We start from the raw sequence: 72,089 nt of genomic DNA, 5'->3' as shown, positions 1-72,089 counted from the left end.
AAGTAGGAGACCCTCATAATACAGAAACCTGAGGTAATTCAACATATTTAGCATATGTTAGTACCCTTCTGCTGATTGAATAAGCACCATGACAGTCCTAGTTTGACCTCCTAAGGTCACTCTCTTACCTGACAGAAAGGAGGTGCTAGTGACTTAAGCCTGCCATCTACTTGAAGAATGAGGAAGAAGGTGGTCTTTTCCCACGTCCCCACTTTCCTTGTATCATAAAAATGTAGTCCACCTAATCCTCAAGGCAGAACCTGCTTGCCTGTATCCCTCACAAGTGTCCTATCTTAATAAACCTATTTCTTGCTTATCACTTTTCCTCTCACTAAATACCTTCTACACTGACACACAAAGATCCTGAGCCTCAGTAAGTCCAGACACCAGGTGAGTGATTTTAACATTAAAAAAAAAAAATGTGGGTTCAAGTCACAATCTGTGATTAGGCTGAGTTTGAGTCAGAGATGTTTCAGTTTCGATATGATGCATTAAATTATTTGTGTTATTTCTCTCTATTTCTGAGATAGTCTTACTTGCCCATAATATATAATCTTTTTTTAATGTGCTGTTGATTTATTTTGCTAGTATTTGTTAAGAATTTTTGTGTCTATATTCATAAGAGATATTGGTCTATAGGTGTGTTTGTGTGTGTGTGTGTGGTATTGTAGGAGAAAACGTCCCAATAAAAATGTAGAAAGGAGAGACCCCGGCCATGATGACTAAGCAAAGTCTAGCCAACTGCCCCAACCACTCCTCCCCCACACATCTGCTTCTGTAAATTTGTTTCCGCATCTACTACCTTGCCTGACATCACTCCAGTCCAACTAGCCAAGCATGGACCCGGAAGAAGTAGCCCATAAAAGCCTTGTGAAACCCTTCTTCCGGGCTCAGACTCTGGAGAGTGATCTCCTCTGAGCCTGCCGGCGTGTTAAACCTGAGTTCTCCAACTCTTCAAGTGTCATTTGGTTTCTCACGGGGTAAAAGAGCTAATCCACTGCAGCCACAGAGCTGTCGCCAGAGCTGATACGCTGCAGTGTAGGGCTGCTGGGTAGCTGCTGTAACAGTATATTTGTCTTGGTTTTAGGTAAATATTGGCCTCATAGAATGTGTTAAGAATTTTTAAATTTTTTTGGAAATATTTGAGTAGGACTTAGTGTTACTTCTTTTTAAAATATTTGGTAGAATTCACCAGAGAAGCCATCTGGTCCTGGACTTTTCTATGTTGGTAGCTTTTGCTTATCAATTCAACCTATTTGTTATAAGTCTGTTCAGATGTTCTATTTTTCTCTTGAATCAGTTTTTATAATTTTTGTGTTTTTAAGAATTTGTTCATTTATCCATATTGTATAATTTATTGACATAAAATTATTTTTAGTACTCTAATTCTTTTAATTTCTGTAAGGTCAGCTGTAGTGTAATATCCTCACTTTCATTTTTGAGTTTAGTTATTTGTGTCTTTTCTCTTTTTTCTTAGTCTTTCTAGTTAAAGTTTTGTCAATTTTGTTGATCTTTTAAAATAAACAACCTTGGTTTCATTACATTCATTGTTTTTCTATTCTATATTTAATTTATTTCCTGCCTTATCTTTGTATTCTTCCTCCTATAGGGAACAGAACTATCAGATATCTATCAAATATTGAATTTAACAGGTGATTTCAAAGTAGCCATTTTAAATATGTTCATGGAACTAAAGGAAAATATTATTAGAGAGTTAAGGAAGGTATGATGGTAATGTCATAACATCTGGAGCATGCCAATAAAGATTTGGAGGCATTCTCCTGTGGTGCAGTGGGTTAAGGATCCAGTGTTGTCTCTACAGTGTCTTGGGTCAGTGCTATGGTATGGGTTTGATCCCTGGCCTGGGAACTTCCACATGATGTGACTTGGCTGAGGCCACAAGGGAGGGGGGTGGAGAGAGAAATTGAAATTATGAAAAAGAACTAGATGTAAATTGTTAACTTGGAAAGTACAATAATTCAAATAAAAATAGAGGAGAGGGCCTCTTTTTTTTTTTTTTTTTTTTTTTTTTTTGTCTTTTTAGGGTTGCACATGTGGCATATGAAAGTTCCTAGGCTAGGGTCGAATTGGAGCTGCAGCCAACAGCCTACACCACAGCTGCAGCAATGCCACATCCAATCTGTGTCTACCACCTACAGCACAGCTCACAGCAATGCTGGATTCTTAATCCACTGAGTGGGGCCAGGGATTGAACTAGCATCCTCATAGATACTAGTTGGGTTTGTTACCACTGAGCCACAAGGGGTATACCGAGGGCCTCAATATTAGAACTGAACTGATAAAAGAAAGAATGACTAAACTTGAAGATAAATTGATAGAGATTATGCAACCCAAAGAACAGAGGGACAAAAGAATGAAAACAAATGGATGGGTCCTCAGAGAATTGTATGGCATCAATAACTACACCAATGTACTGTTGACTTAAAAAAAAAATGCACAACCTGAAAGTTGAGAGTTAAGTTTTATTTGGGGTGAAATTAAGACTTAAACCCTGGGGATAGCATCTCAGGTGGCCCTGAGAAACTGCTCAGAGGAGGTGAGGGAGGAGATAGGAGATACAGGAGTTTTTGCAACAAAGGGCTGGTGGCAGGAACAAAAGAGGCCTGGGCTCACTGAAGTCATTCCTTTGATATGACCTCTACTATCAGAGCCAGTATCCTGAGTTTTCACAGTCAGCAGGACTCACTGGCTCTCGCCTTTGTAGGTGACTGCATTCGCAGATGACTGTGACATTCTTTGTTTTATCCTTAACTACAGACAGGGTGGTGGTATTTCACATAGCTCTGAAATATTGCCCAAAGAGGAAAAGGGGGAATATCAGGATATGATAAAGGTGAGGGGGAGGTACGTTTCACCAAAGTTTGTTGTGGATTCCTTGAAGATTACTACTGGTCACAAGGAGCAGACATCACCATGAATGATTTTAGTGTTTTTCTAGTTATGAGGTGATGCAAGAATTGGGCACATAAAATCTAAAAATATCTGACTATCTGAAGACCTGTTCTTCCAGTTTTCTCAGAGCACAGAGTGTCTCACTCTTGGTCTCTATCCTGAGCTCCACTCAGGGGGTGCTGTGGGTCGGCAGCTGCAGTGGCTCATGTTTTACCCCATGTAGAGGCTGATGGCAAGTGCCAAACTTCAGTTCACAATACATATAATAGAGATAACAGAGGGAGTAGAGTAAGAGGAAGGAAAAGAAAAAAATATTCTTTAAGAGATAAGGGAATGGAAAATATATTTGAAGAAATTATCGCTGGAAACTTCCCAAATATAAAGGATACTGAGTTCAAGATACAGGAAGCACAGAGGGCCCCAAATAAATTGAACCCAAATAGACCCACACCAAGACACAACACAATAAAAATGGCAAAAGTTAGTGATAAAGAGAGGATCCTAAAGGCTGCAAGAGAAAAGCAGAATGTTACCTACAAGGGAACCCCCATAAGATTATAAGCTGATTTCTCTACAGAAACACTACAGGCCAGGAGGGAATGGCAAAAGATATTTAAAGTGCTAAAAGGAAAAAATATGCAACCTAGAATACTCTATCCAACAAGAATATAATTTAAAATAGAAGGGGAAATAAAAATTTTTTCCAACAAAAAAAACCTAAAAGAATACAGCAACACAAAACCCAGGCTAAAAGAAATACTGAAAGGGCTTCTTTAAGCCAAAAAGAAAAGAAGGAAAGGGAAGAAAAAAGAAAAGAAAAAAAAAAAAAAAAAAGAAGAAGAGGAAGAACTAGGACTGAGGAAACCACAATCAGAGAGCAGTCACTCAAATAAGCCAGCATACAGATTTAATCATGTACACACTTCAAACAAAATAAAATTAAAAAGAAAAAAATTAAAAAGAGTCATCAAAACCATAAAATGTGGGCAAGGGATGTTAGGAAACAAATAACCCTTTTTGTTTGTTTGTTTGTATGTTTCTCTTCTTAATTTTAATATAGTAATGAAGTGTTTGAACTTACAGGACCATCAGGCTAAAACACACAATTATAGGAAGGGGTTAGCATACTTAAAAAACAGGGCAACCACAAGCCAAAACCAAATATTGCATTCACAAAAAATGAAAACAAAAAAACACTCAAGCAGATAATAACAGGAGACCACACAACCAAAAAAAAAAAAAAAAAAAAAAAAAGGAAGAATGGAGAACCATAGAATCAACTGGAACACGAGGTTCAAATAGCAATAAATAATCATCTATCAATTATCACCTTAAATGTCAATGGACTGAATGCCCCAATCAAAAGACACAGAGTGGCTGAGTGGATAAAAAGGCAAAAACCTTCAATATGCTGCCTACAAGAAACTCACCTTAGGACAAAGGATACATATAGATTGAAAGTGAAAGGGTGGGGAAAAATATTTCATGCCAATAGACATGACAGAAAAGCAGGAGTCTCAACGCTCATATCAGACAAAATAGACTTTAAAACAAAAGACATAAAGAAAAACAAAGAAGGACACTACTTAGTGATTAAGGGATCCATCCAAGGAGAGGATGTTACTATCGTCAACATATATGCCCCAAATATAGGAGCACCCAGATACATACAACAAATATTAACAGACATAAAGGGAGATATTGATGAGAATACAATCATAGTAGGAGACCTTAATACCCCCCTCACATCAATGGACAGATCCTCAAGACAGAAAACCAATAAAGCAATAGAGATCCTAAAGGAAACAATAGAAAAGTTAGACTTAATTGATATCTTCAGGACACTACATCCAAAAAAATCAGAATATACATTCTTCTCAAATGCTCATGGAACATTCTCAAGAATCGACCACATATTGGGACACAAAGCTAACCTCAATAAATTTAGGAGCATAGAAATTATCTCAAGTATCTTCTCTGACCACAATGCCATGAAATTAGAAACCAACCATGGGAAAAGGAAAGAGAAAAAACCTACTACATGGAGACTAAACAACATGCTACTAAAAAACCAATGGGTCAATGAGGAAATCAAGAAGGAAATAAAAAAAAAATACCTTTAAACAAATGATAATGAAGACACAACCTCTCAAAATCTATGGGATGCTGTGAAAGTAGTGCTCAGAGGGAAATTTATAGCAATACAGGCCTTTCTCAAAAAAGACGAAAGATCCCAAATTGACAACCTAACTCTCCACCTAAACGAACTAGAAAAAGAAGAACAAAAAAGACCTAAAGTCAGCAGAAGGAAGGAAATTATAAAAATCAAAGAAGAAATCAATAAAACAGAGATTCAAAAAACAATAGAGAAAATTAATAAAACCAAGAGCTGGTTCTTTGAAAAGGTAAACAAAATTGACAAACCCCTGGCCAGATTCACTAAAAAAGGAACGAACCCAAATAACCAAAATTATAAACGAAAAAGGAGAAATCACAATGGATACTGCAGAAATACAAAAAAAATAAGAGAATACTATGAAAACTATATGGCAACAAGTTTGACAATCTGGAAGAAATGGACAATTTTCTAGAACCTTACAGCCTGCCAAAACTGAATCAAAAAGAAACAGACCAACTGAACAGACCGATCACTAGAAATGAAATTGAAGAGGTCATAAGAACACTCCCTACAAATAAAAGTCCAGGACCAGATGGATTCACAGGCAAATTCTATCAAACATATAAAGAGGAATTGGTGCCCATCCTCCTTAAACTCTTTCAAAAGGTTGAAGAAAAGGAATACTCCCAAAGACATTCTATGATGCCACCATCACCCTAATTCCAAAACCAGACAGAGATACCACAAAAAAGAAAACTATCGTCCAATATCATTGATGAATATAGACGCAAAAATTCTCAACAAAATCTTAGCCAACCGAATCCAACCACATATCAAAAAAATTATACACCATGACCAGGTAGGGTTCATCCCAGGTTCACAAGGATTGTTCAACATACGCAAATCAATCAACATCATACACCACATAACAAAAGAAAAGTCAAAAATCATATGATCATCTCAATAGATGCAAAAAAGCATTTGACAAAGTCAACATCCATTCATGATCAAGACCCTCGCCAAAGTGGGTATAGAGGGAACATTCCTGAATATAATCAAAGCCATTTATGATAAACCCACAGCAAATATAATACTCAATGGGGAAAAACTGAAAGCCTTCTCACTCCAATCTGGAACAAGACAGGGATGCCCACTCTCACCACTGCTCTTCAACATAGTACTGGAAGTCCTAGCCACAGCAATTAGACAAACAAAAGAAATAAAAGGCATCCATATAGGAAGAGAAGAGATAAACTGTCACTGTATGCAGATGACATGATACTATACATAGAAAACCCCAAGGACTCAACCACAAAACTACTTGAACTGATTAATAAATTCAGCAAAGTAGCAGGATATAGGATTAACATTCAGAAGTCAGTTGCATTTCTGTATACCAGCAATGAAACATTAGAAAAGGAATACAAAAATACGATACCTTTTAAAATTGCACTTCACAAAATCAAATATCTCGGAATACACCTGACTAAGGAGGTAAAGGACCTATATGCCGAGAACTATAAAACTTTAATCAAAGAAATCAAAGAAGATGTAAAGAAATGGAAAGATATTCCATGTTCCTGGATTGGAAAAATCAATATTGTAAAAATGGCCATACTACCCAAAGCAATCTACAGATTCAATGCAACATGACATTGAAATTACCCATGACATTTTTGACAGAACTAAAACAAACAATTCAAACATTTATATGGAACAACAAAAGACCCAGAATCGCCAAAGCAATCCTGAGAAACAAAAACCAAGCAGGAGGCATAACTCTCCCAGACTTCAAGAAATACTACAAAGCCACAGTCATCAAAACACTCTGGTACTGGTATCAAAACAGACAGACAGACCAATGGAACAGAATAGAGAATCCGGAAATAAACCCTGACACCTATGGTCAATAATCTTTGACAAGGGAGGCAAGAACATAAAATGGGAAAAAGAAAGTCTATTCAGCAAGCATTGCTGGGCAACATGGACAGCAGCATGCAAAGCAATGAAACTAGAACACACCCTCACACCATGCACAAAAATAAACTCAAAATGGCTGAAAGACTTAAATATACGACAGGACACCATCAAACTCCTAGAAGAAAACATAGGCAAAACACTCTATGACATCAACATCATGAATATTTTCTCAGGTCAGTCTCCCAAAGCAATAGAAATTAGACCAAAAATAAACCACTGGGACCTAATCAAAGTGAAAAGTTTTGCACAGCAAAGGAAACCCAAAAGAAAACAAAAAGACAACTTTCAGAATGGGAGAAAATAGTTTCAAATGATGCAACTGACAAGGGCTTAATCTCTAGAATATATAAACAACTTATACAACCCAACAGCAAAATAACCAATCAATCAATGGAAAAATGGGCAAAAGACCTGAATAGACATTTCTCCAAAGAAGATATACAGATGGCCAACAAACACATGAAAAAATGCTCAACATCGCGGATTATAAGAGAAATGCAAATCAAAACTACCATGAGATACCACCTCACACCAGTCAGAATGGCCATCATTAATAAATCCACAAATAACAAGTGCTGGAGGGGCTGTGGAGAAAAGGGAACCCTCCTGCACTGTTGGTGGGAATGGAAACTGGTACAGCCACTATGGAGAACAGTTTGGAGATACCTTAGAAATCTATACATAGAACTTCCATATGACCCCGCAATCCCACTCTTGGGCATCTATCCGGACAAAACTCTACTTAAAAGAGACACATGCACCCGAATATTCATTGCAGCACTATTCACAATAGCCAGGACATGGAAACAATCCAAATGTCCATCGACAGATGATTGGATTCGGAAGAAGTGGTATATATACACAATGGAATACTACTCAGCCATAAAAAAGGATGAGATAATGCCATTTGCAGCAACATGGATGGAACTAGAGAATCTCATCCTGAGTGACATGAGCCAGAAAGACAAAGACAAATACCATATGATATCACTTATAACTGGAATCTAATATCCAGCACAAATGAACATCTCCTCAGAAAAGAAAATCATGGACTTGGAGAAGAGACTTGTGGCTGCCTGATGGGGGGGGGGGAGTGGGAGGGATCAGGAGCTTGGGCTTATCAGACACAACTTAGAATAGATTTACAAGGAGATCCTGCTGAGTAGCATTGAGCACTTTGTCTAGATACTCATGTTGCAACAGAACAAAGGGTGGGGAAAAAAATGTAATTGTAATGTATACATGTAAGGATAACTTGATCCCCTTGCTGTACAGTGGGAAAATAAAAAAAAAAAAAGAAGATATGGGACATATGTGCAATAGAATATTACTCAGCCATAAAAAAGAATAAAATAATGCCATTTGTAGCAAAAAAAAATCTTTAAGAAATACAGCAGAAAAGTTCTGAAATAATTTAAAATAAATATCCAATATATCATGGAAACTAAATGAACTCCAAGTTAGGATAAAGAAAGAGATCCATAAAATGACACATCAAGCAAACATGCCAGAACTCTGGAAAGAAACAAAGAATACCTGCTATCTAGCAGCCATCAGATTGCAGCCACTCCCTTTGGTGAGCCCTCAGGATGTGAAAACCTCAGAAACAGACCCCAGATAGCTGAGGTGCATATCAAAGGAGTGAGTTCAATGAGGGGAGACCCTTGCTTCTTCTTCTACAGAGAAAAGTGCTAAATTCCTTAACTTGAGATAAGTACTTTTCTTTTATTAACAGTAATCTTTTGTTCCTACTACCTGTTCCTACTACCTGCCCTTTGTTGAAAAACTTGTATATATCCTAGCTCTCCCTTGCCTCCTCAGAGCAGTTTTCTAGTTACTTGAGATGCTGCCACCTGGGCTTAAGACTTCATTTAGCCCCAAATAAAACTTAACTCTCAACTTTTAGTTGTGCATATTTTTTAGTAGACACAAGCTTCCTCCCCTCCATCTGTGTAGTCCACTTAAAAAAAAATTCTCTATGAAGGCCTGTCCTTTTGTTCCTTCCCCTTTTTAAATGTTCACGTTTTTAGTGTTGTGTTCTGTATCTATGCCAAAACTCAGCAACTCAATGAGATGTCTAGGAGACAAGTTAGTATTGAACTTAAGCAGGAAAATATTAAATTATTTTTACTTAGAAGGGTTGGACTGTGGGAAGACCATCAAAGAGTACTACAGGTTCATCTGCTGGACCTAATTCGGGGATTAGGTGGGTCTTCACTTTGAAAGATGTTTGAACCAAAATCTGAAGATGACTAATAAGAGCTGGGTGAAGAATGAGAAAATACATCTCAAGCAAAGAGTGAGGCAGGAGGTAGAGGGGCTCCAGGATAGATATTTGCAACTAGCCTCTTACTTGCATTTCTGAAGGGAGGAGATAGGTACAACTAGCCTCTTATTTACATTTTCTGAGGAAGGAGATAGGTGGGCTCCAGGATAAACATGTTCAACCAGCCACCTGCCTATGGGTCAAGATAGACATAACAGGCACAAGGCAAATAACTGGTTCTTGTCTTCTGTGAACTTGTTCAACAATTGTAATGACAGGATCAAAAGAGGGGCTGAGCCCTGCTTGGAGAGAACAAAGCAGTTACATGCTCCCCATCCTTAGGACCAGGTAGACCCCAACTACACATGCACAGAGAGACCCTTCTGGGTCAGAAAGGGAGGGGTGCCAGGCCATAATAAGTCTGGATCACCTTCCTTCCATGCTCTGCTTTGGAATCCATGTTGGCAAAAGATGAGCACGCACATCAGAGGAGGGCCTTTGATCTGGTCAGGTGTGCAAGATAAAACAAGACGGCCAAAGGAAGACAAAGACCCAGAAGAACTGTCCTATATAAGTAATTTAAATCACCCTTCTCATTCAGGGAGACACCCGCAATCTCACCTTGCCTTTGGGTATGTATTACTGCCTTACTTCTGCCTTAGATAAATAGACCAACTCTCCGTATTTCTGTGCTCTCCCACATGTTGTACTGTATTTCCAACAATAAACTTTATACCTATTTTTATAAGTCTTTGGTTCCTTGAAACATTCTTGCTTTAAACAGGGGGCAAGAATAAGGGGAATTCTGCTTTTAGCTTCTCGCTAGTCTTGGTGGCTAGGACTCCTGGTTTTCATCCAGGCTGCCCAGTTTCAATTCCTGAGCCAAAAATTAAGACCTCGCTCCAAGCCATCACTCACTGCTGTCTCTCCAAGATCAAGAGGACTATTTGCACAAATACCCTAATGTGGGATTGAGAACGAGGCATTGGAAAAGCAGAAAAAGAGAACATTTGTTTTTTGAAAACAATGAGTGCAGTTTAAAATGGCTGAGGTGAGGTTTGTACAGGCAGGGACCAGTGCATGTTAGATTTCGTCATCCACATTAGGCAGTGTTTTTCTCTATTTTCCTTCCCATAGCTGATATTCAATGACTAAATCCTTCAATCATGAATGATTAACTCACTCTCATTGACCTACCTGGAGAACATCCATTGAAGTGCAATCTTTTAATTTAGAGGATGCCAAAGGAATGTAGTTTTATTATTATTATTATTTATTAATTTATTTTTTTAGGGCTGCACCTGTGGCATAAGGAGGTCCCCAGGCTAGGAGTCCAATAGGAGCTTAGCTGCCGGCCTGCACCACAGCCACAGCAACTCGGGATCCAAGCCGCATCTGCCACCTGCACCACAGCTTATGGCAATGCTGGATCCTTAACCCACTGATTGAGGCCAGGGAGCGAACCCACAACCTCATGGTTCCTAGTCAGATTTGTTTCCCCTAAGCCATGATGGGAACTCCAGTTTTATTATTTTTAAGCATGGATATAAATTGGAAAAGTTTGCCAAGCTTCCTGCAAGTCCTAGGAAGAAGTTTAATGGGGTGGATGAAGCTCATCAGTAATTAGTAGCAACATTTGCATATAATTAGCCCTTTGGTGTCTTGTAAACCAAACTTCTCTTAAGAAAACTTAAAAGTTGTGTTTATACTTCCAATTTTTAAATTTTTTTTAGAATAAAAAGCATTTCTGTTACATTTCAAATAATGAACAGAATTAGGGGTTTTGTTTATTCATTTATTTGTCTTTTTTTGTTTTTTCAGGGCCACACTTGCAGCATATAAATTCCACGCTAGGGATCGAATCAGAGCTACAACTGCCAGTCTACACTACAGCCATAGCAACTCGGGATCCGAGCCGTGTCTGTGACCTACACCAGAGCTCAGAGCCATGCTGGATCCTTAATTCACTGAGAAAGGCCAAAATTGAACCCAAGCCCTCAGGGATACTAGTTGGGTTTGTTACCCTTGAGCCATGATGGGAACTTCTAGAGATTTTATTAACTTCATGTGGCTCACTAGAGAAGGCTCTAAATATATATGCAGGATCTCCTACAGAAGGATCAGTTTTGATTCCAGATCAGAGACTGAGGAAGCCTCCTTGCCTGAGGTCAAAGAAAGAAACAATCAGAAATAGAATTTCCTTCACCTAATTTAAAGAAGCCTTGTCTATCTGCCCCACCTGCCGCCCAGCATTTGTATTTTCTTAACTTACAAAATCTTCTCTGTCCTTTTATTTTTTTTTTTTTTGTCTTTTTAGGGTCTGTACCAGTGGCATATGGAGGTTCCCAGGCTAGGGGTCGAATCAGAGCTGTACCCACTGGCCTACACCACAGCCACAGCAACTCAGGATCTGAGCCTAGTCTGCAACCTACACCACCACAGCTCACGACAATGCCGGATCCTTAACCCACTGAGCGAGACTAAGGATTGAACCTGTGTCCTCATGGATACTCATCAGATTCGTTCCTCTGAGCCACAATGGGAACTCCATCTGTCCTGATTTTATCTCATGCTACACGGTGGGAATGGGAAAAGGGAATGGGAAAGGAGGAGTTCCAAGAAAAATTATCATGTGGCTCCTCAAACTTGCTCCCCAGCCAAAAGGCAATATGTATGTATGTGATTGTGTAACACAAGAGGGACTGTTTTATTGAGCAGGAGTGTGTGAGGTTTTGAGAAAATAAGTATGTTGACTTTAAGTGTTTTTGTGATTTTGCATTCGATTCAGCGTGAGAGCTATGAATGTGTGTACGCGTATATATATATATATATATGTATATGTATGTATGTATACATGTGTCTCTGTGTGTGTGTCTTTAAAAAACTTATTCAAAAAACAATAAATTGGGACTGTTCTGATCTATATATTGTAAGTTTTTTTTTTTTGAGTGTCTGCCTATGAGAAGCTTATGAAATAGAAACTAAATTACTTGTGTTTGAAATGTCTGCCTACAGCTCCTTATTTCCTGTGTTTTAATTGCTACTGATCAACCTGTTAGTCAATCCGCAACATTTATTGATTTTATGGTCCTGAGCAGCAAGAGGTGCTAAATATGGAGACTTTGACTTTAGAGAAATAGCAGGAATCAAATTATTAATTATGGGCCACCCTCCTGCATAAACAAATCAAGGCAATTCTTTTTAAGGACACTCAAAAGTGAAAGGGTGAAGACCAGTGTTCTTGCAGAGAGGGATTATGATTCCTTTATGCTAAATCCCAGCCTGTGGGCTATTATAACTCAAGAAGATTGTTTGTTAGTTGGTTGGCTTTCATTTTGAGCCACTGATTGGCTCATAAACTCCCATTCTCTATTTTTTTTTTTTTTTCTCACCACTGAATACTGTGGAATATGTCATTAGTGAACCTATTCCTTTCCTGCTTGGCAGTCTAAGTTATGCAGGGCTGGAGGGAAGCATAAGAAGAGAAGAGGGAAGGAAGGAAGAGGTGAATTCTAGGAAGGAAGGCATTGAGATATTTACAGTCCGAAAATATAAGGATGCAGTAGCAGGAAACCAGAAGTCTGGATTCTAGTAATTAACTTGGCAAATTCAATATATGCAATTATATTCTCTAATCCTGTTAGTAGAATAAAGTGTTTATCCTCAGTTTTCAACATGTATTCTGTGGAAGAACCCTACAGGTCACCTTGACAGATAAGAAGTAGGATATTCATTTCATGGCAGGAAATTGATTGGGAAAAGGCCCTGTCCCTAATAGATACTTGAAAATCCTTGACCAAGTGCTCTCTCAGACGCTTTTCAAAATGCTCATGATTGAGCATTCTAGGAAGGCTTGACATGTCACGGCATGGCTTCTGGAAACCAGAAGGGATACTCTTATTTCATCACAGTCTAATGTCTGGAAAGTGACAGGTTCCTCTTAGAGTCTCCAGGAATTCAGAAGAAAAATCTTTTTTAAAACACTACAAAAGAGGAGTTCCCATTGTGGCTCAGCAGAAACAAATCTGACTAGGAACCATGAGGTTTTGGGTTCGATCCCTGGCCTTGCTCAGTGAGTTAAGGATCCGGCATTGCTGCGAGCTGTGGTGTGGATCACAGACACAGCTTGGATCCCGCCTTGCTGTGACTGTGGTGTAGGCTGGCAGCTGTAGCTCTGATTCAACCCCTAGCCTAGGAATCTCCATATGCCATGGGTGTGGCCCTAAAAAAGCAAACAAAACAAAACAAAACAAATCCTATTCATTATCAGACCACCGTAGATATATACCATCTTGTCCAATGACTGACACATAAATTCTAATAAAATTGATCCTTCTTATTCCATTCAATATCCTGTTTCACAGCAGTCAGTCTATCTAGTAACTCAAATCAGGGCATTTGGAATCAGGCTTGATGCATACCTACATCAGCCTTCTAACTTCAATCTCTTATCTTTGGTTTCCTTTTCAAAAAATAATTTTAAGAATGCACTCCCTGGAGTTCCTGTCGTGGCACAGTGGAAATGAATCCAACTAGCATCCATGAGAATGCTGATTCGATCCCTGGCCTTGCTCAGTGGGTCGGGGATCCAGTGTTGCGGTGACCTGTGATGTCGGTTGCAGATGTATCCCTGGATCCTGCGTTGCTGTGGCTGTGGCTATGGCCAGCAGATATAGCTGTGATTCGACCCCTAGCCTGGGAACTACCAGGTGCCCTAAAAAGCAAAAAAAAAAAAAAGGCACCCCCTTATCCACACCTCAGCACCAAATCTCTTGTTCAAACCTTCTTTATTTGTCACCAAGGTTAGCATAATTTTACCCTAATTTTCCTTTATGCCTCTAATTCATATTTCTCCTAAGCAATGCTCCAGGGAAGGGGTTGTTACATTATGCTATATAGGCCAGCCAGTTGTTTTTGTAAAAAAAACAAAACCAGTTTTATTGGAACACAGCCATGCCCATGATTTGTGTATTGTCTAAGTCTGCTTTTGCTTTTTTTTTTTTTAAGTAGGGCTGAACCTATGGCGGTTCCCAGGCTAGGGTTGAATCGGAGCTGCAGCTGCCTGTTACACTACAGCCACAGAAACAAGGGATCTGAGCTGCATCTTTGACCTATACCACAGCTCACAGCAGAGCTGGATCCTTAACCCACTGAGTGAGGTGAGGGATCAAACCCACATCCTCATGGATACTAGTCGGGTTCATCACTGCGGAGCCACAATGGGAACTCCTGCTTTTGCATTTTAATGGCGGAATTGAGTCATCATACCAAAGATAACACGGCCTACAAAGACCCAGATATTTACTCTCTGGCTCTCAGAAAAGTTTGTAGACACCTGTTCTAGAATCTACCATGAAAATCTTTCCAAAACAGAGAACATTTTGCATGATTTCATTAACATTTTAAAAGTCACATAGATTATATACAGATTAAAACTGAAAGAATATGCATTGATTTTTTAATAGGCTTATATATGGATGGTGGAATTCTACTCACAAATTTCTGTATCTTTGTATTTTTGTGTAATATCATTAAATAATATTTTACACAGCGGCATGGATACATGCCTTATAGCAACAACAAGTTTGAAATACATTTAAACCTATTTTTTTAAAACTTCCAATGACCATTTTTGCTTATAAGAAAATGTTGTGGAGTTCCTGTTGTGGTGTAATGGAAATGAACCCGACTAGTATCCTTGAGGATGTGGGTTCAATCCCTGGCCTCGCTCAGTGGGTTAAGGATACGGTATTTCAGAGTGTGGTGTATGTAGGGCGACATGGTTTGGATCCTGTGTGGCTATGGTATAGGCCAGCGGCTGCAGCTCTGATTCAACACCTTGTCTGGAAATGTCCATATGTGGCAAATGTGGGCCTACAAAGCAAAAAACAAAAAACAAAAAACAAAAAAAAAAAGGAAGAAAGAAAATGTCCTAATTCCTTGAAAAATATGTAAGACTTTTATAATTTCTCCATTTTTTTTCTTTCCAACTGTTCATGCTCACCCTGCCTGACACTCATAGATTCTAGCTTGGTAGATCTCAGATTTCAACGTGTTTAACATTTGTTAAAAATTCAGATACCCTTGCTCCCTTATTTAGTACATTTGAGGCAAAACAATAGTTACATGTTTAATAAGAACCCCTGCTTGTGGTTCATGGGTCACATTTTAATTTTAATATTGTGAAGTCAAACTTACTTGCATTCAAATCCTCAGTTCAGTATTCACTAGTTATCTGACTTTGGAACAAAAACTACACTCACTAAAGCACGCTTCCTCGTCTGTGAAACGAGATACCCAAAGTACTTCCTTCACTAAAGTTTTTGTCAGGTTTAAATGAGATGGTACAGGTCAAAGATTGAACAGTGTCTGGTTCAGAGCAAATATTTGGTAATAGTTATCTATTTCTTTTATGCTTTTCTCATCACTATCAATGACACCATTATTCTTATTGCGAAACTCTCTTCAAGCTGTAATAAGTTCCAGGCCATTGCTCATGTCACATACAATCACACACACTCATCACTGCACTTTTTTCTCTTTTTTCCATAATGTCCTTCTTCATCCTCAGCTCTGTTTGTGTTTATTGGCTTAACCTCTATTCATCCTTAGGGACCAATTCATTTATTATTTTTGTACATCTTCAGGTACCAGACACCTAGAGACAATCCCTATGCCTCGGAGTTTGCTGAATTATTCAAACTGGCCAATCCAAAAACTACTTATCCTATCTTATCAGTTCCTTCCAAGGGAAACCACAGTAAAGCCTCTTGCTACATTTTCTGCTCATTCCTTTTGCCTCCAAACTAACCCCGGTGCTTCCTCGTGTGGTCCTGTGGCATGGCATGTCCTTCCTCTGGGATCTGTAAATGTAACAAGCTATTTTTCCAATGGTAATTGTTTCTTGATCTGTTGGACCCTCCATACCTGAATAATAATAAAACCTATATTGTAAAATAGATCCTTTAATTTTTAAAATGATTTTTTTCAAAAATTAATTTTTAAACCTCTTAACTGTAGTCATGTGTACTTTGTGTGTATGTGTGTGTGTGTGTGTCCTTTTGTTTTTTCTAAGGCCACACCTGTGGCATATGGAGGTTCCCAGGCTAGGGTCTTGTTTTTTGATAGGGATTAGAAAACTGAACACAGGCAGGTTAAGTAACTTAGTCAAGGGCACATGACTATTAGATAGTGGCCATAACTGAAGTCCAGGTCTCTTGTTTCCAAATTCTGAGTTCTCTACTCTGTATGGCCTCTCAGGATTCCTCAGTCACAACACCCCCTTTCACAGGATTCACTAGGACATGATCAGTAAGGTACACTGCCTGAGTGCTAAAATACTGATTAAAAGTATCTATGCTTAATTTCATGCATGTATTTTTTCCATGGGTTCCCCCATAATATCAACCAAATCTACTTCTTTGGGAGCTCCAGAGCTGGGGAAACATGAGAATTTTTAAAAGGCCCATTGCAAAACAGTTTGCATATTCATAAGTGACTTATTCAAAAATGAGTACATTTTGAAATGAAGTTTATAGCGAATGTAAATTCATTTGGATAGAGCTCATTTGAGATCAGTGTAGAAATGATTAAAGTAAAAACAGAAAGGCAATTTGATTCATTAGCTCTTAAGAAACCAGTACTGTGAGTCATAAAAATTCAACATTCATTGAAATCTGCTTGGTGCTAAGCTCTGGGAAATCTTCATCCACCTGCAGCTACGACTATCAACATGAAGCCAGAAATGGGAAATAAGACCCTTTTCAGAGCAAGAGAACAGAAAGACAATCTCAGAAGAAGCTGGAAAAGGAGGATTCCATGATGGGTACCTCGACTGACAGAAGCCCTGCAATGCAAAACCTCCTGAACTGAGATTTGGGTGACAGAGTCCATGCTTATAGCTATGAGATCTCATACAAGTCACTTCCCTTCTTTGAGTCTTATTTCCTTATCTGTAAAATGAGGTAGGATCCAGTAAGTAGCTGTTTTCTACAGTTCTACTTACATTGTCTCATCTTTCCTTTTTAAATTTTAAAAGTGCCACTAGGTGGCAGCAGGAAATAAATAATATCCTCCCTTGCCTTAGCATTCCGATTTTTTTGTGTGTTTGTTTTTTGGTTTTTGTTTTTTTTTTGCAAGACTAGGAATCATTTTGGAGAGTAATAATACCACCTCCACTGTCACAAACACACAATTTAACACTGAAAAATGGGAGCTCCTGAAGTGGCTCAGTGGGAACTAATCTGACTAGCATCCATGAGCATGCAGGTTCGATCCCTGACCTCGCTTAGTGGGTTAAGGATCTGGCTTAAGTTGCAGACATGGCTTGGATCTGGCGTTGCTGTGGCTGTGGTGTAGGCCAGCAGCTACAACTCTGATTCCACCCCCGGCCTGGGCACCTCCATATGTTGTGGGTGCAGTCCTAAAAAGCAAACAAAAACAAAAGAAATAAAACTGAACAATGTTTTACAGTGCACAATACTGAAGTACAGCAAACAACTTCTCACTCATTCAAATCACCCTATTGCTTTCTAAGGAAAATGTGTAAGAATTTATTTAACCTGCTTCCCATATGAAATATATTGTCACAATGTCTGAATTTTATTATATGGACTCCAGGCACATAGATAGAATGACCTGCTCAATCATTCCATTTGGATGTCTAGTAAATATCTCCCTCATACCTGATTCTTTCCTAATTTTGCAGTCTCAGAAAATGAAAGCAACATCTCCCGAATGTCTCAATTCAAACATCTCAGAGTCAGAAGTTATTCCTCTCTTTGCCCACTACTCCACATCCAGTCCATCAGAAATGCTTTGACTCTAACTCCAAAACACATTAAAAGTTTCCATTTTCAGCTTCACTGCTGCCATTTTTGTCCAAGCCACTGTTATTGCTCACAAAGATGACTTCAAAAGCCACCCTACCTGGACTCTCTCCTTCTCTTTTTCTCTCCTTACAGTCTGCGCTCCATATATTAATCAGAGTGATGGTTTAAAATATAACACCTATTACACCACTCTATTTAAAACCCTCCAAAAAGTGATCTGTGTCCTGAACATAAAATCTGAACTCTATAACATGATCTGTGTACCTTTTCATAATCCAGCAGTCATCTGCTTCTTTTACAAATTACACACTCAATCAGCATGCTCCAGAAATACCATATTTCTCCCACTGATAGATACACACACATATGCCAGTCACTCATACCTTAGTGCTTTGGATTAGTTCCTTCTGCTCATATGCTCTATCTCCTCCTCTACCCAGGGCTGGTACTTTTCATCATTCAGACCTCAGGCCATCCAAGTCTCACACAACCAGACCATCCAAAGTAACAATGGCCCCTTTCTATCACGTTAATATAATTTGTTCCCGTTTCTGCACTTATGGCCCCTTTCTATCATGTTAACATAATTTGTTTCCATTTCTGCACTTACTTCTCTCTGAATGACCATGTTTATCCATTTGTTGACTTAATTATTGTCATCTCTAACTAAAATAGGCCAAGGATGTGTCAGTTATTCACCATGGTGCATATACTTTATGTCTATAAGGACATCACAAATACTTGATAGATATTTTAGACTGAGTAAATCAATGAATTATGGACAGGATAAGATCTTTAAGATTGAAAGGAAAGACCAATGTGGCACTGAGAAACAGGATCACTGAATTGATCTTTGGTCTTCATTGAATACAGCCACTGACAAGATCTTATTTTTTGGAAAAATCCTCTTATCACAAGCAAAAGTAGCATTTTCAGCAGTGAGCAAATTCTTCTTTCTCAATAACCATTTAACAACAAAATCATGTTATGTAATCTCTCAACAAAATCATGTTGTGTAATCTCAACAATGGCAACAAGAGGTAACACTTGAGTACATACCCTGGACGAAGCTCTGGGCTAAACACTGTACTTATAGATTTACTCTTAGAATACATCTATGATTAGGCTACATCTTGTTGTTTCCTTAAATATTATCATCAATGGGTCAAGTGAGAGTGAGAATTGTTGCTAAAACTGCTCAGATTTTTTTGCAGGAGCCAGGATCTCAGGTTCATGCTGAGACCCCAGAGGTTGCCACTTAATTGCTTTGTTGTCTTACTCCCTGTATTAGTTTCCTGTGGTTGCTGTCACAAATAACCACAAACTTAGTGGGTTGGAATAATACGAATGTATTCTCTGACAGTTCTGAAAGTAAGAAGTCTGAAATCAGTTTTACAGAGTTAAATCCAAGTGTAGACTCCTTTAGCTCTGAGGGAAGAATTTGTTTTCTTGCCTTTTTCAGCTTCTGGTGGTGACTTGTATTCTTGGGCTGTGACTCCAAAGTGCGTCACTCCAATCTCTGCTTCCATCATCTTATCATCTTTTCCTCTGATTTGGATTCCTGCTGTGTCCCCTCCTAAAGAGACCCTAAATATACTAACAACTTATACAACTCAACAGCAAAAAAACCAACAACCCAGTGGAAGAATGAGCAAAAGACCTGAATAGACATTTCTCCAAGGAAGATGTACAGATGGCCAACAAGCACATGAAAAAATGCTCCACATCCCTGATTATTAGAGAAATGCAAATCAAAACTACCATGAGACACCACCTCTCACCAGTCAGAATGGCCATCATTCTTAAGTCCACAAAGAACAAATGCTGGGGGGGGGTGTGGAGAAAAGAGAACCCTCCTGCACTGTGGGTGGGAATATAAACTGGTACAACCACTATGGAGAACAGTTTGGAGGTACCTTAGAAATCTATACATAGAACTACCATATGACCCAGCAATCCCACTCTTGGGCCTATATCCAGACAAAACTTTCCTTGAAAAAGACACATGCACCCACATGTTCATTGCAGCACTATTCACAATAGCCAAGACATGGAAACAACCTAAATGCCCATCAACAGATGATTGGATTAGGAAGAAGTAGTATACATACACAATGGAATACTACTCAGCCATAAAAAAGAAAGAAATAATGCCATTTGCAGCAACATAGATGGAACTAGAGACTCTCATACTGAGTGAAATAAGTCATAAAGAGAAAGACAAATACCACATGATTATCACTTATATCTGGAATCTAATATAAGGCACAAATGAACCTTCCACAGAAAAGAAAATCATGGACTTGGAGAATAGACTTGTGGTTGCCAAGGGGGAGGGAAGGGAGTGGGATGGATGGGGAGCTTGGGGTTAATAGATACAGACTATTGCCTTTGGAATGGATTAGCAATGAGATCCTACTGTGTAGCACTGGGAACTATGTCTAGCCACTTATGATGGAGTATGACAATGTGAGAAAAAAGAATGTATACTTGTATGTGTAACTGGGTCACCATGCTGTACAGTAGAAAATTGACAGAACACTGTAAACCAGCTTTGGGAAAAAATAAAAAATAAAAATAAAAATCACGTTTATATATATAAAACCCTAGTGACTGTCTTGGGCCCACCCAGATACTCTCCTTATCATGAGACACTAACTTAATCACATCTGCAAAGACTCTTGTGTCACATAAAGGAACTGTCACAGGTTCCAGGGATCAGGTTGTGGATATACGATGGGGGCTGTTATTCAGCCTCCCACTCTCTGCATGCTAGTTAGTGATAGGAAGGAGACACCAGGCCTCCTCACTAGCTACCTAAGTGACTTGTCTGCACACACCAGCCTCTCTCCAGATGCAATTCAAGCTAAGGCTTCAGCAAAATTATAGAATACAGACAACATGGACCTTTGACATCAACCAGAAGTAACTGATGCTAAAATGCTTATGGTCTACTCCATATTGATAATAAAGATGCCTACAAAGTATTTAGGACTATTTAAGCCTGCAAGTTATTAAATACAGATATTTAAGACTAAGTCCTATCCCATCTCCTTTCTACCTCTTATCTGCTCCATTTTGGGCTTCCTATTTAATAATTCCCTTGACATGCTTTGGGTGATTTTTATTTAAATGAGGAGGATATTTTTACAGGGTTCAAAAACGCTTGTCTAGTTCAGATGTGATCTAAATGAATTAACTTGAAAGAGAATTGATGTGGGATTTTATTAAACCCAGCTCCTAGATGCTAAAGAAAATGAACAATAATATTGGGCAAGCAGTAAAATACCTCATAAAGTGTTCAATGGCTTCTATAAAGGAATTTGCAATTCACTTAGGATGTAAACAGTGCAGAGCAAGACTTGAATATATCAGTAGGGCTGTAAAATAATGCCTTTCCTTCCCCTGGCTTCTGACCTCTCAATTACAAAGGCTTCTCCAAAGAGGATTTGTGGTGGAACATCATTCTCAAATCACTGCTCTCAGCATGTCTGGCCACACAGAGCTTGCACTGCCATGATCACTTCCTCATATCCCTGAAGGCAGAACAACTTTCTAAGTCCAAAGTGGCTCTGTAGGAGGAATAGTTTAAGCAATCAAGGTCAACTTGTCTCTTATGGCACATTTTTAAAAGCAACATCACTGAGAGTTTCAATTCATTTCTCTTTTGTAAAAGGATGAAAATATGGGGCACCACTAGGAGAAATTGTCATTTTGCTATAAAGCAGCACTTTCCAAATTATTTTTGGCAGAATGTGTGATCATTTAGTAAGGAAAAAATAATTTTGTTTCAAAGCATTGTTGAGAACTGCTTTATGTTATGTTCCCTTTTAGGAGATTGAAATAGCAGAGTGGGATAGTAAAGGCTCTGAGAAGTCCTGTAATAAGGAAATATCCTTAATTTTGTTTAACTCAAAATTAAACAATTCTGCCCCCTGTCTCCAATAGCTGCATAGTGCCTATTCCTATCCTGTAGAAGGATGCACTGGTGCATGCTATGTGAAACACTGCTCTGAAGGGTTTTTGTGGGTGAGGTGCTCTAGGATCACAAGAATGGTGTTGAGAACAAAATGATGCTTTCTGAAATAGATGGGACTAAGGGATACTGATCTGAAAATTCAGAAACTAGAAGAGTCTTAAGAATAGAGAAAAACTAGCCCAGATAAAATTGTGAGTGGGTTAGATGTTTCTTGAGAGCAAAGGTAGCATTACTGCAACAATTAAAAAAATTTGTAAAACATATACTCTAATTCTGTTTAAACAAAGATTTGGTGTTGACACCAAAACTCTCAAAAGTGCCACTCTACAATGCTTTCAAGTTGTACCCAGTGTGGGATCTCCAGTTGTCTATTGATTATATTTGAGTATTTGGTAGAGAGCTGGATATCCTCTCTTGAAATTGTAGTTTTTGAAGACTATAGTCTCTGGAATCAGACTCCTTGGGTTCCAATTCTAGATCTACCAGTTATTGCTCATGTGACCTTAGCATACAACTTTCTTATTTATAGAGGGAGAAAAGTTATAGAATATATGATTTGAGAGGGTTGTGAGAATTTAAATAAATTATTAGGATGAAAAAAATTACATGTGACTATGAAAAGTAACAAAAATGCAAAGTAAAATTTTCAAACTAGTAAATGTCAAAATATCCAAAAGAAAGTAGGAAAGTCAAGAGAAAACATTTTAAGTAGAAAATACAAAATAAGATAGCAGAAATTAGTCCATAATGGTTAATGGCTTAAGGTCCCAGATAAACAGAACACCAGAGCAAATATATGTGTTGTCCAGAAATGTGTTGTCTTAAAGAAAATAAGAGCGTACAAAAAGATAAAAAATAAAGTAATAGATAATAGTGCAATAAATAAAGAAAGATGTGAAAAAATGTGTCCCTGGAGTAGTGGTAGTACCCTTCATTCATGCAGGCAGGGTCCCTGCCCTAAACCCCTGGTAGAGACCTCATTCCGTCCCGTCTTTGACTATCTTACCTTTGCACAGGTCCCAGGGGCTACAGAGCCAAGGGGATATGCTCACCAAAAGCCTGTTTCCCTCATCTCTTAAACCACATTTTAGATACCTGGGAACCCCAAATTTCTTGTCCAAATGAAGTGGTTGCTAAAATGTATTTCGAAGAACACTAGTCTCATGAAATACTTTTTTTTTTTTTTTTTTTCTTTTTACAGCTGCACCTGCAGCATATGGAAGTTCCCAGGCTAGGGGTCTAATGAGAGCTGGATCTGAGGTCTATGTCACACCACAGCAACACCGGATCTGAGCCACAGCTTGTGGAACACTGGAGCATTAACCCACTGAGCAAGGCCAGGGATTGCACATGCATCCTCATGGACACTATGTCATGTTCTTAACCCTGCTGAGCCACAATGGGAACTCCTCATGAAATATCCTTTAAAGGAGCTCCATGACCATATAAATTTAGGTTCCACTGTGCACTATGTCTACTTAGGATGTGAACAAATTCTATAAATAAGCTAGATTAATTTTATTGAATACAGTTTCCTTAAGTTTACTTGAATATAAAAATTCCTTTCCCTTCCCCTCCCCCAGTAGTAATAATAAATACTCAGTGGAACTAAACGTTGAAAGTACTTTGGAAAAGGATGGTATTGTAGGTATAATGAATACAGACTTTGGAGTCTGACCAACTTAGACTGAATTTTGGTTCTGCTACTTGCTAACTGCTTGCCTTTGTATGAATTACTTAAGCTTTCTGAGCTTTAGCTTTTGCTGAGAGTCTCTGAGGTAGCTTATGATAAATAATATTCTTTCCTGCCCAAGTTTTGAAGAATCTGAAAAAGAATTAATATAAATATGGAAGTGATATTATGACCTTGATAACTAACAAAGGTCAGGTTTTAGGACATGGCTGAAGGTTGGTTAATTATAGCAGACTTGATAATACAGAGGGTGCCCTTGCTAAACAGGAAGTAAGGAGGAGCTAAGTCTGTAATGCCCACATTTGTACCAATCAGATAAATCTCTATTTCTCAGAAAGCTGAGGGATGGAAGTGGTGAAGAGAAGCCAAAAGTGTCACACTGATAAAATTCTCTCCAACTAAAAGAAACATTTCCCTCCCAACAATGCAGTCCTATCTCTGATAAATGTCCACACAAAAACCTGAACATGATGTTTATATCAGCTTTATTCATTTTGGTCCCCAACTAGCGGCATACCAAGATGTCCCTCCATAGGTGAATGGATAAACAAATTGTGGTACATCCATACAATGGAAAAGTATTTAGTGATACTAAGAAATGAACTAATAAACCACAAAAAGACATGGAGGAATCTTAAATGCATATTGTTGAGTTTAAAAAAAAGCCAGTCTGTAAATGCTACATCCTGTATGATTCCAACTATATGGCATTGGGAAAAAAATACATACAGAAAATTTTAAAAATCCATGGTTATTAAGGGTTTCATTGGAGGAAGGAGAGGGATGAACAGATGAAGTACAGGAGATCATTAGGATAAAACTATTGTGTATGATACTGTAATGGTAGGTACATAACAATGAGCATTTTTCAAAACCCATAAAACTGTACAAAGCAAGAGTAAACCCTAAGGTAAATTACAGACTTTGGCTATGACAATGTATTGGATATTGGTCCATCCATTGTAATGAATGCAAGAGATAATAATTTAATAATAAAGGAATCTGTGTGGGAGTGTAGGAGGGAGGTTGGAAATGGGGGTAGGGTAAATATATGTAAATCTATACTGTCTGTTCAATTTATGTATAAATCTGAAAACATATTATTTATATATAGATAAATAGATAATACTTAAAAAACAAAAATGATGATATTAATACCTAACTTATATGGCTACTCAAACCATTGCCCAAAAGTATATACTTATATACTGTATCTATTCTAATATTATATACTGTATATATTCTATGACAATAATTAATATTCACAGCAGCCCCACTGAATCGATCTACCTCATTAAGAACTTACTTTATATTTCCTGGATTCAGTTTTCATAATCTATATTTTGAATTTCTACCCAGTTGGGCTTTTCCCCAAAGGCATAATCTCACAAGATAGAGTCTAACACAGTCAAGCACCAGGTATTTGCTCTCATCTGCTTGAGATCTGCTATGAGAAGAAAGAGAAGAATCCGAGTTAAGATTGAGAATGAGGTGCTAGAATCAATTCAGAAAGGGGCTGGCACATGCTTATAACAGAGGAGGGATGTGATGGAATCAAATGGACAGTGTGTTATTGACCTAAGAAACAGGATTCATTCTCATCAGCTCAGGGAAGCAATTGTACTTTGATCAGCAGATCTTAGAAGGCAAAGGAAAATTCAGAGACCAGATTTGTATCCTGTTGCTTTAGTCTCTCTCCCAGAGATCGAATCTCCAAGCTGGCTTTTTATATAACCAGATGTGAGTTGTACTGATTCTTAGCAAGAAAGGCTAAGCAATGGGGGGGCTGGGATACCCATACAAAAGCCATCCACTAGGCCTCCTAAGAGGTCATTAAAATACAATTGCATTAGCTTTCTATGGCTGTGTAACAAATTACCACAAATAATACCTGAAAATGACACCCATTTAACAACACTACTGTTTTATAGTCAAAGTCTGGTAAGTTCACCTTGTTTTTCTGCTTCAAGTCTTACAAAGCCAAGATCAAGATGTCTGCAGGGCTCTGTTCCTTCCTGGAGGCTCTAGGGGCCAATCTAATTCCATAATATTTTAAGCTGTTGGCAGAATTCAGGTCTATGCAGTTGTATGGCTGAGGTCCTATTTCCTCCCTGGCTGGCATCTGGAAGTTGCTCTTATCTTCTGGAAGCTGCCTGCCTTACTTGCTTTCTGGTCCTTTTGTCTTCAAAGCCAGGAATGGTAAGTCAATCCCTCTAATGCTTCAAATCTGTAGTCCCTATTTTGCCCTTTCATCTCTTTCTCACTGATTCTTCCACTTCCCCTCTCCACTTTTTTTTCAGGGAAGGGCCTCCACATTTTATTAGGGATATGGCAGAACCTCCTCCACTTTCAAGAGCCCACTTGAGCTGCATGTAAATCAATGAAACTGGAACACACCCTCACACCATGCACAAAAATAAACTCAAAATGGCTTAAGGACTTAAACATAGGAGAAGACACCATCAAACTTCTAGAACAGAACATATGCAAGACATTCCCTGACATCAACCTTATAAATGTTTTCTTCGGTCAGTCTCTCAAGGCAACAGAAATAAAAGCAAAAATAAACAAATGGGACCTAATCAAACTGACAAGCTTTCGCACAGCAAAGGAAACCATAAAAAAAGAAACCAAAAAGACAACCTAAAGAATGGGAGAAAATAGTTTCAAATGATGCAACTGACATGGGCTTAATTGCTAAAATATACAAACAACTTATATAACTCAACAGCAAAAAGTCAACAACCCAGTTGAAAAATGGGCAAAAGACCTGAATAGACATTTCTCCAAAGAAGATATACAGATGGCCAACAGCACATGAAAAATTGTTCAACATCACTAAATATTAGAGAAATGCAAATAAAAACTACTATGAGGTACCACCTCACACCTGTCAGAACGGCCATCATTAACAAGTCAACAAATAACAAATGCTGGAGGGAGTTCCTATTGTGGCTCCATGGAAACGAATCTGACTGGTATCCATGAGGATGCAGGTTCGATCCCTGGCCTTCCTCAGTGGGTTAAGGATATGGTGTTGCCATGAGCTGGAGTGTAGGTTGCAGCCGCACCTTGGATCTGGCATTACTATGGCTGTGGTATAAGCTGGCAGCCGCAGCTCTGATTCGATCCCTAGCCTGGGAACCTCCATATGCCAAGGGTGTGGCCCTAAAAGACAAAAAAAAAAAAAAAAATTGCTGGAGAGGATGTGGAGAAAAGGGTACCCTTCTACACTGTTGGTGGGAATGTAAATTGGTACAAATACTGTGGAAAACAGTATGGAGGTGCCTCAGAAAACTAAATATAGAACTACCATATGACTCAGCAATCCCACTCTTGGGCATCTATCCAGATAAAACTTTCCTTGAAAAAGATACATGCACCTGTATGTTCACTGAAGCACTATTCACAATAGCTAAGACATGGAAACAATCTAAATGTCCATTGACAAATGAATGGATTAAGAAGATCTAGTGTATATATATACACAATGGAATACTACTTAGTCATAAAAAACACAAAATAATGCCATTTTCAGCAACATGGATGGAACTAGAGACTCTCATACTCAGTGAGGTAAGTCAGAAAGAGAAAGACAAATACCATATGACATCACTTATATCTGGAATCGAATATATGGCACAAATGAACATTTCCACAGAAAAGGAATTCATGCACTTAGACTTGGAGAACAGACTTGTGGTTGCCAAGGGGGAGGGAGAGGGAGTGGGATGGACTGGGAGTCTAGGGTTAAGAGATGCAAAACTATTGCATTAGGAGTGGATAAGCAATCAGATCCTGCTCATAGTACAGAGAACTATATCTAGGTACCTATGATGGAACATGATGGAGGATAATGTGAGAAAAGGAATGTATATGTGTGTGTGTTTGTGTGTGTGTGTGTGTGTGTGTGTGAGACTGGGTCACTTTGCTGTATAGTAGAAATTGACAGAACAATGTAAAATAACTATAGTGGAAAAAATAAAAATCATTAAAAAAAAGAGCCCACTTGATTACATTGGGCCTAATAACTCGATAATGAAGTACAACTGTTTTAAGGTTAACAGATTAGCAAATTTAAAATTACTTTTGACATGTAATAAAATATCATGGGGGCCAAAATCCTGCCTACCACACCAATCTCACTTGATATTTAAAACATAGGACAGGAACTTATGTACACATTGCTTATAGTCTAATGCATACAAATGAATAGAAATCTATAAAGAAATAGCACTAGAGTATAAACTTGGTTGCCTACAAACAAATAATATATAAACTGTCCCCTAGAATCAAGGGAAGCTAAGAAAGTTAAGAAGGATAAATATCTGGATGATTTGCTATGTGATCTGAGATTATAACACTCATTTTTAAAACTAAAGTATAGTGTTTTACAATGTTGTGCCAATTTCTATTGTACATCAAATTGACCCAGTCATATTTATATATATATATATATATATAATTCCCTTTCTTATATTATCTTCAATTCTGGTCTATCACAAGAGATTGGATATAGTTCCCTGTGCTATACAGTAGGAGCTCATTGCTTATCCATTCTAAATGTAATAGTTTGCAACTACTAACCTTAACCTTACAATCCATTCCACTCTCTCCCCCTCTCACTTGGCAACCACAAGTCTGTTCTCTATGTCTGTGAGTCTGTTTCTGTTTCTTAGGTTCATTTGTGCAATTTTTAATTTTAATTTTTTTTTTTTTGTCTTTTTAGGGCCTCACCCATGGCTTATAGAAGTTCTTAGGCTAGGGTGCAAATCGGAGCTGTAGCTGCTGGCCTATGCCACGGCCACAGCAATGCTGGATCTACGGCCTACACTGCAGCTCAGGGCAATGCTAGATCCTTAACCCACTGATTGAGTCCAAGAATCCAACCCACATCCTCATGGATACTAATCAGGTTTGTTATTGCTGAGCCACAACAGGAACACAAGTAAGTGATATCACATGTAAGCGATATCACATGGTATTTGTCTTTCTCTTTCTGACATACTCATCTTTGATACTTGTTTTTCTCATTTCTAATGAGAGTTTGAGATTCTAAGCTTCTTTTCCTCTTTTATTGTTCTGTGATTATCTCAACAAGAGTCTTTTTATTGAATGTCTTCTGTTAGAGCATTGAGTTAACATGTTTAAGATCTGTTAACCAAGTACTTTCCCATGCAGTGATTATGCTGGGACTATGAGGGAAATGAAATTATTTAGTCAGTCCTACAGAAGTTCAGGCTAGAAAAAAGGAGAGGTAATGAAACATGTAACTCAATGACCACAACACAAAGAAATACATTGGGTTGAAGTGTCAGAATGGGGTGATTCTGAGACAGTTAAGCAAAGAGCTATCAAAATCCAACAGAGTCATCAGAGAGAAGAATCACTGCAAGGACATGAAATGAGAGAATAAGACCTCATTTTACCACAGGGAGTTTCTGAACCTCTCTGGGAAGATTTTATTTTCTATACCTTCTCTGGATTTTCACTTCATTCTCACAGACTCACTGGTTGATTGAACCATTTCTTGCTGGTGCTTACCCATCCTATAGGGTTAGTAGATGCAAACTATTACATTTAGAATGGATAAGCAAAGAGGTCCTATGGTACAGCACAGGGAACTATAAACAATCTCTCGGGATGGAACATGATGGAAGAAGGAGTTCCTGTTGTGGCTCAGTGGAAACAAATCTGACTAGTATCCATGAGGATGCAGGTTGATTCCTGGCCTCGCTCACTGGGTTAAGGATTTAGCATTGCCAAGAGCTGCAGTGTAGGCTGCAGATTCAGCTTGGGTCTGGTATTGCTGTGGCTGTGGCATAGATAGGCAGCTACAGCTCTGATTAGATGCCTAGCCTGGCAACCTCCATATGCTGTGGGTATGGCCCTAAAAAGACAAAAAACAAACAAACAAAAAACCCAAAAAACAAAACAAAACAAAAACCATGATGTAAGATAATATGAAAAAAGAATGCATATATGTATGACTGGGTCATTTTGCTATACAGCAGAAATTGGCACAACATTATGTCAACTATCCTTAAATTAAAAAAATCTGTATAAAATAAATACCGTAGCAGGGGCTATAAATCAGTTCTGTAATTAGGTGGGCCCTGCTGTTACAGGATGTTTAAGATAATGACGTGGGATAATATAAAATTTAGTCAAAAACATTAACTAAGTAGATGTGGCTAGTAATGTTGCAAATTATGGATTAAACACTCCAAAATTAAGACTAACAAGCATTTTGTGCTATTCATATGGGAAATCAACATTTTGAATATTTTCTCCCTTATGAAAGAAAAACATTTTCATGTCATGCTCCAAAGCACCAGAAGAAGGCAGAAGATGTACATGGTTGAGACTATCCAACAGCTCTGAATTCTGTTATGTAAAGTAGGCTTTTAGACAGTATCTTATTTACACTTTGCTAAACCTAAGTTGAGTGTTTTAGTATCCTTTCAGAATTTTACCCAACAAAATAATGAAAATATGTAGGTAGTTTTCAGTTTTACTATGTAGTAAATTCTAAATTCTGATGATTCTATATAGAGGAGTGCTATATATTGAATTTTTAGTTATAAAATAACAATATGAAATGCTTGTTAAATGCTTATGTGAATGGTGAATTTTCTGCATGCTTTGCAAGCATGATATGGTAAGAATTCTAAGATAGTCTCCAAGATGTTTCACCCCTCAGTCTGCAGGCATAATCCTGTTGATTATACATTTGATGCATTTTGGAGTTCCCGTTGTGGCTCAGTGGTTAACGAATCTGACTAGGAATCACGAGATTGTGGGTTCGATCCCTGGCCTCCATCAGTGGGTTAAGGATGCAGCATTGCCGTGAGCTGTGGTGTAGGATCCTGCGTTGCTGTGGCTCTGGCGAAGGCTGGCAGCTCCAGCTCCAGTTAGACCCCTAGCCTGGGAACCCACATATACCGCAGGTGCGGCCCTAAAAAGACCAAAAAAAAAAAAATCTGATTCATTTAACTCTTGTGATCAGGTTATGCCAAGTGGCACAGCTGATTATAAGATAGGGAGACTTTTTTTAGACTTTTTTAGAACCAATTAATACAATTTGCAGCAACATGGATGCAACCAGAGATTATTATACTGAGTGAAGTCAGTCAGATAGAAGGACAAATGCTGTATGATATCACTTATATGTGGAATCTAAAATATAGCACAGATGAACCTATCTACAGAACATAAACAGACTCACAGACATGATGAACAGACTTGCGGTTGCCAAGGGGGAAAACGGAGGGAGTAGGATGGACTGGGAGTTTGGAGTTAGTAGATGCAAACTATCGCATTTAGAAAGATAAGCAATGAAGTCCCACTGTATAGCACAGAGAACTATATACAACCTCCTGGGATAGACAATGATGGAAAAGAATATTAAAAAAAAAGAATGTATACATATGTATTCCTGAGTTAGTTTGCTGTACAGCAGAAATTGGCTCAGTATTATAAATCAACTATAGTTTAATAATGAGAAAAAAGATATGGAGATTTTCCTGGTAAACTGACAAAGTCCTAGGAGCCCTTTAATGGCAGTAAGTTTTCTCTGGTTGGTAACTAAAGGAAGTCAAAGTTTGAAGCATGAAAAGTGTTGGATGTGCCATTATTCATGTGAAGATGGTGGATGTCATGCATCAAGACATACAGTGGCCTCAAGAAGCTGAGTGTGGCTGCCAGCTTAGAGGCAATAAGGAAAGAGGGACTGCAGTATTAGGACCAAAAGGAAATGAATTCTGCCAACAGCAAGAATGAGTTTGGAGGAGTTCCCTAGTGGCCTAGCAATTAAGGATCTGGCACTGTTGCTGCTGTGGCTTGGGTTCGATCCTTCTGTATGCTTAAAAAAAAAGAATGAGCTTGGAAGGAGATTTCCCCCAGAACTTCTTGACAATAACTTAGTTTGGCCTACACTTTGATATTAGCTTTGTGATACTGTGACACACAGAGGAGAACCAACTCATGTGATGTCATACCTCTGACCTATAAAGACTGAGATAATAACTAAGTGTTGTTTGCAGATGTTACATTGTTAGTACTTTGTTATGCAGCAGTAGAAACCTAGTATCAAAGAATTCATTTAATTCTCTCAAGAACCATTTGAAATAACAACTATTATCTTTATTTCTATTTGCAGCTCTCCTGAGATGTAACTGACACAAATTAAATACATTAAAAGTGTATAGCATGATGATTTGGTATATGTGTACATTGTGAGGTGATTACTGTGATTGAGTTAATAACCTATCCATCATCTCACATAGTTACCATTTTTCTGCCTGTGTGTGTGTGTGTGTGTGTGTGTGTGTGTGTGATGAGAACACTTAAGATCTACTCTCTTAGAAAACTTTAAGCATAAAATACAATACAATATGATTAACTTATGGCTACCATGCTGTACATTAGAGCCTTAGAACTTGTAAGTGAAAATTTGTCCCCCTTGACCAATACTTCCCCATCAGGTGATGATGACAAATGATAAATGCCTTCATCATTTACTGAATCAGCTTAAGGGAATCATTTAAATTCACTAGCTAGTAATATTCCATCCATAAATTATACAAAGAATCTACTTTCCAGCCTTGTTTTGTTAATTATAAGCTATTTTATATAATGGTGTATTTAACAAACAATAACATTTTTGAAGTATACTTAATAAAGTGATGAGACCTAGGATAAAATGTTAAATGAAAATGGTATTTATAAATATATATATATATAAAAATATATACACATATAATTATGTGTCACAAGTATATATATACATAGACATATATGTGATTAGCCTACTTATGTGTGTACATATAAATATATGTATAGAAACATATATTTATATGTATATCTATAATATATATAAACATTTATCTATATAAAGTATGTAACATGCTTACAGAAGTACTTGGGAAAATTTAAAGAAATACATTAAAATGTAAATTTCTTAGGATGATGTGCAACTTTTAAAATTTCTGTTATGTTACACTGAAATTTATGAACACACTATAACATTAACTCAACAAAAAAATCATTGAATTTCTGCTATATTTTTGTTTACATGAGCATTATTAGAAAGAAGATATTTTCCAGAAAGTTCCTTCTACTCCATCAATAGCCACACTCAGATACCCAGGACTCCCACTGGTGTTTTTAGCCCATCTGATACTAAGCTGCAAGGTATTCTTGTTTATGTCCTTTACTAGACTGATGTACCTTTCTGTCAGGAACTATATCTTGTCTTACTGTATTTTTAGCACCTGGCACATTGTCTAGCACATAACAGGATTTGAATAAACTCTGAGTTAAGTCTCTTCTTTCTTATTTATTTTTGCTTTTTAGGGCCACACCAGTGGCATATGGAAGTTCCCAGGTTAAGGGTCAAATTGGAGCTACAGCTGCCAGCCACAACCACAGCTACTACAACACAGGATCCAAGCTGGTCTGTGACCTACACCACAGCTTACCAGATCTACACCACAGCAATGCCAGATCCCTAACTCACTGAGTGAGGGGAGGAATCAAACCTTCGTGCATTCTCATGGATATTAGTTGGATTTCTTTCTGCTGTGCCACAGCAGGAACTTTCTCTTCTTTTTCATTTAAATAACAACAAATGAATCCTGAGAAATGAAGTAAAATAGTGTCTCAGGACCTGCTGAATTTTTGGTCATGCTTTAAGAAGAAGAGTCTTTCCACTGGATTAGTTTCCTACTATTTCCTGGACTCTAATACCCCATTAAGAAGGCTGGCCAGACTGGAAGGACTCCCTTCCAGGCCCCTAGTAAATACCCATGCCAAAATAAGCATAAGCATGCAGATTGTGTCTGTAAACACTTTGGTTAATCTAAAAGGAAAAGTGATTATCCAATTAAAATGAAAAGGTGAAGACTTAATTTAGAATATGCTCACTTCTAATGAGTAAGAGGGAAAAAAAAAACCTTAATATCATGGAACAGGTGTTGAGAGAAAAGGAGGAGGGAGAGAGGAGGGGATGTATTTATTTAATAAGAATCTCAGGCCTAGGAAAATACCAGACAGAAAGCAGAGCTGAAAGCATCTCCTAGCCATTTTGCCATTGCCTCTAGAAGTCTTGGATTCTTGGTGAAAGACTGTAGGGGTTGCTGGGGAGGAATTATGCTGTGAAGAGTTATAGCAATATAAATTTTGTAAGGCTCCTTTCCTGGTATATTTTCAGATGCCACACATAGTCACAGAATATCATAATTTTTACGTCTTTTTTTTTTCTTCTTAAGTAAAATTTTGATCAGCGGGTCCCATTTTACCACACAAAGACACACAGAGGGAAAATTTCTAACAACAGATGTGAGGAGCCTCAGGGTTTTGCTTGTTGGTTACCATTGTGGGCTAAATTATATTGCCCTCAATGGCTTATGTTGAAGTTCTAACCCCCCAGTTTGACTCTATTTGGAAATAGGGCTTTAAGGAAGTAATTATAATTAAATGAAGACATAAGGGTGGGGCTCTATCCAATAGGTGACCTTATAAGAAGAGGAAGAGACATCAGAGTTCACTCTTTCTCCCCACAAGCAAACGGAAGAAAGAACACAGGAAGACAAGGACGGAAGGCAGCTGCCTGCAAGTTAAGAAAAGTTCATCAGAAATTAACCCTTGGACTTCAAATCTCCAAAACTACAAAAATGAACTTTTGTAGCTTTAAACCCTTCCGTCTGTAGCAGACTGAAAGAGGATATAGAGCTTTATGGTAGCAAAAACTCAGTGAACAAACTGCTGAACCAGCTATATCTTCTCGGACAAGATAATTCAATGTGACTTTTCCTCCTGTATTTCCTAAATTGGCATCAGATGGACACTGTTAGCACTCCCTTATTTACTCAGCTCAACACTGGGGCCACAAAGTATATGGGGAACACAAAGAAAGAGCCATCTTTTACCTCCTTGCTTTATGTTTAGATACTGTTTTATCCATGGAAAGAAAAGGGTCATCTGTTCAGGTAGTGGATCTCTAGAGAAGACACACCTGAAACTTTTTTTTTTTTTTTTTTTTTTTTTTTTTTTTTTTTTTGCTTTTTGGGGCCACACCCGCAGCATATGGAATTTCCCAGGCTAGGGGTTGAATTGGAGCTATAGCTGCCGGCCTACACCACAGCCATGGCAATGCCAAATCCATCCAGGCTATGTCTGTGACCTACAGCGTAGCTCACGCCGGATCCCTGACCCATTGAGCAAGGCCAGGGATTGTATCCGCATCCACATGGATACCAGTCAGGTTCATTTCCACTGCACCATAACACACCTGAAACTTCTAAATCATGACTATAGTCCCAAATGCTGAACATCTAAGAGAGAGAGAAGTGGAGGGGAGGGGGGAAGTTCCTGTTGTGGCTCAGTGGGTTAAGAATCTGATTAGTATCCATGAGGATTTGGGTTCAATCCTTGGCCTTGCTCAGTAGGTTAAGGATCCAGAATCTCTCTGAGCTGCAGTGTAGGTCACAGATGCAGCTCAGATCTAGCATTGCTGTGATTGCAGTGTAGGCCGGCAGCTGTAGCTCCGATTCAACCACTAGCCTGGGAACTTCCATGTGCAGGGAAAAAAAAAAGAGAGAGAGAGATTAGAATGACATGTCAGGCCTAGGAACACTTTATGTTTGTAGCTGAAATTAGACAACCAGTCCTAGCACTCTCTCCTAGTCAACTGGAAGAGACAACACGGAAACCACAGGAATATTTTCTTATAAAATAGGCAAGTCAAATAGGCTTCCCAGATTCTCCCACCCCCACCCCCCGCCCCTGATCCTTCATTAGTTTCCAAGACAGAATTTCAAGCTAGGTTAGGAGAATGCAACCTTCCAAGTAGGAGATTCCAGGCCCCTCTTCCTCTACCAGCAGCATGAGGGAAGACAACCCACCAGTTTGATACTCCAAAAAGAAGTATCAAAAAAAGAATCAACTAATACCTTCTTAATGGTCACACAAAAATTTTTTTTTTTACCTTTTCCCACCTCACATTGTATATGAAAACTTTAATATTTTAGCATTGTGACATCATGTTAATACATCTTGTCTTTGATATGAATGGTTAGGACTTTATTACAGATTAGAGTACACTTAAACATGCACTTGTCAAACAGTAATATTATAAAATGGCTCAGTTTCCCCCCATGCCACATATTGTACTGAATATTTTATACATATTATCTTCTACAAATTTTAAAGAAGTCTAAGATATTGTGGCTATCTGCTATTTTTGCATCATAATATCCATTGACTCTAACCCTGTCTAGTAAACCTTAAATTCCTTCCCTGGAGCTGTATTTTCTCCACTTTGTTAATTAAATTCTTGTGGATTGACAGTAGAGATGAAGTATATGACAAATTGGAGCCAATGGCAGTTCATAAACAATATGAATGATGATGTCATTTTCCCTAGAACTTCCCAGGAAGAAACATTTTTATTTTCCCCTGTGCCTAGACAGGGATAGGTCCTTGGAAATTGCTAGTTTTTGTATCTTAAGAGAATAAATTGCTTAAGATGAAGGAAAAGAGAAGTGAAGGTATTAAAAAAAAAAGAGAGATAGCAATTGGATCCAGGTGAAATTGTTTGAATCCTGGCTCAAGCCTTATTTGAAGTCAATGCTCATTTTGATCTGCTCGGTTATGAAAAAAAATTATTTTCAGCTTAACCAAGGTTAGGTCTGACTTTCTGGCATTTGTAACAGAATCTTCAATATTGCACTTCTGTCTTGCACTTTATACATAAATCCCGTAGAATCTTAGAGAATTTAGTAACCCAAAGCAATGCTGTTACTAAATAACAGAGATGCTAATCCTTATACCCAAACATCTGGAGAACTTGAGTGCAAAATTTTCCATGTTTAAACTGAAGATAATTTACCATCAACTGGTTCAGGGAATTCATCAAAAGAAACACAATCTGGGCAGTTCCCTTCATGGCTCAGCAGTTAACTAACTTGACTAGGATCCATGAGGATGCAGATTCGATCCTTGACCTCGCTCAGTGGGTTAAGGATTCAGCATAGCAGTGAGCTGTGGTGTTGGTCACAGATGTGGCTTAGCTCCCTCGTGGCTGTGGTGTAGGCCTGCAGCTGTAGCTTCGATTTGACCCCTAGCCTGGGAACTTCTATATGCTGAGGGTGTGGCCGTAAAATGGGGGGGGGGGCAGACAAAGCAGAGCAAAGCATGCAAAGCAAAGAAACACACCCTGAAAGCTGTTACTTTGAAATTCCATCTTGCTGTATTTCAATCAACAACCAATCCTATGGCCTACACCCTGTTGTATTTTTTTCATGCAGTGGAAGCAATAAAGGATAACTTTGTACCTGTCACAAAGAGCCTTGATATTTCTCAGTGGAGCCAAGACAAGAATGGATAACACATAGGGAAAAAGATTAGAAGTTAACTATGGTTAAAGTTTGTGGAGCTGAAACACATGCTAAGATAGAGTATGCAGGCTGCCTCAGGAGCACATGAGAGAGATCCTCTTTCATTTATTTTATTGACATATAGTAGATGTACAATATTATGTAAATTACAGTTGTACAATATAGTGATTCACAATTTTTAAAGGTTAGACTCCATTTATAGTCATTGTAAAATATTGGCTATATTCCCTGTGTTGTATAATATATCCTTGTAGCTTATTTTATACCAATAGTTTGTACTTCTTATTTCCCCACCCAGATATTGCCCTTTCCCTCTCTCCACTGATAACCACTAGTTTGCTCTCTGTATCTCTAAGTATGCTTCTTTTCTGTTATATTCATTAGTTTGCTGTATTTTTTAGATTCCACATATAAGTGATATTATACAGTATTTCTTTCTCTGCCTGATTTACTGCACTTAGCATAAGTCATTCCAAGTCCATCCCTATTGCTGCAGTTGGAAAAATTTCATTCTTTCCTATGGCTGAGTAGTATTCCAATGTATGTAAATGTGCATGTGTTTTATATATATATATGTATTTATATACACACCACATCTTTAACCATTCATCTGTTGATGACATTTCAGTTGCTTTCATATCTTGGCAAATGTAAATAATGCTGCTGTGAACACTGGGATGCATGTATCTTTTCGAGTTAGTGTTTTTGCTTCCTTGTAATAGATACTCAGGAGTGGAATTGCTAAGTCATATGGTAGTTAGTTTCAATTTTTTGAGGAACCTCCATACCGTTTTCCACAGTGGCTGCACCAATTTACATTCCCATCAACAGTGTATGAGGGTTCTATTTTCTCTATATCCTTGGCAACAATAGATCTTCCTTTACGAAACATTAGAAGAGATTAAAGGACGCTGACGCCTTGGTCAGAGATAGCTAAAAGGACATGGCCCATTTTATTATTTGTGGTATACATATGTGTTTAAAATATTTTTTCCCTGGAGTTCCCATTGTGGTTCAGTAGTAATGAACCCAACTAGTATCCATGAGGATGCAGGTCCAATCGCTGGCCTTGCTCAGTGGGTTAAAGATTTAGCATTGCTGCAAGCTGTGGTATAAGTTGCAGACACCGCTCAGATCCTGCATTGCTGTGGCTGTGGCATAGGCAGGCAGCTGCAGCTCTAATTTGACCCCTATCCTGGAATCATCCATATGCCACAGGGGCAGCCCTAAAGAAAAAAATTTCCCCAAAATATATTCCTTGAAGCACTACAGTCAGAGTTGCTCTGTGAACATATGCCTGGTTGTAACCAATAGAAACCTGATTCTAATAATAAAAAATGTACTGGATTGGAAGAACTGTGGTTTATCTCCTAAGTTGACAACATCTACCTTGATTAATAGCAGGACCCAATGCAGCTGGAAGTACCACAGTAGTCATTGTAGAGAGAAGCTGCTGCCTGCCACCTGTCACTAATTACTGCTGGCACCAATGAAATGGTGATCAGAGGCTGTCACCACTCCAGGGCGAATTCTACATGTCCTCTGCTTTCTATTATTTTTGGTTCCAGATTTAAAAGTCCCTTGTAAGAGAATCCTACTGGCCAAGCTTAGATCACTTCCCCAAACTCTAGCTTCTCATTCGAGGAAAACAAATATCTCAACGGTCTAGTCTTTTCGGCTTCCCTGATCTACATAAAGACTCACTTGAATCAGAATCTTCAAATATAAACATAAGTAAATGCATAAGCAACAAATATCTTCTCTATTCTGCAAAATGTTTAAAACAAAACAATGGAGACAACTAATACTATAATTTAGTCTTAGAGATTTTTTATATATTAGAATCTCTGAGCATCTACAGCAAAGCAAAGGAACAAAACAGCCTGTTAATGTTCCAGTTCAGCATTCCTCAAACTTAATTACCATGAGCCTTTAGTGATAGAATATGTTACTACATTGAATATTTTTCCTCAGGTTGTAATTGGAGAACTGTTGTCTTAAGCCTTCTCCAGACCTCTTGTCTATGTCTTCCCTAGCCTTCCAGGAACACACCTACCATGGCAACCTAGAGGCATAAACAAAACAGCCTCATTTTCCCTTTCAACCAGGGTTATGGTCTAATACTAGTGCTCTTTGGAATTCCTTTCAGAACTTGAATCCTGGATCAGAGTTTACAAAATAAAATAGACGAATGAAAACCAAGGAACTGCTTAAATTGAGATGCTAAAGGATTCCAAGGAAAGGTGAAGGGATAAAAGTACAGTGGCCAGATGACACTGTGAGTTAATGACATCCTTTGACAGGGATTATGTGGAGAGACTTCAGCCTACAACACATTTGCATGCATCTCAATTACATCCAGGATGTCTCAAGTCTAGGACCAATTACACAATTTCCTTCCCCCCATTTGTCCCTTCCTTCTGCTTTTTCTGCTTGATTCCTTTCATCTGCCAAATATTATCTTAACTGGTTCTTCCTCAAGGAAGCCTGTCTTTGCTTTCCCTTGAAACCCCTTTCTTTACTGACTAAATTAGGGGTGCCTATTATTTGCTCCCACGATACCTTGTAAGTTCTTTCCCACCTGTTATATGATTGCTCATTTAAGTATGTCTCTACATGATAGATTATAAAAGAAAGAAAGCAAAGGTCCTGGTTTCTTCCTTTTTTAGGATAAATCTCTGTGAATTTCATCTACAACCTAATAAGGTAGATGATACCCATTACCTACAGTGTAAAAGTAGATCATAGTTTCTTACAACTGCTGTAATAAAGTACCAAAAACTTGGTGACCTAAGACAACAGAAAATTATTCTTTCCCGCCTTTGGAGGCTAGAGTTTGAAATCAAAGTCTAAGCGAGGGCGATGTTCCTTGCAAAACCTCCAGGATAGAAAACTTCTTGGCTTCTTCTTGATTCTGGTAGCTCCAGATGCTCCTTGACTTGCAGCTTCAGTACTTCAATCTCTGTTCCATAATCACACAACATTCTCCTTGTGTATATCTGTCTACATCTTATATGGACACAAGTCGTATTGGGTTAAAGCCCACCAGAATGACCGCACCTTGACTTGATTACCTCTACAAAGGATCTGTTTCCAAATAAGGTCATAGTCACAGATACTGGGGGTTAGGACTTCAACATAGTCCCTTTGGGGGATATGATTCAATAACAGTAGAGTTCATGTTCACCTGATGCATCCATAGCTTCCTCCTAAGAATGCTAAGGCACAGCACATAGTAAGAGGGCATTCTTTCCCTTTCCATAGACAGACAGACAAAGAGATTTTGTGTGTGTGTGTGTGTGTGTGTAACAAATAGGTAAATATTTGAAAGAGGATCTTATGTGTTTTCCAAATGCTATGCTGTTTTCTAAGAGGGTTCAAAGTAAGAGGGGAATGACTGGAAAGAATACAAAGACAAATTAACGTATTAACTTATAAAGCCCTACTGTTAAGCAAATATTATTATTATTATTATTATTTTAGGACTCAGGGATGGGAATGCTGAGTAAACTTGGATTTAAATTTAACCTGATACAGTAATCTGTTTGGTCAAATGAATCCACAAAAAGAAAGAGGAACAGAAACAATCTTGCTGCTGTTTCAGAAGCAAGAACACACATTCATACCTTTCTTTGTCTTTCATTACCCTTTTCCACTTTACAGTCTCCTTTTGTCTTTCCCCCCCAATTTCCCTAAAATCCCAACTAAAATCAAAAATGTTTTCTCTACCTACTTGTTTCTTCTTTGCAGAAAATCCCTGTCTACTATCTGGCTTAGTCGATGGTTTTCAATCCTGGCTAAGCATTAGAATCATCTGGAAGCTTTTTTAAAAATAGAACTGCCATGGCCATACCCAGGGAGCTTCTGTTTCAGCATCTGTGATTCTATTGCAGGATTAGGGTGAGATTTACTCTTTCTAATGCTTCAAGATGGCAGCTCTGGCATTAACTCCTTCAAGTGTGAAATTCTAAACACTGAACAATTTATTTACTATGTATGTACTAATCATTTAGTGTTTTCCTTTCCCTTTGAGTTTGGACTGTCTTCCTTCTTATAAAAAATATAAGCCTTGTACTCTATGACCTAAATAACTTAAATCATCCCTAGACTATTATTTCCCAACTCTCCAGAGTTCTTCATATTTCTCACCTATATCTTAGACAGACTGAGCCCCTTCAGGATGGGGACTCTTTGTTTTACTTCTGCATCCCGATTATGGACTGCAGGGCTCAACACACAGCATGCCCTTAATGATGAATTGTTACTACAGTTTGCCTTTTCAGGCAACAGAAAGTATCTCCTCTTTTCAACATCTTAGATTGACCTCAGTCCTAAACCAATCTCAGGCAAAAACGGCCAAATTTCTGCCTACATGCCAATTAAAAAAATATTTTTCTTTGATCTCAGATGTTGATAGAGAGACTATGAAATAACAAAAAGTTCCTTTCTTTTTGAGGGAAAAAATGTGATACTAATGCCCAGGAGGAATCCAAGGTTCTATTTTTTTCACCTTCTCTGAATTATCAATTTACTGCTAGGCTTTGTTTTGAAGTTCAGGGCTCTGACAGAGCAAGCTCAGTTTCAGAACTTACTGTTCTCTAAGATCATTTAAAAAGTAGCTTTATTAATATAAACACATTTAGAATCAAAACAACTTCAGTGCTTCCAGAGAAATTTCCTAGAAAGGAGTGTGAAAAGCAAGTCAAGTGCTTAAGAACCATTTCATTACTTCTAATTGGAAGTCGTTTTCTTTCCATGTTACAGTGACCTTGAGGCTTACTTAAATAATTTCTCACATTTGCTAGGTACCAGGGCATCTTATACTTTTTCTTCCTGACCTGATGCCTTCCTTGCCCTTCACAGTAGGTTCTCAGGCAAACTCCAACTGCTCCAGATCCTGTATGCAGTGTTGTTTACTTGACTTTCGATTTTCCATAAATTTGCATTTAAATAAAAGAAACCTTCAAAACATTTTCATTGAATTTATAGTGTGGAAGTAAAGGCCAAAGATCTGGGGAGGCAATAAGATAGAAAAAGGAAAACGCATAGATCTGAGGATCAAAGGACTTAAGTTTTGCAAGGTTATTTCACTTTGATTCTCATCGCTCTTATCTGAAAAATGGAAATTCTGAGCACATAGTTTATACACACTTTTGAGGGTACAAGAGGATCAGACATACAGCACTTGACACATAGCAGTAACCATTCAATCAATAGGCTTTCCTCCACTTCCTATGACTGCGTTTTCTTTACAAAATTAAAATAGCCATCATAACTGTTGAACTATTAGCCTTATGAAGTAATCCTTATTCTCCATTGCATCTATATTCTGGTTGTAACTGTTGTGAAAAAAGTAAACATCAATGGATACAGATGTACAAGAAAAAGCCAGATTTTAACTTACAAATGTATTCTGGGAAATGTCATTGAAGAATTAATACTGTGCATATCTTATATGTCAGAGACCATACTTGTTATCAACTCTTATTTCCTCTCTTCAAAACACTAGCAGTCTAGTAGGAAAGCTAGACATCATCACAAAAGTTCCAAGATGAAGCTGGCGTTGAACTATACCATGAGAAAAGCATAGCAAAAGACTGGCTGTTCAGAAAGAAAGACAGTCCTTTCAACTTGAGAGAACAGCAAAAGTTTCTGGAAGCAAGGAGAACATTAGGCATTGCCTGAAAGATGGATAGGATTTGGAAATGGAGAAACTAAAAGGAAAGCATCATCCGTGGAAGAAGTAACATAAGCAAAAGCATTGAGAGACCCATTATTCCAATTTTCTTGGCCAAAAATCTTGGAGTAATCCTTGGCTCCTCTCTTCATCTCTCTAATCTAAAGTACCCTCATTTTCACACTTATGTTATTGCAAATAGCCTTCTAAGCAGCCCTTTTGCTTCTATACTTGGCGTCCTCACAAAACCTCATCTAAACTCAGCACAGCAACTGATAAACCTTTTAGTATGAAAGTCAAAGCATTTCACTTCTCTGCTCCAAATCCTTGGACTGGATCACCATTTCACTCAGAGTAATAGCTACACCATGGTCTATGGGGTCTGTGTGGCCTGCCGTGCTCCATCGGTACCTCTTAACGTCTCTGGGAGTTCTGCAGTGGCTCAAAGGTAATGAACCTGACTAGGATGCAGGTTCCATCCCTGGCCTTGCTCAGTGGGTTAACGGATCCATTGCTGCCTCAAGCTGCAGTGTAGGTTGCAGAAATGGCTTGGATCCTGCATTGCTGTGGCTGTGGCCGGCAGCGAGAGCTCGAATTCAAGTCCTAGCCTGGGAACTTCCATATGCCACAGGCGTGGCCCTAAAAAGACCAAAAAAGAAAGAAATTAAAAAAATTTAAACTGTCTGACCCCAGGTCCTACTAATCTTTCTCTTAAACCATGCTTGCTACCACACCATTCCTCCAACAGAACTCTCATTACAGGGCCTATCTACTGCTTCTTCCCTCTGCTTGGAATGGCGCTTTTCAGATATCCTCATGGTTTACTCCTTCCTCTACTTCAAGCCTTTCTCAACTTTACCTTTTCAATAAGGCCTACAGTGATCTCCCTATTTGAAATTGCACTACTCCTCCAGCATTCCCAAACTGTCTCACTTCATGCATGTACCTTCTCACTTATTTCTAGTGTTTATTTATTATTACTTTCTATCGTCCTATGATGGAACATAAATTCTTTGGAGGGCTTGCTTATTTGCTGTTGGGGCCATTTGGTTTTTAAGTGTCTAGAATGGTGCCTGGCACATAATAGATGCTCAATCAATAGTTAAATAAAATTGATTTAATGACCTTTCTCCTGTCCCTTTCTACCCACTCCTCATTACACTTAGTCCTTTATCCCTGTAGCTTCTAGTAAAATCTTTTACATGCAGAATGCTCAGTAAATGTGTCATGAATTCAGTGCCACATTTTAATGGATTCTTTTAGAGCCACAGAGTTTGCACATTACTAAGATTAAAAACACAACAAAGCACTGTTTGCTTATATCTATTGTTAGCAATGGAAAAAATCATCTTCTCTTTAAAAAAAGGCTTTTCTGTTAGGAGTAGAATCTGGACCCTGAAATCTCTGGATTAATGGCTTTTAAACTGTTTTTCACATTTTTCTTGTGTTTCTGAGAATGTGCCACAAGGGTTGCCGAAGAATAAAAGTCATGAGGCACTTTCACCCCAGCCCATCAAGGGTCTTATCTCAACTTTCCCAGTTTCTTCTCACTCAGGTCAGCTCTGCTATTTTCGTTTTCTATATTGAGTTTTTGACTAAGATTTTGTTGAAATAAAGGATTCCAGAGCAAGAAGAATATTTGAAAACAACTAAATTAGGTCATTTTCTTGCCTCTGTACTTATTTTGATCTGTACAGACACCATTTTTCCCTTTCAGCCTTTGCCAACACTGGAGCTAAATGGAATCACATTGAATATCAAAAATAGGAGACTTTTTTTTATTCTTTCCTAAACTGACAGTTTCTATTTTTTTAAGTAGGGCAAATGATTTTTTTTTTTTACCTTATATCAGACTACAGTTTTATTTTATTTATTTATTTTGCCATCCTGTCTTTCTCTTGATTGACTGAATGGCTGAATGATAATTGCTGCAATAGTGTCCAAGAAAATTCATGTTTGCTATTAAATAAAACCGATCGAGAAGAAAGAAAAATCAAAATGACAGAACTTATCATGTCATAATCTGTCATGCTGTCAGATTCTTTAATTTGATGTCTGAAAAAAAAAAAAGCCCCCACCTACAGATGTGCTACAACCAGCAATTTTGAGTCATCCAGGAATATTTAACATCTACTCATATTCCATTACCTTGATTAGTGCTTTTCTTTTCCATTTATTTTTAAATTTTCCTTCTTTGGTTTGTTATTGTAGTCGACAAAGTGTATCAATATGTATCATACTTTTTCTTTTTTGTCTGATTCCTATTTTTCTAGGCTAAAAGAAGTAGGAAGTTTTCCAAATTTCCTTTCTTCCCCTCCTCTCTCTTCTGCTTGGGGCATGCTTAAGTGAGCACTCAGTGGGGATTCTTAAGTGGGCAGTTAGTATATAGTTTGACCCTTTCCACAATTTGAAATTAAGAGATAATATACTGTTTAATTATCAACTATCAGTTATGATGCAGATTTTATTAGCCAAATATGATAAATATTTTAGAATATTTCAGTTTGCAGGATCAGTGATTATTAATCCTGGCTTCACATTAGAATTAACTTGAGAGCTTTTAAATCTTGATGCGTAGGCACCAGTAAGAACCTGTTAAGGCAGAAACTCTTGCAGTGAGGCCTAGGCATTTTTTAACAGTGCCCTGGATCACTTTGCTGTGTAGCTAGCATTGAAAACCACTCTTCTAAGAGGACTAAATTACTAAGAAGTAAATGAAAGTAGTTATTTTAAATTTGGTTGCCAATATATAAATGCTTAATGAAAAATATTCAAATTCGATGAGAACTGAATTTGCTATTGCTGTGCTAGTTCAGTATAACCTAGAATGACTTAGAGTGGAACCAGGAGTGGATTTTCTGTGAACTTGATGAATCTTAAGCTTCAATGTCCCTATAGGTTCCTATCCCTCTGAGGACTGGGAGTTGCTAAGAGTTGGGCAGTTTTAGGTATGAAAAGCCAGGTAGCAAACCAGAAAGCATCTCTAAGAGTTACTTGCAAGTTGCCTAAAGAGAGCTCAGAAGAAGTGACCTGGGTCATTTATTCTACAGTAATTTGTTATGACTTCTTTTCTTATTTTACTTAAGTATTTATTTTCATATCTAATTCCATATTTATAATTTTTGCATTCCTTTTCTCAAAGAAAGTCTGACAAATTGTATGTGCTTGAGGCCTCACAAAATCTGTATCTAGGAGTTTCCATTCTGGTTCAGCTGGTTAAGGACCCACCATTGTCTCTATGAGGATGCCAGTTCAACCCCTGGCTTTACTCAGTGGGTTAAGGATCTGGTGTTGCTGCAAACTGCAACGTAGTCTGAAGATGCAGCTCAGATCCTGTTGCCTTGGCTGTGGCATAGGCCTCAGCTGCAGCTCCTATTTGACCCCTGGCCTGGGAACTTCCATATGTCACAGGTGTGGCCATAAAAGGAAAAAAAAAAATCTGGATCCCTGAGTGGAACACATTTGATGAAAGTAGAATTTCTGGTCATATTTCTAACTAGAAATTTAAATTTTAGAAATTCAGGGTGAAGAAAGATACCTTTTCTGTATAATAATTGCACATTTCAAAGACCTAGTACTTCTACCCTTGAAACAGCCTTTTAAAAATTTTTCATCCAAAGAATGTGATATTTCTGTTTTGCGGTTAGTTTTGAGTTGCTTCTTTGTCTTTTGGCAACTTACATATATATTCTTTTTTTTTTTTTTTTTTGCTTCTCAGTGCTGCACCAGGCTAGGGATCCAATGGGAGCTACAGCTGCTGGCCTATGCCACAGCCACAGCAACATAGGATCCGGCTGAGTCTGCGACCTTCACCATAGCTCATTGCAACGCCAGATCCTTAACCCACTGAGGGAGGCCAGGGATTGAACCCACAACCTCATGGTTCCTGGTCAGATTCATTTCCACGGTGCCATGACAGGAACTCCCTTCATATGTGTTCTTAATTCCATTCAAATTAGAAATGGCCCAAGAATTTCCATTGGATAAGATTCCCACTTGCTAGTCACAATTGCTTTTTCCTCCTTGAATTCAAATACAAATGCTCTAAGACTTATTGTTATCATTCTATCATCACAGATATTTTATAGATATTTTCACATAAATTAATTGATCACTTACAATATATCTATGAGTTAGGTATTTTTACCACATTTTTAGAGATGGTGAAAACGGAGAGAAAAATTCCCCCCAAGCAGCATCCAGAATTCAAACCCAGAAGAACTATCAGATACAAAATTTTTCCTTTCCATCACTGAACTCTTATCAAGTTTCTGTAGTATGATGGTTATCGCATTCTCCTCATGCTAAACTCTTCTTTTATACCTCTCATGCCCGTGTTTTTATATTTACCTGAAATGTAAGGATTGCCCTGAGGTTTTCATTTTCAAGTTCCTCATCTCCAATAGTATTTCAAGATGATGCTTGCAAGTGATTTTTTTCTCACATACCAATTCTAAATTGATAAACAGTGATCAACTGAAGTCCTATGTTGAGAAGGATTCTGAAGATGAGCCTGGATCAGCAGGTGACTAGGGCGAGAAAATGATGTCTGTCTTTTATGCATAAAGAAGTGCTAGCACATATATCAACATAATATTATATGTTCTAAGCTACTGATTTTAGCCAGTCCCTAACTGATTTCCCCTCATTTGCACTTGAGCTAATAATAGTCCATTGTTCTTATCAACAATATCTGGTTCTGATTGCTTCTCTCCAAAGCACTCATCCAATATCAATCAATGATGGAATATTCATTCTGAGTATTGCCCTACTCAGACCTCAATGCTGTTAGAGAAGGTTTAAAAACATTAGATTCTGTTTATTTCCATTAATTTTCAACTGGATGATATATACTGAACTTGTGGGACATGGAGATACCATAAGAAACATCTCTGCTTTAATGTAGTAAAGCACCTGCTCATATATTGTGTTGTTATGCATTTACATACCTCGGTAAAATTCTCTATCTTTATCCACATGGACATTCAAAAACCAGTGCAGCTGTGTCTTCCTTAGGGAAGCTGTTCTTGATTTTTTTTTCTCTTTTCTTCACTATAGCTATTTCTATAGTGAAATAGGGCTGTATTTAATTGCAGGTAATGGGAAACTCAAAGTACAAGGGCGTCAATAAATGAGTTTAGTCTTTCTTACTTATTGAGAAATCTAGAATATGACGTCTCTTGGCATTTAGTACATCAGCAAAGTCTAGGGCAGCATCTCTGAAATTCTCTTGGCCATTCCTCATAGTTGAAAGATGGTCACTAACACAATAGATTCATATCCACCTTCAAGGTCAGAGCTGGGCTTTCTCTCATCATTAGAAAAAAATTAAGCTTTCCCAAAGCACCAGTTAGAATTCCAATTAGATCCAATTTGCAATAATTTCATCACATGATTACTCCTAGCTACAAAGGAGGCTGTCAAACTGATTAATTAATTTCTTCATCTTCTCTTGTAGAGATAATGAGCCAGAGAGAAATGGGCTGAGTATAGTGTTGAGTTACCCAACCATCAGAGTTAGAATTATTCTTCCCACCTTGATTACAATGTTTTTTTCCCCTTAATGAATGGCTCTCTTGCTGAGGATATAGACAGTGTCTCTTATCTCGTAACATAAGATTAGGTGCAGAGTAAATACTCAGTATCTGTTCATTGAATTGTACTGTGTGGTGCTACCATTCAGTGTCAACTCGGCCAAACTGACAGTGCATTTCTCAGAATCCTCCTCCCTGTGCGGTCCAGGTTTTCTGTTGGTGCAAAATGAAATTTTGGAAGCAAAAGTGAGATTAGGGAAACAGAGTGAGTTGGTAGCCATTATTCTCTGAGGCTGTCATGGGTTAGATACAGTGAGAAGGAGGCATGGAGATGCATGTAAGTTTGAGTTTACCCTTGCTCTTCCCTGCCCTAGAAGACAGAGAAAGAGGTGCTAGTGAACCCCAATTTATTCTCTTCCTCTTCCTGCCTTATGTACATCTCTTTTTCCCATATGCTACTTCTGCTGACCAACAGCAACAAGATTGGAGGGAAACAGTTTTCCACAGACTTCTCCACCAGTTCCCTTTGCAGTCTAAGCTCGACGTGACTGAACTCCAGATCTCCCTGCAAGCTCCACCATGTCCTCCAGTGCTCCTGCTTCAAGGGAGCTCATTAGTGACTTTGCTCTGATCCTCTAACTTCCCTCTAAAACCTATTTTCCCTCCAATTGTATAAACTTTAATTTCTGCAAGAGATTCTTCATTTCAATCTGCTTTCCTAATTGATACAGAGAAACTTAGTGACTCTTATTCATGGTACCTAATTTTATCATAACCTGTCCCACAATTTCTCTTGTATTAACTGAGGTGTTAATGAACAGAGTCATTATAATAGTTACATCATTTTATTTCGGATATTTATCTATACATCTAGGTATCTGCTCTTGCAGCTTCTGCAGGAATTATGGGAACTAAGTTGTCCATGAATAACTGAAAAATAATTTTTCTTTAAAGAAGTCTTTTTTTTCATTAAAGGTATTCTGAAAGGAAGTGTCACAACCATTTTATTTCATCTCTCAGCTCTTAATATTTCACATAGAATGAGAAGGAATTTGAAATGAGGCTAAGAAATCAAATTGAGTGGATTCTTTTCCTTCAGATAGTGTTTCCAGGATCCTTTGTGGCCTAGTGCCTGCTTCCCATAATCATACTCAGAAGAGTCCTTCACTTTTTATTTGTGACCATGTTGGTTAAACAGTGAAAAGAAACTGACTGTAAACACACTAACTACATGTTCATTCTCTCTTAGTAGTTAAAGATCCAGACTCTCAGAAATGGAGGTGGTGTTCAGGTAGAAGAGGTGGGAGCCAGGCGCTAAACCTCAATTTAAAAATAAAAAACAAAAAACAACCAATCAAAAAAACCTGCATGGCTGCAGTCTGCACTCAACATCTCTAGAAAGAAGCCTAACCAGTTTTAGCTGGAGGGAACCTTTTCAAAATTCAGCGGAGAAGGAAATATATTGGAAAATAAGTGCTGGATGCTTTCTGTTGTTTTCTGCCTCCCCAGACAAGTAAACTCAGAGCATTCTAGCTGTCAGTCAGCTGGGAGCTCAGCAGGGAATATAAAAGGCAAAACTAGGCTTTTTGTTTCCTGGAGTCCAAATAGCCAGAGAACATCATTAACTGATTTCTCTTTTGAAAGTGAAACGTTTGTGAAGGCACCAGTGAGGGCAGGGTCACTTTTGTATTTTCCAGGAGATAATACATAAATAAGCCTAAGTATTTGACCCCAGGTAATGGTGGAAAGAATAACTGTCAAAACCCACAGTGGGAAAAAAAAAAAACCAAAAAAAACAAAAACTGAAAAAGAAGTATTACTGTATTTTAATTATTTTTGTAAGATTTTTATTTTATCTATTATAGTTGATTTTCAATGTTCTGTCAATTTCTGCTATACAGCAAATGACTCAGTCATATATATATGTACACACACACACACACACACACACACACATTCTTTTTCTCACATTACTCTCCATTATGTTCCATCACAAGTGACTGGATATAGTTCCCTGTGCTATACAGCAGGATCTCATTATTTATCCACTCCATTCATGTGTTTTCAAGAAGTTAAAAAAAAAAAAAAGGAAAAAAAAGAAAAAAACAGCAATAACAACAAAAACTCATCCGTAAAATATCTCAGTCTTACGTCCATGACCAGGACCCCAGGCATATCTCCAGTTGCAAACAACTTTTCTTTAAGTGTTTTATATCCTTCTAGTGTTTCTATGCAAGCGTAGGAAAATATGAATACGTATTCTAAGTTTCCTCCTAGGTATCAAAAAATATCTCATGCTTTGATCTCACTCTTGCTGTTTTACATTTATATCTCATAGAACTTTCATATTTGTAAACAGAGAATTTCTTCTTTTTTTCCGACAACAACATAGTATTTCATCTGTAGATATATCATGGATTATTTAACCATTCTCCTATTGGATGGAATCCTAGCTCGTTGCTAATGTTTTGCTATTACAATACTGGATGAACAATCTGGCACATGTATCATCTTAAACATGTGCAGGTATATCTGTTGAATAAATTCCAAGGAGTGGGAATGCTGAATCAAAAGAGAGAAATTGCCAAACTACCTTTGCTAACCATTGTACCATTGTGCAGTCTCACTGGAGATATCTGAGAGTCTGTCTTCCTATAACCTTACCAAATGGCTGTTGCCAAACTTTGGGGATTTTTATTGATCTGAAAAATGAAATCTGGTACTGAAATGTAGTTTTAATTTGCAGTTCTTTCATCATAATTGAGACTTAGCAACTTTTTACATGTTTAAGGGACATTTGTACTTTTTTTATAAACTCTTTGTTTTTATTCTTATCTCATTTTTCTTTTGGGGGTTATTAATATTCTTCTCAACTTCTTGTAGAGCACCTTTTTCTCTTGTGTTATGAATTGAAAACATTTTTTTCTATTTTTTGATTGTCTTTTAACTGCCATATATCAATAAATTTTTTACTTTGCAAAACTTTGTATTGTTTAAGTAATCAAATGTACCTATTTTTTTCCTTTTGATTAAGTTAGAAAGGGCGTCCTCACTCTAAAATTTTGGAGAAATCATCATAGGCATTCTTTCAAAACTTGTATGGCTTATGTTTCACATTTAATACTTGTTTAAAGCTTATATTATAGTGTGAAGCATGGATCAAACTTTTTCTTTATAGCTGTCTGCCCCACAATCCAATTATTTTAGAGTTTTTCTCTATTGTTCTATTGATCTTGCCAAACACCAGTACTATATTTTAGTAATTATAGTTATTACGAGGAGTTCTCATTGTGGCCCAGCAGGTTAAGACCCAAATAGTATCCATGAGGATGTGGGTTCAATCCCTGGCCTCACTTAGTGTGTTAGGGATTCAGCATTGCCATGAGCTGTGGCATAGATTGCAGATGTGACTTGGATCTGGCATTGCTGTGGAAGTGGCATAGGCCAGCAGCTATAGCTCTTATTTGACTCTTAGCCTGGAAATTTCCATGTACCATAGTTGTGGCCCTAAAAAGACAAAAAAAAAAAAAAAGTTATTATGTAATAGTTTAAGACTCATCTTCCTCAATGGTCATCCCCATTCTCCCACAAGGTCATTTGGCTAATATTTTTTGTTTTTATAGTTGTAAACTTTAGAATTCTTAAGATACCAAATGTTATTTTAGTAGCATAGTATTAAAATTACAAAATGACAGTTTGCAAGTTTTTCCCATGGAGATTTTGCAGATTTTTTTTCATTCATACCCAAGTGTTTTATCTTTATCAGTAGAGATTTATTTACTTCTATCATTTAACTTTTTTTTTTGCTTCTATGTAACAAAGTTTCTGACATCTGCTATCCTTTTTTTTTTTTTTTTTAACCTGACAAATGTATTGAATTATCATTTGTAGTATTTTTTCAGTTGATTCTCTTGGGTTTTGGAGGTACACAATAATTTTACCTGCAAATAGTGATCACTTTGTTGTCCTTTAAATAGCTATAATTCAAACTTTTTTCTTTCATAGAATTCTATTGTTTGATATTTTGGTACAATGTTAAGTAGTATGGATGATGGTGTTATTTTTACCTTATTCTTAACTTTAGTTCGTCCCTGTTGAGCATGACACTGATTCTTTTTTTGAGATATACGCAGTTCATCATACTGAGAGGACCAATTCATTACAATCTTATTGAGGTTTTCATTTTTATTTTCTTTTTATGGTCACACCTGCAGCATATATGGAAATTCCAGGGCCAGGAGCTGAATCAGAGCTGTAGCTGGGGCCTAAGCCACAGCCACAGCAACACTGGATCTGCACCATATCTGCGACTTACACTGCAGTTTGCAGCAGTGTTGGATCCTTAGCCCACTGAGTGAGGCTAGGGATTGAACTGAATCCCCATAGAGACAGTTGGCTCCTCAGTCCCCTGAGCCACAATGGGAACTCAGAATTGTATGAGGTTTTTAAAATCAAGAATTGGCATACTCTGGTTTCTCTTCAGATTGTATAATCTCTCGCCTTTTTAAAATCAAGAACTGGGGTGGAGGAGTGGTTCAGTGGGATGAGAACCCAACATACTGCCTGTGAGGATGCAGGTACAATCCCTGGCCTTGCTCAGTGGGTTAAGGATCTGGTGTTGCTGCAAGCTGTGGCATAGGCTGCAGATGCAGCTTGGATCTGGCATTGTTGTGGCTGTGGCATATACCTCAGGTGCAGCTCAGATTTGACCCCTAGCCAGGGAACTTCCATATGCCACAGGTGTGACCTAAAAAAAAAAAGAATTGGGATGGAATTTTTAAAAATGTCTTTTTAGCATGTAAGCATATGATCACATAATTTATTTCAATATATTGACCTATATAATACATTATATTAATACATTTCCTAATGCTGACCTGATAGTCTATTCCCATTATAAAACATAACTGATTATGATGTATTCATTTTTTAATGGCTTACTGAATTGTACTTATTACTATTCTATTTGTGACTTTTTATCAATATTTATAGTGATATATTTTTTATCAGTATTTATAGTAAGATACTCATATTTATAGTAATCTTAGACAAGTAAGATTTGTGACTTTTTCTTAATATTTATAGTAAGCAAGATAAATCCATAACGTGTGCGTGTGTGCAATCTGTCATATTTTGATAGCGGACAGTGTCCTCTGAATGGACATATCAAAAATAAAGCCAAGTTGTGACTGTTAAAAAAACAACAACAAAAAAACCAAAAAAACTAAAACAAACGATTAAAAAAAAACTTAGTAATTCTAACTTTAAAAATAAATTTTAAACGGCCTCCTTTTAAAATTTCCAATCTGACTGCTATGGAAGAGGTAATGTCACTGGAATGATCTGATCTTTAAGATGTGACAGAATGCTCCTATGAAGACCTATTGGTTTATTTCTTTTGGGAGGCAGGAATAGTTCTTATACTACTTTTGTTTATTTTTTCCCAAGAAAATCAGTCTGTAAACACTATTTTCTAATTCTATTTTTTTTTTCTTTTGAAAAGAAAGGAGGTCATTAGGCAAGTGACAATGAAGTACTCAAGAACTGATTATTAATTACCAAACTGAGGAAGAAGGGAGATTATTTCTTAGGTGATTATAAAGTGTTAGTCCTTTCATTTAATGCTCACTAAAACTCAATTAGGTAAATAACACCATCTCCATTTTATAGGTGAACAAAATGAAGTTCTTAGAAGTTATGTAACTTTCTCAAAAACATAAGCAATAGAGTATGATTCAAACGCTTGTCTCTGAGACAACTAGCCAAATACTCTAGATTGTACTATTTTTCTCTCTTCTGCTTTCCAAAGATGTCATGTATAAAGAATATGTAAGTTGGGAGATACAACTATTTATAGTTATTAAGATGCTTAAAATAAAATGAATATTCAATGGCTTACACATCACTGAAGTTGTTGTCTATATCTGCATTCAGTCACCTCATCAAACAAGGGGAAAAGGATGCTGACATGTCCAAGGCATTGAGGGGTAATGGTAATGAGAAAAATGGAGCTAGTCTTTGCCAGTAGTAATGGGACATATTGGCCAGATTGGCCCCAAATTGAGTGGCTCTCAAGTATGATCATCCTGTCATCTCTTTTCTAGCATCATGTTGGGTCAATTCCTAAAGAATTGGTTAACTTTATTAAAAAGATTTTTTTTTTTCCCCCAGGAGTTCCCATCATGGCTCAGCAGTAAAGTACCTGACTGGTATCCATGAGGATGCAGGTTCAATCCCTGGCCCCACTCAGTGGGTTAACGGTCTGGCATTGCCATGAGCTGTGGTGTAGGCCACAGACACCACAGCTTGGATCTGGTATTGCTGTGGCTACGGCATAAGCCAGCAGCTACAGCTCCGCTTCGACCCCTAGCCTGGGAATTTCCATACGTATTAGGGTGTGGCCCTAATAAGAAAAAAGCAAAAAAGTATTTTTTATAACAAACGCTACCTGTAAGTTTTGCTTATTTCCGCAATAAATTCCAGACACTTTTGTTGAAAAGAACTGTAGAGTTATTTCATTGATATCTTAGTGCTGAAGCTCATATGAGAATGGTGAAATTTTTTTTTTTAATTTTTTTTTTTTTTTGTCTTTTTGCTATTTCTTGGGCCGCTCCCGCGGCATATGGAGGTTCCCAGGCCAGCGGTCGAATCGGAGCTGTAGCCACTGGCCTACGCCAGAGCCACAGCAACGTGGGATCCGAGCCGTGTCTGCAACCTACACCACAGCTCACGGCAATGCCAGATCGTTAACCCACTGAGCAGGGGCAGGGACCGAACCCGCAACCTCATGGTTCCTAGTCGGATTCGTTAACCACTGCGCCACGATGGGAACTCCAGAATGGTGAAATATTAATCAAAGGAGTGAGACCTTTCCCCAAAGCTCATATTGACTTATCCCCCCCACCCCAATAACATCTGTACTCCAATCACCCTCCATTTAAAATCCTACTGATCCTAATTCTAGAATTATCACCTGAATTTTTTTTCTTGTAAGCCTGGAATATCTTGAAGTTTTTCGCCACAAATTAAACTATATAAATCGCAGGTTAATCTATCAGCCCTCAACAGCGTGTTATCAAATTATATAAATCCTAAATAGCAATTGAAATGAAAGGAAGATGAAAATAGCAGAACTTATCTCAGCACACAGAACATAGCACATTGAGTTTTCTCCTTATTCTCTGGCTGTCAATTATCTCAGATTCAGCAGCAACTTTGCACATTAACTTTAGAGAAAAATACATCAATATCGATGGCTTCGTGAATTAATTTCTATTGTTTCCTCTTCAAATTGACAGAGAAAAATAAAGCAAAATCATTTGTTTTTTTAATTAAATCCATATAAATACTATTGAATTAACTAAATATGAGAATAAGAGCTTTATATCAATTCACCCACAAACAGATACATACCCATACTTTTCTCAGACCATCATATAATTTTACATTGTGACTGTTCCCTCTATCTTTATAAAAGTTGGATTTTTTATGCCAAAGAAAGACTAGTAGTAAAATTGTCAAACAATACTTTTAAGAAAGTTAAAATTAAGGCTCTCATATAAATATAAAATGAACATATATTAAGAATGTATGGAGATACCATTACACAGCAATCAGAAAGAATAAAATAGAGGAGTTCCCATCATGGCACAGTGGAAATGAGTCCAACTAGGCACCATGAGGTTGTGGGTTCAATCCCTGGCCTTACTAAGTGGGTTAAGGATCCAGTGTTGCCGTGAGCTGTGGTATATAGGTCGCAGATACACTCAGATCTGGTGTTGCTGTGGCTCTGGTGTAGGCCTGCAGCAACAGCTCCTATTAGACCCCTAGACTGGGAACCTCCATTTGCTGCAGGTGCGGCCCTAAAAGGACAAAAGACAAAAACAAAACAAAAAAACAAAACAAAAAAAACAATAAAGTAGAAAAATAAACTGAGACTATTAATTGCTGGTAAAGATTGTTGGTGAGCAGCAGGAAAGCTGATTTGCTGCAGTTAGGAATACAAATGGTACAGCCACTTTGGAAGACAGTGCAGTTTCTTGCAAAACTAAACATATTCTAACCATACCATCCAGTAATTATATTTTGTTGGTATTTACCCAACAAATTTTAAGATTTGTTTCTACATAAAACCTGCATGGAAATGTTTATAGTGCTTTATTAAAACTGCCAACAAATGGAAGCACTCAAGTTTTTCTTGAATAGGTGAATGAATAGACAAATTGTAGCATAGTTACCCGACGGAATACTATTCATTAATAAAAAGGAATGAGCTATCAAGCAAATGTAAGACATGGGTGAATCATAAAATGCATAGAGCTGGAGTTCCCATCTTGGCTCAGTGGAAATGAATCTGACTAGGATCCAAGAGGATAAAGGTTCAATCCCTGGCCTCGCTCAGTGGGTTAAGGATCCAGCATCACCACAAGCAGGTGCGGCTTGGATCTGATGTTGCCCTGGCTGTGGTGTAGGCCAGCGGCCACAGCTCTGATTTGCCCCATGGCTTGGAAACCTCCATATGCCGCGAGTGCGGCCATAAAAAGCAAAAAAAAAAAAAAAAAAAAAAAAAAAAGCATATTTCTAACAAAAATAATCCAGCCTAAAAAGGCTACATGCTGATTCACTTTCCACTTATAGGACATTCTGGAAAAAGCAAAACTACAGCGATAATAAACAGATTAGTAGGTGCCAGAGTTGGAGGGGTGGGGGGGGGAGAGAAATATTAAATCATGGATGGAGGCACAGGAGATTTTTAGAATAGTGAAACTATTCTGCAGGTTATTGTAACAGTGGGTACATGCCATGCATTTGTCAAAATCCATGAAACTTCACACCGCAAAGTGGGAACTTTATACAGCTTAAAAAATATTACTTAGAAGGTTGAAGGAGCCCAGGATGGAATGCAGAATGCTACCAAAGAATCTAATTGGATTTGAAATGTGTGAAACAACCTTACTGACAGAAGCTGAGGTAAAAGGTGCTGACCTAAGTAAGTATGAAAATGAGTGGAGTCTGAAATTCTAAAGGCCAAAGCAATAGTACACACACTCTGCACTTTAGTCCATGAAGTTATTCCCTATGGGGATATGGTTAACAATTCTGAAATCACTACACCTGTTTATAGAAATGAATGGAAAAGTAAATAGATGGGAGATGATGGGAACAAGTTTTCCCATATTGGACTGCGATCTAAGAAAGTTTTTAAGGAAGTAATACTTGATTTTATCCTGAAAGGACGTACAGAATTCCAGTAACAAGAAAAAGAAGAAAGAACATTTCAGCGAGAGGGAATAGTTTCAGCCAGCTGTCTTTAAACTTTTAGGTCTCAGAAACCCTTCCCATTTAGAAAAGTTATCTAGCACCAAAAAGGGCTTTAAAAATATAAGCATTATATCTATTGATATTTTCCTATTATGAATGAAATTGCTAAATTTTAAAATGTAATTTACTAATGCTTTCGAAAATGAAATGATAAACCTATTCATTATATGCAGACTTGAACTTCCACAGCCCATCGAGGGTGAATATGGCTGCATGACTTGTTCTAGTCAAGGAAATGTGAAGAACAGAGGCATGTGCCATGGATTTGGAACATTCGAAAAACCAGTGACAATTTCCCCTACTGTTTCTTCTCCATTGCCACTGCCCTGAGCAACATTTAAAACGGTGGCTACTTCAATGGTCTGCAAGATATACAGCACGAGCTCTAGTTGAATCATGACAGACACAAATATATAATACAATGATACAGGCAATACACAAACCTCTGTTGTCAAAAGCCTCTCAGATTTAGGGAGAAAGTGGTTGTTTGTTACCATCAAATATTATTTATCCGAATTGATAAAACCAGGTTTCTCAAGATAAAATGAGTACTCTGGCTGTTAGAGATACACACTACTTCTCTGGTTGTTTAAAACTTAATTTAGTCTCTAACAATAATGTCTTTTTTCTAACCACTTTTTTTCATAGGAGGGAAAGGTATATCTCTCCTGATTATTATGGGGAAAGATATTTATCAAGCACCTAACATTACATGAAGATGCCTTTGCATTCAACTTGTTATATATCTTTTATGTAGAAATTATTTCTGTTTTTCAGATGTTGAAACTAAAGATTAAGAATTTAGTAAAATGTACAGATTGGAATAATTGGTAAATAATGGCCTCTCAATTTGAGTCAAGTTCTAACTTTGATGTATATGCTCTTCTTACATATATATGATAATTCCTTTGGTTAATATAAAGACAGAAAATTGACTATTACCATCTAAGGGAAGATTCTTATTCTCTTTAATAGGTTGAGAATCTCATTTAGATGATTTCTTGGATCTCGTGGAATTGGTTTTTAAATAAAGGTGATCTTTTTTATGTTCTGAAAAGGAGTTCCTCTTAGATGCTTCTGCCCTAGATAACCGATATTTTATAAAACAGTAGTTCCAAGTAAATTCCAAGAGAAACTAGCTTTATTTTCTTGCCTTATGGAAAAGGCAATGTAGAGGAGAGGAAAAAAAAAAGGAGATGCAGGGCGATTTTCATATGTCATTCAACAAGATAGAGTTTTCATCCACTGGGGGAAAGTAAGGAGACAATTATAACCATGTCAATTACTTTTCTAGTCTTTTGCCAGGATGAAAATATAGTGAACGTTAAAATTAAAAAAATAAAAAATAAAAAACAATTATGTATAAATTTTCCTTTTGTTATTTCCTGGATGGACACTTGAATTAATCATATAATCTCTGGTTATACTTTTCTATTTACATAATCAAGAAAATGGTACTTCTCTAACAAGGTTACAGCAGAATTTTTTTTTAATTACATAAAATTACTAGCAATGTTTCTCATGATGGTGATTACATTTTATTTCCTCCAGATTTCCCAATAAAAAGAATAACACTTATTCTGACAAGCTCCGGTTAAACAAACCTTTTTACCACAAAGGTCTCAAAATACATGCTCTGTTTCATTTGGAATAAATAGACAGCGGAGAGTGGCTTTATCCATTTCACAGACCAAATATATCAGAGTGGAGCATTCTGTGATTAATTTGGCCGTGAGGATCATTATCCACCTGCAAAGTGACCAAAACAGCCAAACTGGATAAATTATGCTCATTTATTTCATAAATCTAGAAAGGCTTAGCTAAAGGAATGTGAGCAATTTATTTCTCTTTACCTTCAGTTGCCAGTGCTCTGGGCAGTGATCACAGAAGATGCGGGCCCAGCTGAAAACTCAGAAGCTTCCAACCCTGAAGCCACATGGTCCTAAGTAAACTCATTTGGTGAAAATAAGAGATAAGATGTGAAATGGCTTTACTGTTTATTAAACTATATTTTCTAATTATAAAAGGTAATAATTTAACACACACAATGTGGTAGTTTTAGAAGGCACAGAAAAATAAGAAAGTAACTAGAAACCACATAATCCTTTTTAAAAAATGAAAAGCTAATCTCTAGTAACAATTTTTGTCAATTAAGAAGATTTTCATTAGTTTTCTCTTACTACAAAATTGATACTGATACTAATGTATTTATAGAATTTATAATGAAATATTAAAATCGACAAATATTGCATATATTCTTGATTTGTAATAAGAATTTTTTTGTTTTTTAGGGCCACATCTTTGTCATATGGAAGTTCTTAGGATAGGGGTCCAATCGGAGCCTCAGCTGCTAGCCTATGCCACAGTCACAGCAAGGCGGAATCTGAGCAGCATCTGCAACCTACACCACACCTCACAGTCACACTGGATCCTTAACCCACTGAGTGGGGCCAGGGATCCAACCTGCATCCTCGTGACTACTAGTGGAGTTCATTTCCACTGAGCCAAAGTGGAAACTCCTATAATAGTAACATTTTGATTGACTATATCATAGATTAAATTTTCAAGATTTTTTTTTCTTTTTTTTTCCTTTATAGGGCCGCACCTGTGCTCTATGGGAGGTCCCAGGCTAGGAGTCGAATTAGAGTTGCAGCTGCCAGCCACAGACACAGTTACTCAGGTTCCAAGCCACATCTACAACCTATAACACAGCTCAAGATCCTTAACCCACTGAGTAAGGCCTGGGATCGAACTTGTATTCTCATGGATACTAATCAGGTTTGTTACTGCTGAGGCACAATGGGAACTCCATTTTCAAGATTTTTAATGGATCATTTAGTATATAGCTATATCATGGTATATCTGCTTCTGAAGGATATCTAAGTTTTTTCCTTTATTCTAAATATTGCCACAATGAAACTTTTTACTCATAAAATGTATTCAGCAAAATTCTAAAATTGGAGAATCTTAGTCAAAATTTCTAAACTATTTAAGGCATTTAAACATTTCCAAAATGTCCTCTGGAAACAGCATAAATATTAAAGTTAGTCAGAAAGAGAAAGACAAATACCATATGATATCACTTATCTGTGGAATCTGAAATATGGCAGAAAAGAGCCTTTCTACAAAACAGAAACAGATAGAGAACAGACCTGTGGTTAACCATTTCTTAGCCACACTATTTTTGAAATATTAACTTCAGTATGAAAAATATTTCTACCCATACACCACTCTGTATTACTCTTGAATTAATTTTGGTGTATAGTATGAACTAGTAGGCCGATATATTTTTTTTCTCAAGAATAACTAGTTTTCACAGCACCATTTATTGAATAATATTCAAAATTCCTCCTCTGTGTTTTATAATGCTCATTCTCTCTTATATTGCATGTCTATAGGTGTGTGGTTTGTTTATGGACTATTTTATTTCATGGTTATATTTATTTTTCCTTATACCAGTGCTACAATATTTTAATTATTATAGGTTTATAATAACTCAATGTCTCGTAAGCTAGATCCTCAGCTCCTTCACCTTTTTCTTCTTTAGCTATGGCTTGAATCATCCTGACTCTGTTTTTCTACATAAATTTTAGAATCAGCTTGGAGGATTTTTAATGGAATTGAAATTTCATAAATCATTACAATAGTGAGTATAGTTTTGTTTTCTGGAAAATGAACTATCTATATCTTTATTCCAGCATTCTTTTGCTTTTGAACTATATTTTGTAATTTCTCATGAAAGGACTTACACATATTTTATTAGGTTAATTTTAATTTCTTCGTATTTTTTGGCTAGTGTAAATGTTATCCTTTATATACAGGCTAATTTTGTTGGTATTATACAGATTTTACAGGTGTTAGCTTACCTAGTATTTAGCATAATGGTGAACTAGTGTTTCTTCTAATTATTTATCTGTAGCTTCTCTTGTATTTTTCTGTGAAATAACCATATCTATCAAACTGAAAATTCTAACAATTTTTTTCTATCCTAATTTAATCCTTGTATTTTTAGTTTAATTTGTTTTCTTGCATAGGCTAGGGCATCTATCGTGCCTTCTTTGAGGTCAAAAGATGTAATATTATGACTTATAATAATAATATTAGTATTAGGACAATATAAGTTTTTGATTTTTCAACCCCTCTTCTGGCAAAGAGCTTCTAAAACCCTTGATTTTCTAGTGTGGTTACAGCTCTAAAAGTGAAAACAGAGTCTTTTGTTATTCATAACAAGCCCCTTTTAACCACACCTGGATTTATGTTAATAAAGTAACTTTTAAAAGAATCAGAGGATTGGCTTTGATTGCCAGAGGAACCAACCTTGTGATTAGAGGGTTGGTAGGTTTACCCCCTCCACTGAAGAGGGATGAGGGGCCAGAGGTTGAACTAATCACCAATGGCCAATAATTTACTCATTCACACCAAGTAATGAGGCCTCCATAAAACCCCCAAAGGATGGGGTTCAGAGAGTTTCCAGCTTGTTGCCTATATGGAGGTGCTGAGAGAGAAGTGCTCCAGAGAGCAAGTGAGAAGAGCTCTGGGCCTCTTCCCACATACCTTGCCCTGGGCATGTCTTCCACCTTGGCTATTCCCAAGTTATATTCTTTTACAATAAACCAGTCATCTAGTAAGTGAACCCTTTTTCTGAGTGCTGGCAGCAGCTCCAGCAAACTAATCAAACCAAAGGGGGGAATTGTTGGAACCTCCAGTTTATAGCTGGTCATCCAGAAGCATAGGTAACAACTTCAACTTTCATTTAGCATCTGCAGTGAGGAACAGGTTTAGTCTTGTGGAACCCAGCCCTTAACCTATAGGATCTAATGCTATCAGAGACAGTGTAAGAACTGAGTTACATTGGAAGACACTAGGTGGTGTTTGAGTATATCCTGGTTAGGGGGATGATCGGAAATGTCAGAAGTGTTCAGGAACATATTTGTTGTGAGTAATGAAGGAAAATATTTTGCTTTTCTTTGCAAAGTATTCTTAGTATTCCATTTTTTTTTTCTCTATTGGCTTTTTATCTATACCACTTTTGATTATTTTTAGTGGTAGGGTTAGCAATATATATTGTGAAATAAAATTCATATTTTAAGGCAAGACACGAACAATTTAAACATAAAACAGAAACAGACTCACAGACTTTGAAAAACTTATGGTTACCAGGAGTTCCTATTGTGGCTCAGTGGTTAACGAATCCGACTAGAAACCATGAGGTTGTGGGTTCGATCCCTGGCCTTGCTCAGTGGGTTAAGGATCCAGCATTGCTGTGGCTGTGGTGTAGGCTGGCGGCTACAGCTCTGATTTGACCCCTAGCCTGGGAACCTCCATATGCCACGGGAGCAGCCCTGGAAAAAGCAAAAAGATTAAAAAAAAAACAAAAAAACAAAAAACTTATGGTTACCAAAGGGGACAGGTTATGGGGGAGTGATGGACTGGGGGATTGGGATGGAAATGTTCTAAAATTACATTGTGATCATGGTCGTATAACTATAAACATAATAAAACCCACTGAATTAAAAAAATAAAACCATATATTTGTCTAAAAATTTTTTTTTCTCTGTCCTTTGGCCTCCCCTCTCCCCCACTGTACATTTTGTATCTGCATTATGCATCAACCAAAGAATATCTGCTCATACATGAAAAGCAACATTTTCCTAGCATCAACAAGACAGTTCCTTAAAAGATAAAGTTTCTGATCTATATCTATGTGTATGTATAAAATGTTCCTTCTTGATCTTTTAAGTGGTCACATTGAAATAGAACAGAATCCTATGGTCTTTCCCCTTCCCCACTACCCCCATGTCTTCCACCTGCCTTTTGTCTTTAGAAAATCCTTTAGTTAAATAATAAGTTTGATCAGAGAGATGAGAAAATGCAGAAGCAATGGAAAATAGTCAGAGACCGAATAACAATAGTTTAGTCATTAAACAAAGACAAGGACTTTTAGTTTCTCCTCAAGGGATAGATAATATTCTGAACCATATCCTGTGAATTGTCTTATAGAGACCAAAGCCCTACCAGGTGGAGGAAGTTACCTACATGATAACCAGAACTATACACAACATAAGCTGTCACAATTCCAAGAATGGGCCTCAAAGAAATAGGAAAAATCTGACTCTGGAACTTGAAGATTAACTGTACCTAAAACAATCAAGATGATGTTGGTTAGACCACAGCATGACAGATTTTAAGATGACTGTTGGAGTTCCCGTCATGGCTCAGTGGTTAACGAATCTGACTAGGAACCATGAGGTTGCGAGTTCGAACCCTGGCCTTGCTCAGTCGTTGCCGTTAGCTGTGGTGTGGGCCGCAGATGCGGCTTGGATCCCGTGTTGCTGTGACTCTGGCGTGGGCCGGGCGGCTACAGCTCTGATTGGACTCCTAGCCTGGGAACCTCCATATGCCGTGGGAGTGGCCCAAGAAATGGCAAAAAAAAAAAAAAAAAAAAAAAAATTAAAAAAAAAATTAAAAAAAAAAAAAGATGAGTGTGAGAGCTGACTGTGCTATGACTGTGCTATTTCTGCATGTAGCCCCCTTCCTCTGCCTATAAAGACTTCTGCCTACTGAAAGTCAGTGGAAGGGAGTTAGCCTTTGGACAGGAGCTCGCTCCCCTCTCCCCCTAACCCCCACTGGCTGGCATCTGAAATAAAGCACACTTTCCTTTCCACCAACTTTGCTTCCTTATTGACTTTAGAGCAGAGAGCAGCCACAACCCAACCCCACTTTTAATAACAACATGACCCACCACAGCAATATTCAGATCTGGATTGTGTTAACTGCCAATAATAAGTCATTTAATGTACAGCCCTCTCTCTCAAAAAACTTATATTACTGTGCTTTGACTTCTAATGGGGTGGACAAAACTGTTCTCAGAGCTTTCTGAGATGCTCTTCCCGAGTTATAATCCTCAAATTTGGTTCAAATAAAAATTTCCTTTTCTTTTTTAGATGGCGTGATTAATATTTTGTCAACAATATCCTTAATTTATCGATATATATCAGGGTCAGTATTTCACCACTTCATTGCTCACAGTTCTTATTTCTTAGTTCTCTCTTCCCATTTCCCTGTACCACCATTATTACCTTTTAAACTTCAAAATCTCCACTTCTACAATGTAACAAGGTACAATATCATCATTTAATTTACCCGCCGTCTTTTGTGCTATTGTTATCATGACTCATACTTCTTATACCTTATTAATCCCATGTTACAATTGTATATTTTTTTACTTTTACAGTCATTTCTAAAGGGAATTTTGAAAAGGAACAAACACATGTACTTCTATGTTTATCCACTCAGTTAACTATTTCCTTTCTGAGTTTGCTGTCTGGCAACTTTTCCCTTCAGCTTGGAAAAATGCTATATAGCATTTCTGGTAGTTCAATATAGCTAAAGACAAATTTTCTCGGATTTAATCTGTTTATACATGTTTTTAATTTCACTCTTGTTTCTACAAGATATTTCTGCTCAATTAATAAATTCTGAGTAGATGGACTTCTTTTTTCTTTCACACTTTTAAGATGTAATTTCATTGTCTTCTATATTTTATTTTTTCTTATGAGAAAGTAGTTGTCATTCATGTGTTTATTTCCTCACCTGTAATATATATTTTTTTTCTTCTGACTGATTTTAAGATATAAGCTCCATTTAGCTTACAGAAATTTGATTATAGTTTACTTTGTTGTGGCATTTTTTATACTTATCTTGCTTGGGATTTCCTGAATATCTTGAATTTATAGATCAATGTTTTTATTACATTTGAGACCTTTTGGATCTAAATTTTTCTTTTCTTTTTTTTTTTTTTTAGGGCCGCACCCATGGAATATGGAAGTTCCCAGGCTAGGGGGTTGAATTGAAGCCGTAGCCGCTGGCCTAAACCATAGCCACAGCAATACCAGATCCAAGCTGCTGATTTTGACCTACACTACAGCTCACAGCAATGCAGGATCCTTAACCCACTGAGTGAAGCTAGGGATTGAACCTGTGTCCTCATGGATACTAGTCAGATTGTTTCTGCTGAGCCACGGCAGGAACGCCCCTAAATTTTTCTTAAATATATATTCTACCCAATTGTCACTTTCTTCTCTTTCTGAACTCAAATTATATGTCATATTGGACCATATGATATTGTTTCATAGAGCCTTGGTACTCTTTTTTTATCTTTAGAAGGTTATTTTTTTTCTTGAATATAGCATCACATTCACTTCCTCTTTCTTCTGCCATGCCTAATGTGTAGTTAAGCACATACAGTGATTTTTTTTAAATTTGTTTTTTGATGTTTCTAAGTTTAGAATTTCCATATCATTATTTTTCCTTGTTTCCATTTTCTGCTGGTATACCCATGTGGTTATTCATTAAGATTTTATTTTCCTTCAATTTGAAGAAACTTTTATTTAGTTCTTAGTATACTTGTGCTTGCATTTTAAAAGTCTTTGTATACTATACCAATTTAATGCCATGAGGAGATAAGGTTCTATTGATTGCTTAAAAAAAAAAAACTATTGATCTTATTTTCTTATTTCTTTACATATCTAGCATTATTGATTATATATGAGACATTGTGAATTATGTGTAGACTGCAAAAATTCTGCTGTCTTTCCCTGAAGAGTATTGATTTCTGTACTGGGAGCCAGTTTACTTACTGAACATTCACCTTCAACTTGCATAGGCAGGTTTTATTTTACAGTTTGGGAGGGTCAATTTGTGGAAAGCCCATGATGCTTGCCAACTTTCTCCAACTTGTTAGGATTTACCCTCCAAACTCTGTTTCCATGTGAATCTTGTCAGAGCTTAATTTACTCTTTGTTCTTACCCTAGGGCATAATCCTAATTCCCAAGGCATCCTTTTCTTAGCTTTCAACTGTAAGGGGATGCTAAAGATACTAATGAGGAATTAAGGTCTCTCTGCTTTGGCTGGATCCCAGTGTCCCCAGTACAACTCAGCCTTTAGTATCTTTATTCCAATTTCAATCCTATGGCAGCCATTCCCATCAAAGTGGTATTCTCATGTTCATTCCAGTCTTCGGCAAAGGGATTGAAAGGAACTGCCTTTCCTTGAATTCTGGGGTCCTGCCTTTGCACAGATCATTCCCTTTTAATGCTCTACCTCACTGAACCCATTTTAGCTCTGCCCTGAACTCTAAACTCTTCCTCTCCCTAAGGCTCTGCTTGAATTGCTATACTAAAGTCATGGTGTTGCACTGTAGTTATAAACTTTTCCTCAGGCCAAGGCAACCCTCGGGCTTACCTTGAGAATTTCCCTCCTCTTAGCAATTACAGTCTTCCATTGCCAATTGTCCACTACCTGAGAACAGTTGCCGTATATACTTTGTACAATTTTATGATTGATTATGGCAGGAAGATTAGTCCAGTATCACTAACTGCATCACAGTCAAAAGTAGAAACCTCTGTACCTAAAATATTTTAATATATTTTATTCTGCCACTTCTCTTACATAAATGTAATAAAGATGTGATTGTGATATATACATAAAATTTTGAATCCTTCTATCCTTACCAAACACTAGAAGCATTATCCAATGTTGCTTAAGACAATTACGAACCATCTGAAACACTCGATAAAAATAGTTGGATTTGCAATAATTTTCTATAATTATAAGAATTAATTCAAACTAGAAAAATTTTCTACTTTGTAACTAATCTTATTTTATGTCACAATCATTGTTCTTTCAGAAACTTGTGATTTAATCCTTGCTGTCAGTCACCCTGAAGCGCAATACATACAATTGTCTCATGAAAAGCAACTCAATTACAAATCAATGCTTAGAATCTGGAATGGCAAGTGTGACTTATCACTAGTAATGGCAAATATGACACCCATCAGTACAGCAGGTAAAAGGAGAGATGTATGTGGAAGACAAATGCTCATTCTTCTCTATTCTTGTCTTCATTTTAATGTATTTGTAGCCTCCTCCACCTTTTAAAAAATGCGCTATCTTCATTAAAAATTTTTTTTGGGGAGTCCCAGTTGGGGCTCAATGGAAACTAACCCCACTAGTGACCATGAGGACATGGGTTTGATCTCTGGCCTTGTTCAGTGGGTTAAAGCTCTGGCATTGCCATGGACTGCAGTGTAGACCAAAGACGTGGCTGGGATCCAGGGTTGCTGTGGCTGTGGTGTAGGCTGGCAGCTGTAGCTCTGATGTGACAGATTTCAATATGACCTTTTCATTGACACAGCTTAGGCCTTTAGGCTCATCTTTTCATTTCGGGTATTTACCTTAGTAGAAAAATTCAAGTATGGAATCAAAGTTATACTCCTTACCTCATTTGACTCGACTTTTATATTTGAAATCACTGTTTGTCTCCTCTGTGAACACATGGCAAGTCTCTCCATCTCTGAAGGCACATGTGTCTCATGCTAGAGTTTGGATTCAGTGTCCGTAAAAGCTCCTGCTGCTGCCAACTGGCAGAAATAGACAGTAGTACAGTGGTAAGTATATAACAATTGTATCACATGCGTGCATGTGCACACACATATGCAAATACCTGAAGATCTGATGGGCAGAATTTACTGTTGAGAAGAGATGTACATGATTTGCTCTAGGACACCACTGGCCATGGGGCCTTTTCATTAGTTGCTGGAGGATGACTGACATCTCATTGGGTGCTCAAACATGCCTCCTGTCAGGCATCAACTTCAGTTATGCTTGATGAGCAGAGTTCTTCAGAAAGGTCACTAAACATTTACTTCATTGTATTTCACTGCCATTACCTTTGAAAGTCTTTTTTTTTTTTTTTTTTTCCTAACAAAATTTAAGCAGTCATTTTCTTGCATGAAATTCAAGAAGTTTCAGAGTTCTTTTTAGCTATTTCCTCAGTTTTATCAAGGTATAATTGACAAATAAAATTGTAAGACATTTATGGTGTACATCATGGCATGCTATATGTATCCATCATAAAAGGATTCCCCTCATTTAGTTAATTTGCACTCCATCATCTCACATGTTTATCTTTTCTTTTTCTTTTTTTAATTTCTTGGCAAGAACATTTAAGGTCTACTCTCTCAGCAAATTTCAGTTATACAATACAGTGATATCAACTATAGTTGCCATGTTATACATTAGATCCTCAGATCCTAATCAACTTACAGCTGAAAGCTTGTACCCTTTTAGCAAGTTCTCCCCATATCTCCACCCTCAATCCCCTGGAAACCACTTTTATACTTTCTTTTTACATGACTTTGACTTTTTTTTTTAGATTTCACATATATGATATCATGCAGTGTTTGTCTCTCTCTGTCTTATTTCACTTAGCATAATACCCTTAAGGTTGAGTCACATTATCACAAATGACTAGAGTTCTTTCTTTTTAAAGGCTTAAAAAATTACATTGTGATATACATATTTCTCACATTTTTGTATCCTTTCATCGACTGACAGACATTTAGTTTGTTTCCACATTTCAGCTATTGTGAATAATGCTGGTATGAACATGGGAGTGCTGATATTGTTTTGAAATAATGGTTTTGTTTCCTTTGGATATATTCCCAGAAGTGAGATTGCTGAATCATGTGATAGTTCTATTTTTAGCTTCTTGTGGAACCTCTGTACTATTTTCCATAATGACTGCACCAATTTACATTCTCAACAGTAGACCACAGGGGTTCCTTTTTCCACCTCATTGCCAGTACTTGTTATTGCTTGCCTTTTTGATAATAGCTATCCTACAGGTATAAGATGATATCTCACTGTGGGTTTGATTTGTATTTCCCTGACATTAACGATGTTGAGCACTTTTCTCATATCTGTTGGCCATTTGTATGTCTTTGGGAAAGTGTCTATTTAGATCCTTTGCCCTTTCTTAAATTGGATTATTTAGGTTTTTTGCTATTGAGTTGCATGTGTTCCTTATATAGATGGATATTAAGTGCTTATTGCATATGTAGTTTGCAAATAATTTCTCCCATTACATAGGCTGCATTTTCATTTTGTAGATGAATTCTTTTGCTGTACAGAAACTATTTAGATTGATGCAGTCCCACTTGTTTATTTTTGCCTTCTTTGCCTTTCCTTTTGGTGTCATATCCAAAAATCATTGCCAAGACCAATGCCAAGGAACTTGCCCTCTATGTTTACTTCTAGAAGTTTTAGGGCTTCAGGTATTACAATTAAGTTTTTCACCCATTTTGAGTTGATTTTGTATATGGCACAAGATAGGAATCAAGCTTTATTTTCCTGCATGTGACTATCCAGTTGTTAAATCATTATTTATTGAAGACACTGTCTTTTTTCTGTTGAGTATCCTTTGTTATAAATTATTTGACCACATATGCATGGGTTTAATCTTTGGAATCTCAATTCTGTTCCATTGATCTATTTTTAAGCCAGTACCATAATGCTTTAATTACTATAGCTTTCTATTAGTTTGAAATCAGGAAGTATGACAACCCCTGCTTTGTTCTTCTTTTTTTCAGGATTATCTCTGGCTACTTGAGGTCTTTTGTGGTTTCATATAAAATTTAGGTTTTTTTTTTTTTTTTCTATTTCTGTAAGAAATGCTATTGGAATCTTAATAACATTGACTTTACAGATAGCTCTTGGTAGTATTGACATTTTAACAATATTAATTCTTCCAATCCATGAGCAAAGAATATTTTCCATTTATTTGTATCTTCAATTTTATTTTCATCAAGGTCTTTGAGTTTTCAGTGCGTATATCTTTTATCTCCTTGGTTAAATGTATTTCTAAGCATACTATTCTTTATGATACTATTGTAAATTGTATTGTTTTAACTTTCTTATGGATAACATTTAATCTGGGTTTATACTCAAATATTCAAATATATTCTGAAACAGACACACAAACAAGCACACATACACATGTACTACTTCTTTCAGAAGTTCAATGTTTCCTAAATCTTTTATTTCTTCAGCTGGTAGATTAAAACCTAAGGAATATTGTGGAAGTAAATTTGTTTGCTTTCAGGATCACTATTTAGTATATAATTTACTTAAATATACTGAAATGTAAATGAAAACTGATAAAATTAATAATTTTTAAATCATCTCCTTATTCTTAGAGAGGATTACTCTAACCATTCCAATCACTCTCTATCACCTTAATGTTTTACCCAAACATTTATGACTACCTGATATTATATTACAATTTTATATATTGTTTTATCCACAGCACCTAGAACAGTGGGCAGTCAAAAATGCAGATGGAATAAACAAAAGAATAACCTTAGTAAAATTAATTAATATTTGGTGTCCTCAGCCCCCACCAAAATTTCCATTGAAAATTGATGAAAAGAATTAAATAACGAATTCCTGAACTTTACTCATGGAGATACTTAAAATGTTGGTATCATAATACTGTACAAAATAAGAAAGTAATTGAGGTGCTACATATATCTGTTCCAAGTTAACTTCATGTGTCCCATATAGCCCATATTTTAGGTTATAACCTCCAGATATGGTTAAAATCCATTTAGCATTTTCTCCTGCTACAATAATAAACAGAAAAACAAACATACCTAGATATATTTATTTATATATGATTGCAAAAATCTTTTTCATTTATACTGAATTCTTTCTGAACATTATTTTTAATAATTACATATTTTATCATCAAAATATGTAATTATTTACATATTAGCTATGGTGATTTTCAACAGTTGTGAGTATAAATGAGGCATATTTGCATTATTTATTCAAATTTCATTTGCTCTTGTCATTGCTTCTCTAGGCAAGTCCTCAGAGTCTGCTAAAATCCTGGAAATATTTTGGGTGGTCCCTGAGTGGTCACATAATAAGATCTCACATTTACTCATGAATATGAATCTGATCTGCATCCATGTTATTGCCAAGAGCCATTGAATTCTCTGGCCACCATGATGCCCACTGGGCAGTTTTGTGCCCTCTGACTACCAACATTCCTCCTGGGTGCCAGAATATTTTGAAGGAATGGTAGATAATTCCTCCATATTTATTGGACATCACCATCTGGCACATATTACAGCCTTTGTAAGTGGTGTGACTGCTACTTTTGCCTCCTTCCAGATGTGCAAGTAGCCAGCATACCAGGATCTACCACAGATACAAAAGCAATCTGCCACAAAGTAGGAAATGATGGTTCCATTTGTGTTACACCAAAGTGTGTTGGTTGTGCCCTGATAACTGAGAGGTGAATCAGCTTATTTTTTATTGATGACCCAGTTACTGGGAATACAGACAGAAATCCCTGGGAATTTTTCCTTTTAAGATTGTTAGCAGTTGCCTTATATATTGAGGCTATCCTATGTTGAGTGCACATATATTTATAATTGTTATATCTTCTTCTTGGATTGATCCTTTGATCATTAGGAAAGAAATAACAGCATTAGCAGCAACATGGATGGACCTAGAAATTATCATGC

The sequence above is a fragment of the Sus scrofa genome, chromosome 2 (assembly GCF_000003025.6).
Source record: "Sus scrofa isolate TJ Tabasco breed Duroc chromosome 2, Sscrofa11.1, whole genome shotgun sequence".
NCBI lineage: Eukaryota > Metazoa > Chordata > Mammalia > Artiodactyla > Suidae > Sus > Sus scrofa.
This window is presented reverse-complemented; position numbering follows the sequence as displayed.